General features: G+C 44.3%; 4 protein-coding genes across 5 annotated transcripts; all 4 read left to right on the top strand.

Annotated features, from left to right (window-relative positions):
* Positions 1-20861: 20861 nt before the first annotated feature.
* Positions 20862-23797, top strand: LOC139835848 (uncharacterized). Its single transcript, XM_071825731.1, has 3 exons — positions 20862-21098; positions 21258-22022; positions 22766-23797. The coding sequence occupies exons 1-3, from the start codon at positions 20862-20864 to the stop codon at positions 23795-23797; spliced, it is 2034 nt and encodes a 677-aa protein (XP_071681832.1).
* A 23664-nt stretch (positions 23798-47461) lies between these two features.
* LOC127336092 (uncharacterized) lies at positions 47462-54803 on the top strand. The gene is made up of 11 exons (XM_051362855.2): positions 47462-47712; positions 47884-48050; positions 48340-48540; positions 48622-48781; positions 48894-49255; positions 53032-53182; positions 53274-53440; positions 53605-53805; positions 53915-54074; positions 54182-54398; positions 54480-54803. Exons 1-11 carry the CDS (start codon positions 47580-47582, stop codon positions 54625-54627), a joined length of 2067 nt encoding a protein of 688 aa, XP_051218815.2. The 5' UTR covers positions 47462-47579; the 3' UTR covers positions 54628-54803.
* Positions 54804-59502: 4699 nt separating this feature from the next.
* LOC127336094 (anthocyanidin reductase ((2S)-flavan-3-ol-forming)) lies at positions 59503-61814 on the top strand. The gene is made up of 6 exons (XM_051362857.2): positions 59503-59743; positions 60061-60227; positions 60426-60626; positions 60713-60872; positions 61085-61301; positions 61512-61814. Exons 1-6 carry the CDS (start codon positions 59620-59622, stop codon positions 61657-61659), a joined length of 1017 nt encoding a protein of 338 aa, XP_051218817.1. The 5' UTR covers positions 59503-59619; the 3' UTR covers positions 61660-61814.
* A 2576-nt stretch (positions 61815-64390) lies between these two features.
* Positions 64391-66503, top strand: LOC127336091 (anthocyanidin reductase ((2S)-flavan-3-ol-forming)). 2 transcript variants are annotated; one of them, XM_051362854.2, is made up of 6 exons: positions 64398-64663; positions 64815-64981; positions 65083-65283; positions 65371-65530; positions 65643-65859; positions 65944-66503. In XM_051362854.2, the coding sequence occupies exons 1-6, from the start codon at positions 64534-64536 to the stop codon at positions 66092-66094; spliced, it is 1026 nt and encodes a 341-aa protein (XP_051218814.1). In that variant the 5' UTR covers positions 64398-64533; the 3' UTR covers positions 66095-66503. The 2 variants fall into 2 exon arrangements, with proteins under 2 accessions (XP_051218813.1, XP_051218814.1); XM_051362853.2 differs by having other exon boundaries at positions 64391-64663; positions 65643-66503.
* The last annotated feature ends 4706 nt before the right edge of the window (positions 66504-71209 follow it).

Genomic DNA, 71209 nt, shown 5'->3' with positions numbered 1-71209 from the left:
AGATTGTTACATACGGGAGTTTAAAAAAGCCTTGAAACTACTCCTCTAGTCTACCAGCGGAATATGTCGATAGTTGCCCCGCTATCTCCCATGTCAAGCTTAATGCACTAACAACTATTTCAAAAGACCAATCAGACGAAAGAGTTAGACAATTTATTTATACAGTTCAACACCCCCTTCCCCCTCACATGTCAACACGTGTAAACAGAGTCGTACGACTCTAGAGGCCAGTAAATAGATAAGAGGGGGATAACAACAACTTATAGTCCCTGACTCTGATGCCATGTTAAGCTTCATGCACTAACGAACTATTCTAAAAGACCAATCTAATGAGGCAATTTACTTATATAGTTCAACATCACATAGCTCTTCTCTGCTACAGTTGCAACTACGATTTGGTTCAGTGTCAAACTCTTTTTATAGAAAGTCCGAGCGCTTCGGTCTAGCCAGAGGTGTCGCATCCCTGCAATTGCAAGCAGCATCAATGTTTTTTTTGTTGACTTATTGCAATGGAATGCCACCACTGCCTTACAGTTTCGTGTTGACTAGGAACCATATCAGTTGCACCTCGGATACGGCGTAATGAAATTCTCTCAAGAAGGGACATTGGGTGATCAGTTGGTTAATGTTCTTCTATTCTTGATTGCAGCAAGTACGTGCTCAAAGAAATCTAGCCCTTTTTTGCAGCCCATCGGTAGTCCAACAACGATTTCGAATGGCAAACCAGCAGAACACCTTTTTTCCTTAAGTGGTGCTCAAATTTTCCACAAAGCCCTTGCATAAGCCACCTCCGCCTAGCCAAAGAATAAGGCCTTGTCGGCAGATGATGATGAGTATTTTCATCTAAAGTAACTCTCCAAATATACGTGCATTCAGTTAAAATTAGAGGCGGTTGATTCTAAATGATGATCCACAAACCAATGAATTCAGAGATTGCTTGAAGATCTAGGTCCCTCTAATATCATCGATCTAGGAATAATTGTCCAAACCTTCTTGAGGTGTGGCTGGACACTCGTACAAAGATCTTGTGGAATAGGATCCGTCCGCACTCACTACAGGAATGGGGCTATATGCCGAGGGCCGGAAACCCTCGGCGTAGCATGCTTTGACCCTCGGCGTAGGCTATGCCGAGGGCCGCCCTCGGCATAGCTCCTCGGCGTGTAAGTCCCTCGGCAAAGGCACTATCGCCGTCGGCGTAGCCCGGCCCTCGGCGTAGCACGCTACGCCGACGGCAAAACCCTCGGCATAGACTTTTAAAAAATTCAAATTTCCCGTTTCCAAAAAAATTCAAAAAAAAAATTCGAATTTTTTTTTTTTCTATATGCCGACGGCAAAACCCTAGGCATAGACTTTTAAAATTTTTAAAATTTTAATTTCTTTTACACAATTTTTTCCTTTTTTTTTCTTTTTTTTTACTTGTTTATCTTTCACCCAATACACTTTTAACTCTAACTACACTTAATCTTATGTCAAATTACAATCATGGTTAAACTTCCCAGTCGGTCACCCATCCTCACGCTACTCCAGCCTCAGCACGCTTAACTTCTTAGTTCCATTCGGATGAGCTTCCATTATAGAATTGACACCTCTTGCTGATAATAATAACATATCAACCCTATTAACCCTTGAACCGTGATGCACACTTCTTTATTTTTGAATCCCAAACAATTACTTAAGTAGACAACAATGAATATATATAAGTAATAATAATATTGAATTCAAATAAAAATAAAATGATTTTATTTTTTGGTCTTTTTTCTATTTAATATTGAATAATTAATATCTTTAAATCGGAAAATCAAAATTCCACAAATAATATGTCTAAATCGATCAGAAAAATGAGAGGAATCTAAATATAACATACATATCATCATTTGAACCTAAAAATTAGAGGAATCCAAATTTGACGCCCAATTTGCCATGTGGCCAAAACAGCCCCCTCGCGAGATGCGAAATGGCCGTATCGGGCGGGCTGGTGCACTGTTCGCCAACACGCTAAACAGACAAAAATTAGCACATAAAGTGATGTGTTATAGACATAAAAACATTTTTTGCGGAATTTATTGAGCGACGGAAAGTGTACCCCTAGTTCAAATCCGTCGCTTCAGCGGATTCGGCGGGACACCGCAGGAAGCCGCATGGATTCCCAGATAGCTAGCGCGCACATATGGCATGTGATATGTGGTGCGAAGGCGGTGTCCTACCACTACGCGGAGGTCTCGCGCAATACTAAAATGCGCCCCATGTAGCTACTTCACAAAATAAACCCGTTTTGGCACCCCGAAAATGAAAAAACCATCGCCCATCGGTCGGATTGGAAATCCGCTCCCGGGGCCTTGCTTCCCATCCCAGGGACCACGCACATGCCAAATATGGCCTCGTTCCGACAAACTATGCGGTGTCACGGGCCGTTTCCTACTCATTTGCCCTAAAAGCCATAGAACTCCGGACGTGATAGCCCTGTTTGTGAAGGGTTTTCCAAAATAATTGCCGTATCCTAATTCCGACTTTTGGAGTGGTTACTAGAACACATAAAATGACGCCATGCGGCTCCGCGGGATTTTCTGACTTTGTTTAAATTGTCATTTGGCCAAAACGGGCCCCCACGGAGATGCGGTATGTCCGTACCGGGCGCGCTGCTGCACCCGTTTACCATCGCGCTAAACGGACAAAAATTGGCACATAAATTGATATGTCATAGACCTAAAAACATTTTTTGCGGAATTTATTGAGCGACGGAAAGTGTAGCCCTAGTTCAAATCCGGTCACTTTCCAGCGGATTCGGCGGGACACCGCAGGAAGCCGCATGGATTCCCAGATAGCTAGCGCACACATATTGAAGGAGATATGCCCTAGAGGCAATAATAAAATGGTTATTATTTATATCTTTATGTTTATGATAAATGTTTATATATCATGCTATAATTGTATTAACCGAAACATTAGTACATGTGTGATATGTAGACAACAATGAAGTCCCGAGTATGCCTCTTAAACTAGCTTGTTGATTAATGGATGATTAGTTTCATAATCATAAACATTGGATGTTATTAATAACAAGGTTATATCATTATATGAATGATGTAATGGACACACCCAATTAAGCGTAGCATAAGATCTCGTCATTAAGTTATTTGCTATAAGCTTTCGATACATAGTTACCTAGTCCTTATGACCATGAGATCATGTAAATCACTTATACCGGAAAGGTACTTTGATTACACCAAACACCACTGCGTAAATGGGTGGCTATAAAGGTGGGATTAAGTATCCGGAAAGTATGAGTTGAGGCATATGGATCAACAGTGGGATTTGTCCATCCCGATGACGGATAGATATACTCTGGGCCCTCTCGGTGGAATGTCGTCTAATGTCTTGAAAGCATATGAATGAGTTCATAAGAGACCACATACCACGGTACGAGTAAAGAGTACTTGTCAGGAAACAAGGTTGAACAAGGTATAGAGTGATACCGAAGATCAAACCTCGGACAAGTAAAATATCGCGAGACAAAGGGAATTGGTATTATATGTGAATGGTTCATTCGATCACTAAAGTCATCGTTGAATATGTGGGAGCCATTATGGATCTCCAGATCCCGCTATTGGTTATTGGTCGGAGTGAGTACTCAACCATGTCCGCATAGTTCACGAACCGTAGGGTGACACACTTAAAGTTGGATGTTGAAATGGTAGAACTTGAATATGGAATGGAGTTCGAATATTTGTTCGGAGTTCCGGATGAGATCCCGGACATCACGAGGAGTTCCGGAATGGTCCGGAGAATAAGATTCATATATAGGATGTCATTTTATGTGAATTAAAATGTCGCGGAAGGTTCTATGGAAGGTTCTAGAAGGTTCTAGAAAAGTCCGGAAGAAACCACCAAGGAAGGTGGAGTCCACATGGGACTCCACATCCATGGCCGGCCAACCCTAGTGGGGGAGGAGTCCCAAGTGGACTCCCCCTTAGGGGGCCGGCCACCCCCCCATATGGGAGGTGGAAACCCCACCTCTAGTGGGAGTCCTAACTTGGGTAGGTTTCCCCACCATATGGAAGGTTTTTGGTTCGGGTCTTATTCGAAGACTTGGAGACCAACACTTGGGTTCCACCTATATATAGAGGGGCCAAGGGGAGGGGGCCGGCCACCCCAAGACTACAAGCTGGCCGCCCCATTGAAGTGGCCGGCCACCCCCTCCCAAACCCTAGCCGCCCCCCTCTCCTCCATATCTCCCGCGTAGCTTTAGCGAAGCTCCGCCGGAGTTCTCCACCACCACCGACACCACGCCGTCGTGCTGTCGGATTCAAGAGAAGCTACTACTTCCGCTGCCCGCTGGAACGGGGAGGTGGACGTCGTCTTCATCAACAACCGAACGTGTGACCGAGTACGGAGGTGCTGCCCGTTCGTGGCGCCGGAACCGATCGTGATCAAGATCTTCTACGCGCTTTTGCAAGCGGCAAGTGAACGTCTACCGCAGCAACAAGAGCCTCCTCTTGTAGGCTTTGGAATCTCTTCAAGGGTGAGACTCGATAATCCCCTCGTTGCTACCGTCTTCTAGATTGCATCTTGGCTTGGATTTCGTGTTCGCGGTAGGAAATTTTTTGTTTTCTATGCAACGTTATCCTACAGTGGTATCAGAGCCGTGTCTATGCATAGATGGTTGCACGAGTAGAACACAATGGTTTTGTGGGCGTTGATGCTCTTGTTATCTTTAGTTGAGTACTTTGCATCTTTGTGGCATAGTGGGATGAAGCGGCTCGGGCTAACTTTACATGACCGCGTTCATGAGATTTGCTCCACGCTCGACATGCAACTTGTATTGCATAAGTGGCTTTGCGGGTGTCTGTCTCTCCTACTATAGTAAAGATTCAATTTACTCTTCTATTGACAACACTAGTATCACCGTTGTGGTTCATGTTCGTAGGTAGATTGGATCTTACTCGAAAACCCTAAACCACGTAAAATATGCAAACCAAATTAGAGACGTCTAACTTGTTTTTGCAGGGTTTGGTGATGTGATATGGCCATAATATGATGATGAATATGTATGAGATGATCATTATTGTATTGTGGCAACCGGCAGGAGCCTTATGGTTGTCTTTAAATTTCATGTTGAGTAGTATTTCAAAGTAGTTGTAATAGTTGCTACATGGAGGACAATCATGAATACGACGCCATTGACCATGGTGCTTCGCCGACGATGATGGAGATCATGCCCGTTGATGATGGAGATCATGTCCGTGCTTTGGAGATGAAGATCAAAGGCGCAAAGACAAAAGGGCCATATCATATCACATATGAACTGCATGTGATGTTAATCCTTTTATGCATCTTATTTTGCTTAGATCGCGACGGTAGCATTATAAGATGATCCCTCTCACTAGAATCTCAAGATAATAAAGTGTTCATCCTTAGTAGCACCGTTGCCAAGACTTGTCGTTTCGAAGCATCTCGTGATGATCGGGTGTGATAGAATCAACAAGTGCATACAACGGGTGCAAGACAGTTTTGCACATGCGGATACTAAGGTGGCCTTGACGAGCCTAGCATGTATAGACATGGTCTCGGAACACGTGATACCGAAAGGTAGAGCATGAATCATATGATTGATATGATGAACACTTTGGATGTTCGCCATTGAAATCACACCTTGTTTCGTGATGATCGGACTTAGGTGCGGTGGATTTGGTTCATGTAATCACTAAGACAATGCGAGGGATATTGTTTTGAGTGGGAGTTCACCTAGTTTTTAATTATATTGAATTAAAATTTGAACTCTATTTGTCATAAACATTAATCTAAACTATTGCAAATATGTTGTAGATATGGCGTCCTCAATCAATTTTAACCAGTTCCTAGAGAAAGAAAAGCTTAAGAGCAACGGTAGCAACTTCACCGACTGGTTCCGTCATGTGAGGATTTTCCTCAATGGCGGAAATCTGCAATATGTGCTTGATGCACCGCTAGGTGACCCTCCTGCAGAAACTGAAACCGATGAAGTAAAAGCTGTTTACGCAACTCGGAAAACTCGGTACTCTCAAGTTCAGTGTGCCATCTTATGCAGTCTGGAAGCCGATCTTCAAAAACGTTTTGAGCACCACGATCCACATGAGTTAATCAATGAGTTGAAGACTATATTTGAGACTCATGCGGCCGTGGAATGCTATGAAGCATCGAAACACTTCTTCAGCTGCATGATGGAAGAAGGCAGCTCCGTTAGTGAGCACATGCTCGCCATGACCGGGCATGCGAAGAAACTCAGTGACTTGGGAATAGTGATTCCTAACAGACTGGGGATTAATCGTGTCCTTCAATCACTGCCACCTAGTTACAGGAACTTTGTGATGAATTACAATATGCAGAACATGAACAAAGAGTTACCTGAACTCTTCTCCATGCTGAAATCTGCTGAGATTGAAATTAAGAAAGAGCACCAAGTGTTGATGGTCAACAAGACCACCAGCTTCAAGAAACAGGGCAAGTCTAAAGGCAAGAACAAGAAGAGTGGCAAGAAAGCTGCCACGCCTCCTGTGAAACCTAAGACTGGCCTTAAGCCTGATGCTGAGTGCTATTACTGCAAGGAGAAGGGACACTGGAAGCGTAATTGCTCCAAGTATTTGGCGGATCTGAAGAGCGGCCTTGTCAAGAAGAAGAAAGAAGGTATATCTGATATACATGTTATAGATGTTTATCTTACCGGTTCTCGTACTAGTACACGGGTATTTGATACTTGGTTCGGTTGCTCATATTTGTAACTCGAAATAGGAACTAAAGAATAAACGAAGACTACTAAAGGATGAAGTGACCATGCGCGTTGGAAATGGATCCAAAGTCGATGTGATCGCTGTCGGCACACTTCCTCTACATCTACCTCCGGGATTAGTTTTAAGCCTCAATAATTGTTATTTTGTACCCGCGTTGAGCATGAACATTATATCTGGATCTTGTTTAATGCAAGACGGTTATTCATTCAAGTCTGAGAATAATGGTTGTTCTATTTTTATGAATAATATCTTTTATGGTCGAGCACCACAAAAGAATGGCTTATTTCTGTTAGATCTCGATAGTAGTGATACACATATACATAACATTGATGCTAAGCGAATTAAATTGAATGATAATTCTACTTATATGTGGCACTGTCGTCTTGGTCATATTGGAGTAAAACGCATGAAGAAACTCCATACCGATGGATTACTTGAATCACTTGACTTTGAGTCACTTGATAGATGCGAAGCATGTCTAATGGGAAAAATGACTAAGACTCCATTCTCTGGTATTATGGAGCGAGCTACTGACTTATTGGAAATCATACATACCGATGTGTGCGGACCAATGAGTGTAGCATCGCGCGGTGGTTATCGTTATGTTCTAACCTTCACAGATGATCTGAGTAGATATGGGTATATCTATTTCATGAAACATAAATCCGAGACTTTTGAGAAGTTTAAGGAATTCCAAAGTGAAGTAGAAAATCAACGTAACAAGAAGATTAAATTTCTACGATCTGATCGCGGAGGTGAATATCTGAGTTATGAGTTTGGCATGCATTTAAAGAAATGCGGAATACTTTCACAATTGACACCGCCGGGAACACCACAACGAAACGGTGTGTCCGAACGTCGTAATCGAACTCTCTTAGATATGGTTCGTTCTATGATGTCTCTTACTGATTTGCCGTTATCATTTTGGAGTTATGCATTAGAGACAGCCGCATTCACTTTAAATAGAGCACCATCAAAATCCGTTGAAACGACGTCGTATGAATTATGGTTTAATAAGAAACCTAAGCTGTCGTTCCTAAAAGTTTGGGGTTGCGAAGCCTATGTAAAAAAGTTACAACCGGACAAGCTAGAACCCAAAGCGGAGAAATGCGTCTTCATAGGATACCCTAAGGAAACTATAGGGTACACTTTCTATCACAGATCCGAAGGCAAGATCTTTGTTGCTAAGAACGGAACCTTTCTTGAGAAAGAATTTCTCACTAAAGAAGTGACTGGAAGAAAAGTAGAACTCGATGAGATTGAAGAATCTCTGCTCGTTGATCAGAGTAGCGCAGTACCGGAAGATGTTCCTGTGCCGCCTACACCAGCAACAGAGGAAGCTAATGATAATGATCATGAAACTTCAAACGAGATAGCTACTGAACCTCGCAGATCGACAAGGGAACGTGCCACCTGCATCGGTATGATCCTTGTCTAAATGTCATGATTGTGGATAACAATGATGAGGACCCGCGACGTATGAAGAAGCGATGATGAGCCCAGATTCCAACAAATGGCAAGAAGCCATGAAATCCGAAATGGGATCCATGTATGATAACAAAGTATGGACTTTGGTAGACTTACCTGATAGCCGCAAGGCTGTCGAGAATAAATGGATCTTCAAAAGAAAAACAGATGCTGATGGTAATATTACTGTCTATAAAGCTCGACTTGTCGCAAAGGGTTTCCGACAAATTCAAGGAGTTGACTACGATGAGACTTTCTCACCTGTAGCGAAGCTAAAATCTGTGAGGATTTTGTTAGCAATAGCTGCATTTTTCGATTATGAGATTTGTCAGATGGATGTCAAAACGGCGTTCCTTAATGGAGACATTGAGGAAGAGTTGTATATGGTACAACCCAAAGGTTTTGTCGATCCTAAAAATGCTGACAAAGTATGCAAACTTCAGCGTTCAATCTATGGACTGAAGCAAGCATCGAGAAGTTGGAACCGACGCTTTGATAAGGTGATCAAAGACTTCGGGTTTATACAAAGGTCATGGAGAGGCCTGTATTTACAATAAAGTGAGTGGGAGCTCAGTAGCATTCCTGATATTATATGTAGATGACATATTATTGATTGGGAATGATATAGAACTATTAAGCAGTGTAAAGGGTTATTTGAATAATAGTTTTTCAATGAAAGACCTTGGTGAAGCATCATATATATTAGGCATCAAGATTTATAGAGATAGATCAAGACGTCTAATAGGGCTATCACAGAGTACATACCTGGACAAGATTCTAAAGAAGTTTAGAATGGATGAAAGTAAGAAAGGATTCTTACCTATGTTACCAGGCAAGGTCTTGAGTAAGACTCAAGGTCCGGCTACGGCAGAAGAAAGAGAAAGGATGAGTCAGATCCCCTATGCCTCGGCAGTAGGCTCTATCATGTATGCCATGCTATGTACAAGACCGGATATAGCACATGCTGTTAGTTTAACTAGCAGATATCAAAGTGATCCAGGAATGGAACACTGGACAGCGGTCAAGAATATCCTGAAGTACTTGAAAAGAACTAAGGAAATGTTTCTTTGTTATGGAGGTGACCAAGAGCTCGTTGTAACAAGTTACACCGATGCAAGTTGGAACACTGATCCTGATAACTCTAAGTCACAATCTGGGTACGTGTTTATATTGAATGGTGCTGCAGTAAGCTGGGCAAGCTCGAAGCAGTGCACGGTGGCGAAATCCTCAACAGAATCAGAGTACATAGCGGCTTCAGAGGCTTCATCAGAAGCGGTATGGATGAAGAGGTTCATTGTAGAGCTCGGTGTGGTTCCTAGTGCATTGGACCCACTAGTCATCTATTGTGACAACATGGGTGCCATCGCCAATACACAAGAACCAAGGTCACACAAGAGGCTGAAGCATATCAAGCTGCGTTACCACTCGATTCGCGAGTACATCGAAGATGGAGAAGTAAAGATTTGCAAAGTACACACTGATCTGAATGTAGCAGATCCGTTGACTAAAGCTCTCCCTAGGGCAAAGCATGACCAACACCAGAATGCCATGGGTGTTAGGTATATTACAATGTAATCTAGATTATTGACTCTAGTGCAAGTGGGAGACTGAAGGAGATATGCCCTAGAGGCAATAATAAAATGGTTATTATTTATATCTTTATGTTTATGATAAATGTTTATATATCATGCTATAATTGTATTAACCGAAACATTAGTACATGTGTGATATGTAGACAACAATGAAGTCCCTAGTATGCCTCTTAAACTAGCTTGTTGATTAATGGATGATTAGTTTCATAATCATAAACATTGGATGTTATTAATAACAAGGTTATATCATTATATGAATGATGTAATGGACCCACCCAATTAAGCGTAGCATAAGATCTCGTCATTAAGTTATTTGCTATAAGCTTTCGATACATAGTTACCTAGTCCTTATGACCATGAGATCATGTAAATCACTTATACCGGAAAGGTACTTTGATTACACCAAACACCACTGCGTAAATGGGTGGCTATAAAGGTGGGATTAAGTATCCGGAAAGTATGAGTTGAGGCATATGGATCAACAGTGGGATTTGTCCATCCCGATGACGGATAGATATACTCTGGGCCCTCTCGGTGGAATGTCGTCTAATGTCTTGCAAGCATATGAATGAGTTCATAAGAGACCACATACCACGGTACGAGTAAAGAGTACTTGTCAGGAAACAAGGTTGAACAAGGTATAGAGTGATACCGAAGATCAAACCTCGGACAAGTAAAATATCGTGAGACAAAGGGAATTGGTATTATATGTGAATGGTTCATTCGATCACTAAAGTCATCGTTGAATATGTGGGAGCCATTATGGATCTCCAGATCCCGCTATTGGTTATTGGTCGGAGTGAGTACTCAACCATGTCCGCATAGTTCACGAACCGTAGGGTGACACACTTAAAGTTGGATGTTGAAATGGTAGAACTTGAATATGGAATGGAGTTCGAATATTTGTTCGGAGTTCCGGATGAGATCCCGGACATCACGAGGAGTTCCGGAATGGTCTGGAGAATAAGATTCATATATAGGATGTCATTTTATGTGAATTAAAATGTCGCGGAAGGTTCTATGGAAGGTTCTAGAAGGTTCTAGAAAAGTCCGGAAGAAACCACCAAGGAAGGTGGAGTCCACATGGGACTCCACCTCCATGGCCGGCCAACCCTAGTGGGGGAGGAGTCCCAAGTGGACTCCCCCTTAGGGGGCCGGCCACCCCCCCATATGGGAGGTGGAAACCCCACCTCTAGTGGGAGTCCTAACTTGGGTAGGTTTCCCCACCATATGGAAGGTTTTTGGTTCGGGTCTTATTCGAAGACTTGGAGACCAACACTTGGGTTCCACCTATATATAGAGGGGCCAAGGGGAGGGGGCCGGCCACCCCAAGACTACAAGCTGGCCGCCCCATTGAAGTGGCCGGCCACCCCCTCCCAAACCCTAGCCGCCCCCCTCTCCTCCATATCTCCCGCGTAGCTTTAGCGAAGCTCCGCCGGAGTTCTCCACCACCACCGACACCACGCCGTCGTGCTGTCGGATTCAAGAGAAGCTACTACTTCCGCTGCCCGCTGGAACGGGGAGGTGGACGTCGTCTTCATCAACAACCGAACGTGTGACCGAGTACGGAGGTGCTGCCCGTTCGTGGCGCCGGAACCGATCGTGATCAAGATCTTCTACGCGCTTTTGCAAGCGGCAAGTGAACGTCTACCGCAGCAACAAGAGCCTCCTCTTGTAGGCTTTGGAATCTCTTCAAGGGTGAGACTCGATAATCCCCTCGTTGCTACCGTCTTCTAGATTGCATCTTGGCTTGGATTTCGTGTTCGCGGTAGGAAATTTTTTGTTTTCTATGCAACGTTATCCTACACATATGGCATGTGATATGTGGTGCGAAGGCGGTGTCCTGCCACTACGCAGAGGTCTCGCGCAATACTAAAATGCGCCTTATGTAGTTCCTTCACAAAAAAACCCGTTTTGGCACCCCGAAAATGAAAAAACCATCGCCCATGGGTCGGATTGGAAATCCGCTCCCGGGGCCTTGCTTCCCATCCCAGGGACCACGCATGTGCCAAATATGGCCTCGTTCCGACAAACTATGCGGTGTCACGGGTCGTTTCCTACTCATTTGCCCTAAAAGCCATAGAACTCCAGACGTGATAGCCCTGTTTGTGAAGGGTTTTCCAAAATAATTGCCGTATCCTAATTCCGACTTTTGGAGTGGTTACTAGGACACATAAAATGACGCCATGCGGCTCCGCGGGATTTTCTGACTTTGTTTAAATTTTCATTTGGCCAAAAGGGCCCCCACGGAGATGCGGTATGGCCGTACCGGGCGCGCTGGTGCACCCGTTTACCATCGCGCTAAACGGACAAAAATTAGCACATAAACTGATATGTCATAGACCTAAAAACAATTTTTGCGGAATTTATTGAGCGACGGAAAGTGTAGCCCTAGTTCAAATCCGGTCACTTTCCAGCGGATTCGGCGGGACACCGCAGGAAGCCGCATGGATTCCCAGATAGCTAGCGCGCACATATGGCATGTGATATGGGGTGCGAAGGCGGTGTCCTACCACTACGCAGAGGTCTCGCGCAATACTAAAATGCGCCCCATGTAGTTCCTTCACAAAAAAAACCTGTTTTGGCACCCCGAAAATGAAAAAACCATCGCCCATGGGTCGGATTGGAAATGCGCTCCCGGGGTATTGCTTCCCATCCCAGGGACCACGCACGTGCCAAATATGGTCTCGTTCCGACAAACTATGCGGTGTCACGGGCCGTTTCCTACTCATTGCCCTAAAAGCCATAGAAATCCGGACTTGATAGCCCTGTTCGTGAAGGGTTTTCCAAAATAATTGTCATATCCCAATTCCATCTTTTGGAGTGGTTACTAGGACACATAAAATGATGCCATGCGGCTCCGCGAGATTTTCTGACTTCGTTTAAATTGCCATCTGGCTAAAACGGGAACCTGAGAACATATAAGAAAGTGATTGAATTGTTTCTATTTTAACATGTTATTCTACATGATTCAAATATGCATGATTTTGACATAAACGGATAGAGGATGTTTTTCTGAATATTTTGATACCTCATACGCATTTTTCTAACATCATATGAATTAGTTATAATTTTTACAAAATTAGACAATTTTGAAAAATAGCCTACGCCGAGGGTGGCCGTCGGTGTAGCCCTGTCTACGCCTAGGGCCAAAGATATGCCGAGGGCTGCCCTCGGCGTAGAGGTCGCTACGCCGACGGCCACGTTTCGCCGAGTGTTGAAAGGGCATGCTGGCCTGGCCGGGCCATACGCCGATGGCCCCGACTTTTGGCCGTCGGCGTATAGCCTGGCCCTCGGCATAGCCTCCCATTCCTGTAGTGACTGGTTATTCATCGATCTAACTTGGGTGTTACATGTATTTTTTTTCTCTTGATTATTTATATTCACCTATGAGATGTGCAACTACCTCATCGAGGGAAGTGCAACAATGGTCCTATGTACTCAAATCAAGACAACCTGGGCTCCAGCAAGCAAATATTAATTCACACGGGGGACCTATCACACAAAGTTTAGCTCGCCTAGTCCAGCTCTCCGCACGAGTCTCTCGCGGGATGGAACAAGGTCAAGTTGACCATGGCGTCTTTGTAGAGGTGCTGGGATCAAGCGGTAATGGGATGGCACTGCCCGATACGCTTCATCATTGATACTAGTTTTCAGGGTTCAGTTAGGGTTGAAGGACGGTGGGTCCACCAAATATAGGCGAAAGTTCCCTGGAGGCGATCACGGAGGCGATCGCGGTTAGGCTAGGGTTTTCTCCTTGAGGGTGGTGATCTCGACGGCGGCTACGATCTTGACGGCAAGATCCGATCCGTGCGACGGTGTGTATCCTCTCCCGTGATTCGACTGCTGCGGGGAGGAGGAGTTTGAGCCATGGCGGCACGGTCCCGATCGGGTCCGCTGGGTGGCAGTTCGTCCAGAACACCGTCGCGTTCGCCTGCCAAGACGGGAGGCGATGATCTAGCGGCTGGTTTGTCAGCGAGGCTGGGTGATCTTTTGCTAACCGAGAAGGAGGCCACTGGGCTGGTGATCGGTGGGGTGAGTTCGTCGGAGACACCGGTTCCGAGGTGGGCGGCGGTGGGAAAGGTATGTTCCTCGAGGAAGCTGGTGATCGGGGCTCTGGAGCGGGCGATGGATCGAGCGTGGGGTCTCCATAGGCCTGCACAATTCAGAGATATTGGCAACAACAGGTTTGTGGTGAGATTTTCTTCGGAGGGGGACTGGAAGCATGCGATGAACAATGGTCCGTGGCAGTTTGATTTCGCTGCAGTTCTCCTGAAGAATTATGCTGGCTTGGTGAGACCGTCAGACATGATCTTTGATACAATGGATGTCTGGATTAGGCAAGCTCATTGGAAATTGGGTTGGGAAGTATATATCTATCGATGTTGATCAGGATGGTTTTGCATGGGGCAAGGACCTAAGGATTAGAGTGGAAATAAGGGTGGATCAGCCGCTCCCAAGGGGAGTGAGTATGAAGGAGAGGGAAGACGATGACGAAGGGACCTGGTTTGACATCAAGTATGAGAGGATCCCTCACTTCTGTTTTGAATGCGGGTGCATTGTTCACCCGGAGGAGGGCTGTGCTGTGGAGAAGTCGGATGTAAAGCAGTGGGGAGAGTGGCTTAGGGCCTCGCCACGCAAACCCCAGAAGCAGCCGGCCCCTGCTCGCCCCTCGAACTCATCTGGGAGCTTCTGCGACTATTCTACGGGGTCGGAGTCAAGAGGTTGGGGTGGTGTCAGTATCAGAGATATTCCCCCGAGGAGGAACCTGATGAGAGATGATACCTACTCGAGTTCATCCCGCACTGGTGGGTATGAGGCGAGCTATGACAATGCGGTAGCTACTAGACATTCAGGATGCCAATATGCCAGATAGGAATCTTCGTGGCAAGGAAGTAGGGGTAGAAGAAGGGAGGCCGAGGGTAGGCACCTTTACGAGGCGATCTAGGAGTGCGCAGGCTGCACAGGCACCTGCAGTCAGTCGAGCACAAGAGCTTGCTCCAAACCGCGCACCACAGGGTGTGGGGGGCAGGAAGAGAGGCTCCAAGCAAATCTGGGTGCCCATTCCGGTCCAAGTCGTAGGGGATGACGGGTTCTCGAAGGATGGCAAGAGCCAACGGAAAAATTCTGTTTTCGATAGGATGGAAGTGGAGAATATCGGGGATGAAGTTTTGGCTCCTGCGGGGTCAGTCTTCAATAGGCTTGAGGATCCAGTAAGGGAAGGAGGAGAAGGACAAAGCAACTCAGTGTTCCAGAGGCTAGATACCCAATCGGCGGACCCTGCGACGCGGGGCCGCCAGGACCAATGAATCTCCTCTGCCTCAACTGCCGTGGCTTGGGGTTGGACGCGGAGGTAGGCGAATTGAGAGACCTGGTGTGGTCTTACAACCCAGTGGTGGTGTTCTTGTCAGAGACAAAAAAGAAAGCTAAGGCAATGAAGAGGCTCAGATGGAGCCTGGGATTTAAACACGGGGTGGCGGTGGATTGTGTTGGTAGAAGTGGAGGCCCGGCTTTGTGGTGGAAGGAGGAGGTGCACGTGTTAGTTAGGCCCTGGTGCCTATCTTATATTGATGCCAAGATCTCTGTTGGCAGTAAGACTTGGAGGTTTAGTGGAGTTTATGGTGAACCAAGGGTTGATCAGCGACAAAGGATGTGGGATAAGCTCAGATATCTAAGCTCACAGGATGATCTGCCTTGGTTATGTGCTGGAGACTTTAATGAAGTTCTTTCTCAGGACGAGCAGTTGGGCGGCAATCCAAGAAGTGCTGCACAAATTGAGGCGTTTCGAGATTGCTTAATGGACTGTGGACTCTCGGATCTTGGGTATTTGATGTCTACGCACGCTTCTTTTCCTGTAGACAGTGTTGGGCCTCCAAGAGCAGAGGTTTGTAGAACAGCAGCAAGTTTCCCTTAAGTGAATCACCCAAGGTTTATCGAACTCAGGGAGGTAGAGGTCAGAGATATCCCTCTCAAGCAACCCTGCAATTACGATACAAGAAGTCTCTTGTGTCCCCAACACACCTAATACACTTGTCAGATGTATAGGTGCACTAGTTCGGCGAAGAGATAGTGAGATACAAGTGATATGGATGAATATGAGTGGTAATAGCAATCTGAAATAAATATGGCAGCAAGTAAACATGTAGCAGAACTTATTGGAAACGGTGCCAGAAAATAGCTTGCTGGCGTGGGAGGCAATTCTCTGTGGTGTAACTTTTCTATTCGGAAACAAGGCCTAGGGATCATACTTTCACTAGTGGACACTCTCAACATTGATCACATAATAAATAACTTCTCCTCACTTTTGCTACATATACTCTTGTTTGATAACAAACACCATTCATTGTGTAGGGCTACAAGAGCTCCCTCAAGCCGGAGTTAACAAGCGCCACAACATTCGGTGTTCATATTTAAGTAACCTCTAGAGCATAATAGATCATTGCAATTTAGACCGAGTACTAACATAGCATACACACCGTCACCAATAGCTATGAGAGGGGGAATAGATCACATCAATACTATCATAGTAATAGTTAACTCCATAATCTACAAGAGATTACAATCATAACCTACGCCAAGAACTACATGATGCACACACCGTCACCTTTACATCATGAAGGAGGAATAGACTACTTTAATAACATCACTAGAGTAGCACATAGATTAATAGTGATACAAAGCTCATCATATGGATCTCAATTGTGCAAGGCAATTCATGAGATCATTGTATTGGGGTACATGAGAGAGAGATTAACCACATAGCTACCGGTAGAGCCCTCAGCCCCGGGGGAGAACTACTCCCTCCTCATCATAGGAGACAGCAACGTTGATGAAGATGGCGATGGAGTCGATGGAGATGCCTTCCGGGGGCAATTCCCCGTCCCGGTGGCGTGCCGGAACAGAGACTTCTGTCCCCCGAACTTGGCTTCGCGATGGTGGCGGCTGCGTAACTTTTCTCGTCCCGTGCCTTATTGGTATCGAAGATTTAGGTCACGACGACTTATATAGGCGAAGAAACGGAGTCGGAAGGGGTCTGGGGGTCCCAAACACCAGGGGGCGCGCCCCCACTCTGGCTGCGCCGCCATACTGTGTGGGGGCCCTGGGCCTCCCCTCTGGTCCCTCTCCGGTGTTCTGGAAGCTTCGTGGAAATATAAGATCGTGGGCCTTGATTTCGTCCAATTCCGAGAATATTTCCTGTGTAAGATTTCTGAAACCAAAAACAGCAGAAAACAGGAATTGACACTTCGGCATCTCGTTAATAGGTTAGTTCCGGAAAATGCATCAAAATGATATAAAGTGTGAACAAAACATGTAGGTATTGTCATAAAACTAGCATGGAACATAAGAAATTATAGATACGTTGGAGCCGTATCAAGCATCCCCAAGCTTAGTTCCTACTCGCCCTCGAGTAGGTAAATGATAACAAGGATAATTTCTTAAGTGACATGCTACCAACATAATCTTGATCAATACTATTGTAAAGCATATGAAGTGAATGAAGTGATTCGAAGCAATAGTAAAGACAATGAGTAAACAACTGAATCATATAGCAAAGACTTTTCATGAATAATACTTTCAAGACAAGCATCAATAAGACTTGCATAAGAGTTACTCATAAAGCAATAAATTCTTAGTAGAAAGCTTTGAAACAACACAAAGGAAGATATAAGTTTCAGCAGTTGCTTTCAACTTCAACATATATATCTCATGGATAATTGTCAACACAAAGTAATATAACAAGTGCAATAGGTAAACATGTAAGAATCAATGCACACAGTTTACACAAGTGTTTGCTTCTGAGATAGAAAGAATAGGTAAACTGACTCAACATAAAGTAAAAGAATGGCCCTTCGCAGAGGGAAGCATGGATTACTATTTTTGTGCTAGAGCTTTTCATTTTGAAAACATAGAAACAATTTTGTCAACGGTAGTAATAAATCATATGTGTTATGTATAAGACATCCTATAAGTTGCAAGCCTCATGCATAGAATACCAATAGTGCTCGCACCTTGTCCTAATTAGCTTGGATTAACACGGATTATCATTGCATAACATATGTTTCAACCAAGTGTCACAAAGGGATACCTCTATGCCGCCTGTACAAAGGTCTAAGGAGAAAGTTCGCATTGGATTTCTCACTGTTGATTATTCTCAACTTAGACATCCATACCGGGACAACATAGACAACAGATAATGGACTCTTCTTTAATGCATAAGCATTCAACAACAGATAATATACTCATAAGAGATTTGAGGATTAGTGTCCAAACTGAAACTTCCACCATGATTCATGGTTTTAGTTAGCGGCCCAATGTTCTTCTCTAACAATATGCATACTCAAACCATTTGATCATGAAAATCGCCCTTACTTCAGACAAGACGAACATGCATAGCAACTCACCTGATATTCAACAAAGGTGTAAAAGTTGATGGCGTCCGCAGAAACATGGTTATCGCTCAACAAGCAACTTATAAGAAATAAGATACATAAGCTACATATTCTTTACCACAATAGTTTTTAAGGCTATTTTCCCATGAGCTATATATTGCAAAGACAAAGAATGAAATTTTAAAGGTAGCACTCAAGTAATGTACTTTGGAATGGCAGAGAAATACCATGTAGTAGGTAGGTATGGTGGACACAAATGGCAAAGGTTTTGGCTCAAGGTTTTGGATGCACGAGAAGCATTCCCTCTCAGTACAAGGCTTAGGCTAGCAAGGTTGTTTGAAGCAAACTCAAGTATAAACGGGTACAGCAAAACTTACATAAAAATATATTGCAAGCATTATAAGACTCTACACTGTCTTCCTTGTTGTTCAAACACCTTAACCAGAAAATATCTAGACTTAGAGAGACCAATCATGCAAACCAAATATCAACAAGCTCTATGGTAGTTCTTCATTAATAGGTGCAAAGTACATGATGCAAGAGCTTAAACATGATCTATGAGAGCTCAAAACAATTGCCAAGTATCAAATTATTCAAAACCATATACCATTTACCACATGAAGCATTTTCTGTTTCCAACCAAATAGCAATTAACGAAGCGGTTTTCAACTCCGCCATGAACATTAAAAGTAAAAGCGAAGAACACTAATGTTCATATGAGAAAGCGGAGCGTGTCTCTCTCCCACACAAGCATGAATTTATTCAGAGAATAAAAATAACAAAACAAAAATAAAAGCACACAGACGCTCCAAGTAAAATACATAAGATGTGATGGAATAAAAATATAGTTTCACTAGAGATGACCTGATAAGTTGTCGATGAAGAAGGGGATGCCTTGGGCATCCCCAAGCTTAGATGCTTGAGTCTTCTTGAAATATGCAGGGATGAACCACGGGGGCATCCCCAAGCTTAGACTTTTCACTCTTCTTGATCATATTGTATCCTCCTCCTCTCTCGACCCTTGAAAACTTCGTCCACACCAAACTCAAAACAAACTCATTAGAGGGTTAGTACATAGTTTAAAATTCATATATTCAGAGGTGACATAATCATTCTTAACACTTCTGGACATTGCCCAAAGCTACTGGAAGTTAATGGAACAAAGAAATCCATTCAACATAGCAAAAGAGGCAATGCGAAATAAAAGGCAGAATCTGTCAAAACAGAACAGTCCGTAAAGACGAATTTTTCAGGGGCACTTAACTTGCTCAGATGAAAATGCTCAAATTGAATGAAAGTTGCGTACATATCTGAGGATCACGCACGTAAATTGGCGGATTTTCTGAGTTACCTACAGAGAATGCTACTCAAATTCGTGACAGCAAGAAATCTGTTTCTGCGCAGTAATCCAAATCTAGTATCAACCCTACTATCAAAGACTTTACTTGGCACAACAATGCAATAAAATAAAGATAAGGAGAGGTTGCTACAGTAGTAACAACTTCCAAGACACAACAAAACAATAGCAAAATAAACACATGGGTTATCTTCGTAACTTTTCTCGTCCCGTGGCTTATTGGTATCGAAGATTTAGGTCACGACGACTTATATAGGCGAAGAAACGGAGTCGGAAGGGGTCTGGGGGTCCCACACACTAGGGGGGCGCGCCCCCCCTCTGGCCGCGCCGCCATACTGTGTGGGGGCCCTGGGCCTCCCCTTTGGTCCCTCTCCGGTGTTCTGGAAGCTTCGTGGAAAATAAGATCGTGGGCCTTGATTTCGTCCAATTCCGAGAATATTTCCTGTGTAAGATTTCTGAAACCAAAAACAGCAGAAAACAGAACTGGCACTTCGGCATCTCGTTAATAGGTTAGTTCCGGAAAATACATCAAAATGATATAAAGTGTGAACAAAACATGTAGGTATTGTCATAAAACTAGCATGGAACATAAGAAATTATAGATACGTTGGAGACGTATCAATATTCAGGATATAAATATACCTGGAGTAACATGAGGAAAGGAGGGGATAATATACAGGTCAGATTGGACAGGGGGACGGCGACAGCGTCGTTCCTACATTTGTTTCCGTCCTCTCACGTAGAGCACATTGCGACAGAAGAATCGGATCACTTGGCCCTGGTCATCAGGGTTTTGGAGTCATTGCCAACTGGGCCAAGATATCAGAAAAGAGGGTTTATGTATGAAGAAATGTGGACCAAGCATGAGGATTATGAGCGCATGATCAAAGGGGCGTGGGATAAGAGGCAGCGGCATGGCCTGGGTATTCAGGGGTTTTGGAGTCAGCTCCAAGATATGACCAAAGAGATGCAAAAGTAGAGTTTTCACACCTTCGGCTCTGTCAAGGCGGAATTAAAGTCCCTCCGGAGTAAATTAGACGTGGCCAAGACAGAAGCCTTAGTCTCGAATTCCTCACTGGAGGTTCGCGAGATCGAGGAGAAGCTGCATAGCATATATGAGAGAGAGGAGATCATGTACCGACAACGCTCAAGACAGGAGTGGCTCAAGGCTGGCGACAGAAATACTAAATTCTTTCATAACCGAGCATCACATAGAAGGAGGAAGAATACGGTCAAGGGGCTGCGACGGAGCGATGGATCTCTCTGCAACACGGATGAAGGCATGAGGGATATGGCGCTACAGTTTTATCAGGAGTTGTATTCGTCTGAAGGGTCTGCACAGGCGGACCAGGTCCTCCAGCTGATCGATCCTGTCATCTCGGCAGATATGAACTCAAAGCTTACTGGAGCTTTCGCCGACAAGGAGATAGAGGAAGCTCTGTTTCAGATGGGACCCACAAAGGCCCCCGGGCCTGATGGCTTGCCGGCGCTTTTCTACCAACGACACTGGTCGTTGTTAAAGGATGCAGTATGTGCAGCGGTTAGAGACTTTTTATTGGGAAGGGGCTGTCCGGAGGGTTTCAATGACACCATCCTAGCCTTGATACCTAAAGTAAATCATCTAGAGCTGTTGTCACAATTTCGACCTATTAGCTTATGTAACGTCCTGTACAAAATCGCTTCTAAGGTCGTTGCGAATAGGCTGAAGAGATTCCTCCCGATACTGATCTCCGAGGAACAGAGTGCGTTTGTGCCAGGACGGCTGATCACAGATAACGTGTTGATAGCGTATGAGTGTGTTCATGCCATTCAGAAGAGAAAGATAAAGAAACCTTTATGTGCAGTCAAGTTGGATATGATGAAGACGTACGATCGCGTGGAGTGGAGGTTTCTCGAAGAAATGATGACTAAGATGGGTTTCTGCGAGAACTGGATACATATGATCATGAGATGCGTTGGTACTGCCAGGTTCTCAGTGAAGTTGAATGGAGGTCTGTCCGAGCACTTCTCGCCATCCAGAGGGTTCAGGCAGGGGGACCTCTTGTCTCCTTACCTTTTCCTCTACTGTGTCGAAGGCTTCTCGGCACTATTGAGGAAGGCGCAGGTGGAACGGAGGATTGAGGGGGTGGGTTTTGGTCGGGACAGCCCTACCATTGCGCACCTTCTCTTTGCAGATGATAGTATAGTCTTCCTGGAGGCAAGCACGAGCAATCTCGCGGCCCTTAGAAGCATACTGCAAATATATGTAGCAAGCTCAGGGCAGCGTGTCAACCTTCAAAAATCATCTATCTTCTTTGGTAAGGGGTGCCCGGAGCAGGTGAAGGGTGAGCTGAAAGAAATCATCAATATTCTGGGGGAGGCTTTGTCAGAGAAATATTTGGGCCTGCCTACAGTGGTAGGACGCAGCAAGGATGGGGTTTTTAAATATGTGTCAGATAGGTCTTGGAGTAAGGTAAAGGGTTGGAAGGGACAAGGCCTATCTATGGAGGGCAAAGAAACTCTGATAAAGTCTGTACTTCAGGCCGTTCCAACCTTTCCGATGGGAGTCTTTCGGTTATCAAAGAAGACGTGTGGTTCCCTACGATCAATTTCCTCAAGATTCTGGTGGGGCGCATCTGATGGCAAAAGGAAAGCACACTGGATAAGTTGGAGCAAGATGGGGAAGTCGAAGAGGACAGGAGGGCTGGGGTTTCGGCATTTTGAAGATTTCAACCAGGCGCTCCTTGCCAAGCAAGCCTGGAGGCTATTGACGAATCCAACCTCGCTGTGTGCTAGGGTCCTTAGGGGCCGGCATTGTAAGAAGGATGGACTGATGACGGCTGCATGTCCCAAAGGAGCCTCGTTTACATGGAGAAGTATATTGCATGGGAGAGATTTAGTCAAACAGGGCTTGGTCTGGCGTATAGGGGATGGAAAATCTGTTAAAGTGTGGGAGGATAATTGGATCCCGCGATCAGGTCTGATGAGGCCACTGGGCCAAAAATCGGACCAAAATGTATCAAGGGTTGAAGAGTTGCTGCTCCCGGATGGGGCGGGGTGGGATGAAGAAAAATGAAGGATCTGTTCTTCGATGGGGATGTCGCTGATATACTGCAAATTCCAGTGGGTCGTGCTGGCACAGGAGATTATATTGCATGGAACTACACCAAAAACGGAATTTTCACAGTTAAATCGGCATACCATCTTAATAGGCAGATACAGGAGTTGAGGCAAGGGAGGCCAGGGTCATCGGGGTCGTGTGAAGAGCATCGAGGTTGGCTTACTCTCTGGGGAGCAGAGGTACCTGGCAAGGCAAAGATACACACCTGGAGGCTGATCAAGAACGGGCTGGCGGTGGGAGAGGAGCTGAGTAGGAGGCACATAAAATATGGGGTGAACTGTGTGGTGTGTGGCCGAGAGGAGTCCCTGATCCACCGGTTTTGGGGCAGCCCTCACTCAGCTGAAGTTTGGGCTCAATGCCGGCGATTGACAGGGTTCCCCTTGACCAACCCCCACAAGCGAGTCAGAACCTCAAGCGAGCTCCAGAGTTGGATGCTGGATTGGCTGAGTGGTCTAAAGGAACAAGAACTAGCTGTCGGCATCATGGTGATCTATCAGAACTGGTTGGCAAGAAATGAGGCCAGGGAGGACGTCAAGATCGAGGATCCGCAGTCTATTGCCCGACGATCGATTCACTTAGTGGATGAGTGGGCTAATAGCAGAACTAAATCATTGTCTGAGGCACACAGGGTGACAGAGGCTTGGTTGCCACCTGCTGCGGGTTGGCTCAAGGCGAATGCGGACAGGGCGTTCTTGAAGGAATCAGAAACAGGCGGGTGTGGCTTGGTGATCCGCGACCACCACGGTGAGTTCCTACTGGGTGCTAGCCGTTTTTTACGGTCCGTGTCTGATCCGGAGAGAGCCGAACTATTGGCGTGTAAACTGGCGTTGGAGCTTGCGAGGAACAGGAGGATTGAGAAGATATGCCTGGAGTCAGATTGTCTTGCTGCGATTACGAAGCTTCGAAGCAACGATATGGACCGTTCGATACACGGGCCTCTCGTGGAAGAGATCAAGGATCTGCTGAAGAGTTTCGTGGAGTTTTCAGTATGCCACTCCCGTAGGTCGTCTAATGGCGTCGCGCATTGTCTAGCGCGAGTAGGCTGCATAAATAAAGTGTGTAACACCTGGATGGATCATCCACCAGAGTTCATTGTGAACCTCTTAGCACAGGAAGGTGCTGGTTAGTAATACAAATGCAGCAAGTTTTTCTCAAAAAAAAAAAGTTTTCAGGGTTCAGTTTGTAACCGAGAATAAATAGAAGAAGAGAAACAGAAAAATGGTCAGTTGAACACCAGGCAAAACACTTTGTCTATATCCAATTCTTGCGATCTGCATGTTGATCGTGCTTGTTGGCAACAACAGAACCTAGATTATAGGGAGAGAATGACGAGAGAAAACTGGTAGAAAAGGATGCCGCGTATGATGGCTTTTAAGTGCAGGAGATCAATTGTAGTAATTTTCAGTAAGGAATGTTGTCGAACTCACGAGGAGTTGAAGCTATTGGTTAATAAGTTTGACAAGTAAAAAATAAAAGGGTGCAGTGGTTTTGGTGTTTTGGGTATTTGGTTTGCAATAAAATAAGGTACTGAAAGTAAATATCAACAAGGAAATGCTCTCAATGAGAGAAAGCCCAATCCTCTATTCAACAAAAGAACAAAGTCAAGTGTGTGTGTCAACTTATATGTGACAAGTGTTCCCAAGGCCGGCATAGATTTACTTAGCATTTAGATTTGTACACAACATGGTGAATACTTTTTCAAGTTTCATTCTCTTAGGGCGGAGCCTAAATTAGGTGCTGATATAGATATAAAAAATACACCTCTTATGATGGGTCCTAGAGCCATTTTTATGAGCAAGCATAGGAAATCATTAAGACGTAAATGTCGCACCATAGCAGTTAGTTCATTGGTCCTAGGCATAAATCCCTCTAATGCAAATAAAAATATTAGAAGACGGATTTTGTCATTCCGTCCCTTCCAACCCTCATCATTATATCAAAGTGCAGCTCGGTGATCCCATATAGGTGAACTAATATGATGTCGATGTTCGCATAAAATCATCATAGAACCACATAAAAGATAAAAACTTGACCAAATACTCATTGCATATTATATGGAAATCATAGTCGGTTCATCCTATGCCCTCAGAAAAAATGGGGATCTACTCACAAGTGACAAACATGGTATGGATCAGAGGCATATCGATTATAACACAATAAAAAAATATCTCCACCAAATAAGGACAAGTTATCAATCACAAACATGCAAATATCACTTTAAAAATATCCAAGGTTCAATCAATCACAAACTATGAGGGGGGTGAAGTGGATCTTGGAGATGGAGATGGTGATGATGATGGTGCTGATGGAGATGTTGATGGAGAGGCCCCCCCTACACCAAGGAATGCTAAAAAATAATAATAAACAGAAAAAACTGTAAAAACTGTGCAACCCAAAAATGCTCCCGCGGCCCACAGCCCACGTGAGCGACTTTTGTCTGTGCGCCGCTCGGGGCATCAGACTTTGGCTCCTGAACGCGGCCCGTGGCCCGCCACCGTCCTATCAACGCGGCCCGAACGTGGCCCGTGCCCGCCACCGTCCTGTCAACGCGGCCCGAACGCGGCCTGTACGCGGCCTGCTGGCGCGACCTTTATGCGGCCTGCCAACAGCCCACGCGGAGCAGCCCTCGCTCTCTGCACGTTCTGGCCGTCGGATTGAATCCGACGGTGCCGCTGTGATTTCGGTCGGTATAAGATACGGCCCGAACGGCCACCCCAAAAAAACCTAACCCTAGACCATTTCCCCCCGGATCCCCTCTCTGTCTCTCTGTGGCGGCGTCGCCGCCGGCAGGTCCTCACGCGCGCGCACCCACGCAGCTTGCCGGCGACGAGCGGGCGCGCAACGCCTCCCCTTTCCCTCTTCTTTCTCCAGCACAACCACGACGGCACGAAAACGTCGCGCGCGCTCTCTGCGGCGGACGGTAGCAACCAGCGGCCAGAGGAAGAATGGCGGCGCCCCCTGGCCCTCTTGCCGACGCGTGCGTGCACCCGAGCGTGGGCGCACCGCCGGCAAGCAGCTCAGGTGGCTGCGCCCTTTTCCGGCGACCAAAAGCAGCAGTAGCTGTGCTGCGCCTCAGCCTCTGTTCTTTCGGCGCGTGGCGGCGCTGTGCCCCACTACCCGCTGTTCCTTACTGGCCAGGGCCTTGGGCTCTCTAGCGAGCAAGGCTTTATTTTCCATCTTTATCACTGTTAGGTTTGGGTTCGGTGCACAAGGATGCGATCTAGGGTTTTTTTCTTTGTTTTTCTTTTTTTCCTACCGATTATTACAAGATCTACTAACTAGTACCAGCTCTGATACCATTGATAGATTGCTAGGATCATCTAGGCTAGGTCTTAATCGGTAGGAACCATATCTGTGAAGAAATCATGTCGGTGCTGTGAGATTTACCTTCTCCCTGGAGGACGACGAACCCGTCGACATCGACATGTTGACGACAACGGATGGGTGAGGGAGTGGTGGCGGCGGATCTTCCCATCGGCACTGCACTAACACTAATCGGTGGTTCGTCCAATGGGGCACGTGGCAACTCAGGGCAACCTCGTACCGAGTGCCACCAGCTCCCACCACTCTATATAGTGCAGGCGTCAGGGGCCCACCAACCAGCGAACGGTTGGGTGCCCCCGATCAGGGCGCGGTCAAAGGGCACGTCGAGCCGTTGGGCTCGTACGTGGTGGAGATCAATTTAACATTCTCCCCTTTGATCTCAACTTTACTTTTAACTTTATACTTTTATTTTTATTTGTTTCATTTTGGATCAGTCCATAGGGCATGTTTCATCGTCACAACTCTATTGCCGATAGAATCAGACAGCCACAATTCACTTCTCTGTTTTGAAACAAATTCTTTTACTTTTGGGCCTCTTATGATCCAGGATTGGTAAGACTTTCCCTTAAACCCATGCCCGCTACGTGTTCCTTGAACACGCTGGGTGGTAAGCCTTTCTTTAGCGGATCCGCAAGCATATCTTTTTGTCCTTATATGCTCGAGACTTATAGTTTGATCCTGGACCTTGTGTTTCACAACATAATACCTAACCTCAATCGGTTTCGTAGCATTACTCGACTTGTTGTTGTGAGCATAAAATATTGCAGACTCATTGTCGCAGTACATTGACTTGTTGTTGTGAGCATAAAATATTGCAGACTCATTGTCGCAGTACATCTTTAGTGGTTTGTCAATACAATCTACCACTTTCAAGTCGGGTATTGATACGTCTCCAACGTATCGATAATTTCTTATGTTCTATGCCACATTATTGATGTTATCTACATGTTTTATGCACACTTTATGTCATATTCGTGCATTTTCTGGAACTAACCTATTAACAAGATGCCGAAGTGCTAGTTGCTGTTTTCTGCTGTTTTTGGTTTCAGAAATCCTAGTAACGAAATATTCTCGGAATTGGACGAAATCAACGCCCAGGGTCCTATTTTGCCACGAAGCTTCCAGAAGTCCGAGGGAGAGTCGAAGTGGGGCCCCGAGGTGGCGACACACCAGGGCGGCGCGGCCCAGGCCCTGGCCACGCCGGCCTGTGGTGTGGGCCCCTCGTGCCCCTTCTTGACCTGCCCTTCCGCCTACTTAAAGCCTCCGTCGCGAAACCCCCAGTACCGAGAGCCACGATACGGAAAACCTTACTGAGACGCCGCCGCCGCCAATCCCATCTCGGGGGATTCTGGAGATCTCCTCCGGCACCCTGCCGGAGAGGGGATTCATCTCCCGGAGGACTCTACACCGCCATGGTCGCCTCCGGAGTGATGAGTGAGTAGTTCACCCCTGGACTATGGGTCCATAGCAGTAGCTAGATGGTTGTCTTCTCCTCATTGTGCTTCATTGTTGGATCTTGTGAGCTGCCTAACATGATCAAGATCATCTATCTGTAATTATATATGTTGCATTTGTTGGGATCCGATGAATAGAGAATACTTGTTATGTTGATTATCAATCTATTATCTATGTGTTGTTTATGATCTTGCATGCTCTCCGTTATTAGTAGAGGCTCTAGCCAAGTTGATGCTAGTAACTCCAAGAGGGAGTATTTATGCTCGATAGTGGGTTCATGCCTCCATTGATATCTGGGACAGTGACAGAAAGTTCTAAGGTTGTGGATGTGCTGTTGCCACTAGGGATAAAACATTGATGCTATGTCTAAGGATGTAGTTATTGATTACATTACGCGCAATACTTAATGCAATTGTCTGTTGTTAGCAACTTAATACTGGAGGGGGTTCGGATGATAACCTGAAGGTGGACTTTTTAGGCATAGATGCATGCTGGATAGCGGTCTATGTACTTTGTCGTAATGCCCAATTAAATCTCACAATACTCATCATAATATGTATGTGCATGGTCATGCCCTCTCTATTTGTCAATTGCCCAACTGCAATTTGTTCACCCAACATGCTTTTATCTTATGGGAGAGACACCTCTAGTGAACTGTGGACCCCGGTCCAATTCTCTTTACTGAAATACAATCTACTGCAATACTGTTCTACTGTTTTCTGCAAACAATCATCATCCACACTATACATCTAATCCTTTGTTACAGCAAGCCGGTGAGATTGACAACCTCACTGTTTCGTTGGGGCAAAGTACTTTGGTTGTGTTGTGCAGGTTCCACGTTGGCGCCGGAATCTCTGGTGTTGCGCCGCACTACGTCCCGCCGCCATCAACCTTCAACGTGCTTCTTGGCTCCTACTGGTTCGATAAACCTTGGTTTCATACTGAGGGAAAACTTGCCACTGTACGCATCACACCTTCCTCTTGGGGTTCCCAACGGACGCGTGTTGTACGCGTATCAAGCTCTTTTTCTGGCGCCGTTGCCGGGGAGATCAAGACACGTTGCAAGGGGAGTCTCCACTTCCCAATCTCTTTACTTTGTTTTTGTCTTGCTTTATTTTATTTACTACTTTGTTTGCTGCACTAAATCAAAATACAAAAAAATTAGTTGCTAGTTTTACTTTATTTGTTATCTTGTTTGCTATATCAAAAACACAAAAAAAATTAGTTACTTGCATTTACTTTATCTAGTTTGCTTTATTTACTGTTGCTAAAATGGCTACCGCTGAAAATACTAAGTTGTGTGACTTCATGATACGTCTCCGACGTATCGATAATTTCTTATGTTCCATGCCACATTATTGATGTTATCTACATGTTTTATGCACACTTTATGTCATATTTGTGCATTTTCTGGAACTAACCTATTAACAAGATGCCGAAGTGCCGATTCTTTGTTTTCTGCTGTTTTTGGTTTCAGAAATCCTAGTAACGAAATATTCTCGGAATTGGACGAAATCAACGCCCAGGGTCCTATTTTGCCACGAAGCTTCCAGAAGTCCGAAGAGGAGACGAAGTGGGGCCACACCCTAGGGCGGCGCGGCCTGGCCCTTGGCCGCGCCGACCTGTGGTGTGGGGCCCTCGTGTGGCCCCCTGACCTGCCCTTCCGCCTACTTAAAGCCTTCGTCGCGAAACCCCCAGTACCGAGAGCCACGATACGGAAAACCTTACTGAGACGCCGCCGTCGCCAATCCCATCTCGGGGGATTCTGGAGATCTCCTCCGGCACCCTGCCAGAGAGGGGATTCATCTCCCGGAGGACTCTTCACCGCCATGGTCGCCTCCGGAGTGATGTGTGAGTAGTCTACCCCTGGACTATGGGTCCATAGCAGTAGCTAGATGGTTGTCTTCTCCCCATTGTGCTATCATTGTCGGATCTTGTGAGCTGCCTAACATGATCAAGATCATCTATCTGTAATTCTATATGTTGCGTTTGTTGGGATCCGATGAATAGAGAATACTTGTTATGTTGATTATCAAAGTTATGTCTATGTGTTGTTTATGATCTTGCATGCTCTCCGTTACTAGTAGATGCTCTGGCCAAGTAGATGCTTGTAACTCCAAGAGGGAGTATTTATGCTCGATAATGGGTTCATGCCTCCATTGATATCTCGGGGACAAGATGATGAAAGTTCTAAGGTTGTGGATGTGCTGTTGCCACTAGGGATAAAACATTAGTGCTATGTTCAAGGATGTAGTTACTAGTTACATTACGCGCAATACTTAATGCAATTGTCTGTTGTTAGCAACTTAATACTGGAGGGGGTTCGGATGATAACCTGAAGGTGGACTTTTTAGGCATAGATGCAGTTGGATGACGGTCTATGTACTTTGTCGTAATGCCCAATTAAATCTCACTATACTCATCATAATATGTATGTGCATGGTCATGCCCTCTTTATTTGTCAATTGCCCAACTGTAATTTGTTCACCCAACATGCTGTTTATCTTATGGGAGAGACACCTCTAGTGAACTGTGGACCCCGGTCCAATTCTCTATACTGAAATACAATCTACTGCAATACTGTTCTACTGTTTTCTGCAAACAATCATCTTCCACACAATACGGTTAATCCTTTGTTACAGCAAGCCGGTGAGATTGACAACCTGACTGTTTCGTTGGGGCAAAGTACTTTGGTTGTGTTGTGCAGGTTCCACGTTGGCGCCGGAATCTCTGGTGTTGCGCCGCACTACATCCCGCCGCCATCAACCTTCAACGTGCTTCTTGACTCCTACTGGTTCGATTAAACCTTGGTTTCTTACTGAGGGAAACTTGCCGCTGTGCGCATCACACCTTCCTCTTGGGGTTCCCAACGGACGTGTCAACCACACGCATCAAGCAAATTTCTGGCGCCGTTGCCGGGGAGATCAAGACACGCTGCAAGGGGAGTCTCCACTTCTCAATCTCTTTACTTTGTTTTTGTCTTGCTTAGTTTTATTTACTACTTTGTTTGCTGCACTAAATCAAAATACAAAAAAATTAGTTGCTAGTTTTACTTTATTTACTATCTTGTTTGCTATATCAAAAACACAAAAAAATTAGTTATTTGCATTTACTTTATCTAGTTTGCTTTATTTACTGTTGCTAAAATGGCCAACCCTGAAAATACTAAGTTGTGTGACTTCACAACCACAAATAATAATGATTTCTTATGCACACCTATTGCTCCACCTGCTACAGCAGAATTCTTTGAAATTAAACCTGCTTTACTAAATCTTGTTATGCGAGAGCAATTTTCTGGTGTTAGTTCTGATGATGCTGCTACCCATCTTAATAATTTTGTTGAACTATGTGAAATGCAAAAATATAAAGATGTAGATGGTGACAATATAAAATTAAAATTGTTCCCTTTCTCATTAAGAGGAAGAGCTAAAGATTGGTTGCTATCTCTGCCTAAGAATAGTATTGATTCATGGACTAAATGCAAGGATGCTTTTATTGGTAGATATTATCCCCCTGTTAAAATTATATCTTTGAGGAGTAGCATAATGAATTTTAAACAATTGGATACTGAACATGTTGCACAAGCATGGGAAAGAATGAAATCTCTGGTTAAAAATTGCCCAACCCATGGACTGACTACTTGGATGATCATCCAAACCTTCTATGCAGGACTAAATTTTTCTTCGCGGAATTTATTGGATTCAGCTGCTGGAGGTACCTTTATGTCCATCACTCTTGGTGAAGCAACAAAGCTTCTTGATAATATGATGATCAACTACTCTGAATGGCACACGGAAAGAGCTCCACAAGGTAAGAAGGTAAATTCCCGTCAAGAAACCTCTTCCTTGAGTGATAAGATTGATGCTATTATGTCTATGCTTGTGAATGATAGGACTAATATTGATCCTAATAATGTTCCGTTAGCTTCATTGGTTGCACAAGAAGAACATGTTGATGTAAACTTCATTAAAAATAATAATTTTAACAACAATGCTTACCGGAACAATTCTAGTAATAACTATAGGCCATATCCTTATAATAATGGCAACGGCTATGGTAATTCTTATGAGAATTCTTACAACAATAATAGGAGTTCACCCCCTGGACTTGAAGCCATGCTTAAAGAATTTATTAGTACACAAATGCTTTTAACAAATCTGTTGAAGAAAAGCTTGGGAAAATTGATATACTTGCTTCTAAAGTCGATAGTCTTGCTGCTGATGTTGATCTTTTGAAATCGAAAGTTATGCCTAATGAAAATCATCATAATAAAATTGTTACTACAGCAAATGCCATCCAAGTTAGAATTAATGAGAATATAAGATTAATGGCTGAATTGCGTGCTAGGTGGGATAGAGAAGAAAATGAAAAACTAGCTAAAGAGAAGAATGTAGCTAAAGTTTGGACTGTTACCACTACTAGTAATGCTAATGCTACACATGTTGCTGCACCTCCTACTATTAATAATAAAAGAATTGGTGTTAGCAATGTTTCCACTTCTAATGCAAAGCGAGAAACTGCCTAAAGCTAAAATCATTAAACTGCCTGTGATAAAGCTGCTGAAATTTTTTCCAACATTGGGGATGATGATCCCATTGCTTTAGATTATAATGGTTTGAATTTTGATGATTGCCACATCTCTGAAATTATAAAGTTCTTGCAAAAACTTGCTAAAAGTCCTAATGCTAGTGCTATAAATTTGGCTTTCACACAACATATTACAAATGCTCTCATAAAAGCTAGAGAAGAGAAACTAGAGCGCGAAGCCTCTATTCCTAGAAAGCTAGAGGATGGTTGGGAGCCCATCATTAAGATGAAGGTTAAAGATTTTGATTGTAATGCTTTATGTGATCTTGGTGCAAGTATTTCTGTTATGCCTGAGAAAATTTATAATATGCTTGACTTGCCACCGCTGAAAAATTGTTATTTGGATGTTAATCTTGCTGATCATTCTACAAAGAAACCTTTGGGGAAAGTTGATAATGTTCGCATTACCGTTAACAATAACCTTGTCCCCATTGATTTTTTTGTCTTGGATATTGAATGCAATGCATCTTGTCCCATTATATTGGGAAGACCTTTTCTTCGAACTGTTGGTGCTATCATTGATATGAAGGAAGGTAATATAAAATATTAATTTCCTCTCAAGGAAGGTATGGAACACTTCCCTAGAAAGAGAATGAAGTTACCTTTTGATTCTATTATGAGAACAAATTATGATGTTGACACTTCGTCTCTTGATAATACTTGATACACACTTTCTGCGCCTAGCTGAAAGGCGTTAAAGAAAAGCGCTTATGGGAGACAACCCATGTTTTTTTACCTACAGTAATTTGTTTTTATTTTGTGTCTTGGAAGTTGTTTACTACTGTAGCAACCTCTCCTTATCTTAGTTTAGTGTTTTATTGTGCCAAGTAAAGTCGTTGATAGAAAAGTTCATACTAGATTTGGATTACTGCGCAGAAACAGATTTCTTTGCTGTCACGAATCTGGGCTGTTTTCCCTGTAGGTAACTCAGAAAATTATGCCAATTTACGTGAGTGATCCTCAGATATGTACGCAACTTTCATTCAATTTGAGCATTTTCATTTGAGCAAGTCTGGTGCCTCGATAAAATTCGTCAATACGAACTGTTCTGTTTTGACAGATTCTGCCTTTTATTTCGCATTGCCTCTTTTGCTATGTTGGATGAATTTCTTTGATCCACTAATGTCCAGTAGCTTTATGCAATGTCCAGAAGTGTTAAGAATGATTGTGTCACCTCTGAACATGTTAATTTTTATTGTCGCTAACCCTCTAATGAGTTGTTCTAAGTTTGGTGTGGAGGAAGTTTTCAAGGATCAAGAGAGGAGTATGATGCAACATGATCAAGGAGAGTGAAAGCTCTAAGCTTGGGGATGCCCCGGTGGTTCACCCCTGCATATATCAAGAAGACTCAAGCATCTAAGCTTGGGGATGCCCAAGGCATCCCCTTCTTCATCGACAACATTATCAGGTTCCTCCCCTGAAACTATATTTTTATTCCATCACATCTTATGTGCTTTTCTTGGAGCGTCGGTTTGTTTTTGTTTTTTGTTTTGATTGAATAAAATGGATCCTAGCATTCACTTTATGGGAGAGAGACACGCTCCGCTGTAGCATATGGACAAGTATGTCCTTAGTTTCTACTCATAGTATTCATGGCGAAGTTTCTCCTTCGTTAAATTGTTATATGGTTGGAATTGGAAAATGATACATGTAGTAATTGCTATTAATGTCTTGGGTAATGTGATACTTGGCAATTGTTGTGCTCATGTTTAAGCTCTTGCATCATATGCTTTGCACCCATTAATGAAGAAATACATAGAGCATGCTAAAATTTGGTTTGCATATTTGGTTTCTCTAAGGTCTAGATAATTTCTAGTATTGAGTTTGAACAACAAGGAAGACGGTGTAGAGTCTTATAATGTTTTCAATATGTCTTTTATGTGAGTTTTTCTGCACCGGTTCATCCTTGTGTTTGTTTCAAATAAGCCTTGCTAGCCTAAACCTTGTATCGAGAGGGAATACTTCTCATGCATCCAAAATACTTGAGCCAACCACTATGCCATTTGTGTCCACCATACCTACCTACTACATGGTATTTTCCGCCATTCCAAAGTAAATTGCTTGAGTGCTACCTTTAAAATTCCATCATTCACCTTTGCAATATATAGCTCATGGGACAAATAGCTTAAAAACTATTGTGGTATTGAATATGTAATTATGCACTTTATCTCTTATTAAGTTGCTTGTTGTGCGATAACCATGTTCACTGGGGACGCCATCAACTACTCTTTGTTGAATTTCATGTGAGTTGCTATGCATGTTCGTCTTGTCTGAAATAAGAGAGATCTACCACCTTATGGTTAAGCATGCATATTGTTAGAGAAGAACATTGGGCCGCTAACTAAAGCCATGATCCATGGTGGAAGTTTCAGTTTTGGACATATATCCTCAATCTCATATGAGAAAATTATTAATTGTTGTTACATGCTTATGCATAAAAGAGGAGTCCATTATCTGTTGTCTATGTTGTCCCGGTATGGATGTCTAAGTTGAGAATAATCAATAGCGAGAAATCCAATGCGAGCTTTCTCCTTAGACCTTTGTACAGGCGGCATAGAGGTACCCCTTTGTGACACTTGGTTAAAACATGTGCATTGCGATGATCCGGTAGTCCAAGCTAATTAGGACAAGGTGCGGGCACTATTAGTACACTATGCATGAGGCTTGCAACTTGTAAGATATAATTTACATGATACATATGCTTTATTACTACCGTTGACAAAATTGTTTCATGTTTTCAAAATCAAAGCTCTAACACAAATATAGCAATCGATGCTTTTCCTCTATGGAGGACCATTCTTTTACTTTCAATGTTGAGTCGGTTCACCTATTTCTCTCCACCTCAAGAAGCAAACACTTGTGTGAACTGTGCATTGATTCCTACATACTTGCTTATTGCACTTATTATATTACTCTATGTTGACAATATCCATGAGATGTACATGTTACAAGTTGAAAGCAACCGCTAAAACTTAATCTTCCTTTGTGTTGCTTCAATGCCTTTACTTTGAATTATTGCTTTATGAGTTAACTCTTATGCAAGACTTATTGATGCTTGTCTTGAAGTGCTATTCATGAAAAGTCTTTGCTATATGATTCACTTGTTTACACATGTCATATACATTGTTTTGATCGCTGCATTCACTACATATGCTTTACAAATAGTATGATCAAGGTTATGATGGCATGTCACTCCAGAAATTATCTGTGTTATCGTTTTACCTGCTCGGGACGAGCAGAACTAAGCTTGGGGATGCTGATACGTCTCCGACGTATCGATAATTTTTTATGTTCCATGCCACATTATTGATGTTATCTACATGTTTTATGCACACTTTATGTCATATTTGTGCATTTTCTGGAACTAACCTATTAACAAGATGCCAAAGTGCCAGTTGCTGTTTTCTGCTGTTTTTGGTTTCAGAAATCCTAGTAACGAAATATTCTCGGAATTGGACGAAATCAACGCCCAGGGTCCTATTTTGCCACGAAGCTTCCAGAAGTCCGAAGAGGAGACGAAGTGGGGCCACGAGGGGGCCACACCCTAGGGCGGCGCGGCCTGGCCCTTGGCCGCGCCGACCTGTGGTGTGGGGCCCTCGTGTGGCCCCCTGACCTGCCCTTTCGCCTACTTAAAGCCTCCGTCGCGAAACCCCCAGTACCGAGAGCCACGATACGGAAAACCTTACTGAGACGCCGCCGCCGCCAATCCCATCTCGGGGGATTCTGGAGATCTCCTCCGGCACCCTGCCGGAGAGGGGATTCATCTCCCGGAGGACTCTTCACCGCCATGGTCGCCTCCAGAGTGATGTGTGAGTAGTCTACCCCTGGACTATGGGTCCATAGCAGTAGCTAGATGGTTGTCTTCTCCCCATTGTGCTATCATTGTCGGATCTTGTGAGCTGCCTAACATGATCAAGATCATCTATCTGTAATTCTATATGTTGCGTTTGTTGGGATCCGATGAATAGAGAATACTTGTTATGTTGATTATCAAAGTTATGTCTATGTGTTGTTTATGATCTTGCATGCTCTCCGTTACTAGTAGATGCTCTGGCCAAGTAGATGCTTGTAACTTCAAGAGGGAGTATTTATGCTCGATAGTGGGTTCATGCCTCCATTGATATCTCTGGGACAAGGATGTAAAGTTCTAAGGTTGTGGATGTGCTGTTGCCACTAGGGATAAAACATTAGTGCTATGTTCAAGGATGTAGTTACTAGTTACATTACGCGCAATACTTAATGCAATTGTCTGTTGTTAGCAACTTAATACTGGAGGGGGTTCGGATGATAACCTGAAGGTGGACTTTTTAGGCATAGATGCAGTTGGATGACGGTCTATGTACTTTGTCGTAATGCCCAATTAAATCTCACTATACTCATCATAATATGTATGTGCATGGTCATGCCCTCTTTATTTGTCAATTGCCCAACTGTAATTTGTTCACCCAACATGCTGTTTATCTTATGGGAGAGACACCTCTAGTGAACTGTGGACCCCGGTCCAATTCTCTATACTGAAATACAATCTACTGCAATCGTTTCTATCGTTTTCTCGCAAACAATCATCTTCCACACAATACGGTTAATCCTTTGTTACAGCAAGCCGGTGAGATTGACAACCTCACTGTTTCGTTGGGGCAAAGTACTTTGGTTGTGTTGTGCAGGTTCCACGTTGGCGCCGGAATCTCTGGTGTTGCGCCGCACTACATCCCGCCGCCATCAACCTTCAACGTGCTTCTTGACTCCTACTGGTTCGATTAAACCTTGGTTTCTTACTGAGGGAAACTTGCCGCTGTGCGCATCACACCTTCCTCTTGGGGTTCCCAACGGACGTGTCAACCACACGCATCACTTCACAACCACAAATAATAATGATTTCTTATGCACACCTATTGCTCCACCTGCTACTACAGCAGAATTCTTTGAAATTAAACCTGCTTTACTGAATCTTGTTATGCGAGAGCAATTTTCTGGTGTTAGTTCTGATGATGCTGCTGCCCATCTCAATAATTTTGTTGAACTATGTGAAATGCAAAAGTATAAGGATGTGGATGGTGACATTATAAAATTAAAATTGTTCCTTTTCTCATTAAGAGGAAGAGCTAAAGATTGGTTGCTATCTCTGCCTAAGAATAGTATTGATTCATGGACTAAATGCAAGGATGCTTTTATTGGTAGATATTATCCCCCTGCTAAAATTATATCTTTGAGGAGTAGCATAATGAATTTTAAACAATTAAATACTGAACATGTTGCTCAAGCTTGGGAAAGAATGAAATCTCTGGTTAAAAATTGCCCAACACATGGACTGACTACTTGGATAATCATCCAAACCTTCTATGCATGACTAAATTTTTCTTCGCGGAATTTATTGGATTCAGCTGCTGGAGGTACCTTTATGTCCATCACTCTTGGTGAAGCAACAAAGCTTCTTGATAATATGATGATCAACTACTCTGAATGGCACACGAAAAGAGCTCCACAAGGTAAGAAGGTAAATTCTGTCGAAGAAACCTCTTCCTTGAGTGATAAGATTGATGCTATTATGTCTATGCTTGTGAATGATAGGACTAATATTGATCCTAATAATGTTCCGTTAGCTTCATTGGTTGCACAAGAAGAACATGTTGATGTAAACTTCATTAAAAATAATAACTTCAACAACAATGCTTACCGGAACAATTCTAGTAACAACTATAGGCCATATCCTTATAATAATGGCAACGGCTATGGTAATTCTTATGGGAATTCTTACAATAATAATAGGAACACACCCCCTGGACTTGAAGCCATGCTTAAAGAATTTATTAGTACACAAACTGCTTTTAACAAATCTGTTGAAGAAAAGCTTGGGAAAATTGATATACTTGCTTCTAAAGTCGATAGTCTTGTCATGATGTTGATCTTTTGAAATCGAAAGTTATGCCTAATGATAATCATCATAATAAAATTGTTACTACAGCAAATGCCATCCAAGTTAGAATTAATGAGAATATAAGATTAATGGCTGAATTGCGTGCTAGGTGGGATAGAGAAGAAAATGAAAAACTAGCTAAAGATAAAAATGTAGCTAAAGTTTGGACTATTACCACCACTAGTAATGCTAATGCTACACATATTGCTGCACCTCCTACTATTACTAATAAAAGAATTGGTGTTAGCAATGTTTCCACTTCTAATGCGAAGCGCGAGAAACTGCCTGAAATTGCTAAAACTGCTGAAATTGCTTGTGATAAAACTGCTGAAATTTTTTCCAACCTTGGGGATGATGATCCCATTGCTGTAGCTCATGATGATTTAGATTTTGATGATTGCCACATCTCTGAAGTTATAAAGTTCTTACAAAAACTTGCTAAGAGTCCCAATGCCAGCGCTGTAAACTTGGCTTTCACAAAACATATTACAAATGCTCTCATAAAAGCTAGAGAAGAGAAACTAGAGCGTGAAACTTCTATTCCTAGAAAGCTAGAGGATGGTTGGGAGCCCATCATTAAGATGAAGGTTAAAGATTTTGATTGTAATGCTTTATGTGATCTTGGTGCAAATATTTCCGTTATGCCTAAGAAAATTTATGATATGCTTGACTTGCCACCATTGAAAAATTGTTATTTGGATGTTAATCTCGCTGATAATGCTAAAAAGAAACCTTTGGGGAGAGTTGATAATGTTCATATTATGGTTAACAATAACCTTGTCCCCGTTGATTTTGTTGTCTTGGATATTGAATGCAATGCATCTTGTCCCATTATATTGGGAAGACCTTTTCTTCGAACTGTTGGTGCTACTATTGATATGAAGGAAGGTAATATAAAATATCAATTTCCTCTCAAGAAAGGTATGGAACACTTCCCTAGAAAGAGAATGAAGTTACCTTTTGATTCTATTATTAGAACAAATTATGATGTTGACACTTCGTCCCTTGATAATACTTGATACACACTTTCTGCGCCTAGCTGAAAGGCGTTAAAGAAAAGCGCTTATGGGAGACAACCCATGTTTTTACCTATAGTACTTTGTTTTTATTTTGTATCTTGGAAGTTGTTTACTACTGTAGCAACCTCTTCTTATCTTAGTTTTGTGTTTTGTTGTGCCAAGTAAAGTCGTTGATAGAAAAGTTCATACTAGATTTGGATTACTGCGCAGTCTCAGATTTTTTTGCTGTCACGAATTTCGACCTGCCTCTCTGTAGGTAGCTCAGAAAATTAAGCCAATTTACGTGCGTGATCCTCAGATATGTACGCAACTTTCATTCAATTTGGGCATTTTCATTTGAGCAAGTCTGGTGCCATTTTAAAATTCGTCTTTATGAACTGTTCTGTTTTGACAGATTCTGCCTTTTATTTCACATTGCCTCTTTTGCTATGTCGGATGAATTTCTTTGATCCATTAATGTCCAGTAGCTTTATGCAATGTCCAGAAGTGTTAAGAATGATTGTGTCACCTCTGAACATGTTAATTTTTGTTGTGCACTAACCCTCTAATGAGTTGTTTCGAGTTTGGTGTGGAGGAAGTTTTCAAGGATCAAGAGAGGAGTATGATGCAACATGATCAAGGAGAGTGAAAGCTCTAAGCTTGGGGATGCCCCGGTGGTTCACCCCTGCATATTCTAAGAAGACTCAAGCGTCTAAGCTTGGGGATGCCCAAGGCATCCCCTTCTTCATCGACAATATTATCAGGTTCCTCCCCTGAAACTATATTTTTATTCCATCACATCTCATGTGCTTTGCTTGGAGCGTCGGTTTGTTTTTGTTTTTGTTTTGTTTGAATAAAATGGATCCTAGCATTCACTTTGTGGGAGAGAGACACGCTCCGCTGTAGCATATGGACAAGTATGTCCTTAGTTTCTACTCATAGTATTCATGACGAAGTTTCTTCTTCGTTAAATTGTTATATGGTTGGAATTGAAAAATGATACATGTAGTAATTGCTATAAATGTCTTAGGTAATGTGATACTTGGCAATTGTTGTGCTCATGTTTAAGCTCTTGCATCATATACTTTGCACCCATTAATGAAGAAATACATAGAGCATGCTAAAATTTGGTTTGCATATTTGGTCTCTCTAAGGTCTAGATAATTTCTAGTATTGAGTTTTGAACAACAAGGAAGACGATGTAGATTCTTATAATGTTTACAATATGTCTTTTATGTGAGTTTTGCTGCACCGGTTCATCCTTGTGTTTGTTTCAAATAAACCTTGCTAGCCTAAACCTTGTATTGAGAGGGAATACTTCTCATGCATTCAAAATACTTGAGCCAACCACTATGCCATTTGTGTCCACCATACCTACCTACTACATGGTATTTCTCCGCCATTCCAAAGTAAATTGCTTGAGTGCTACCTTTAAAATTCCATTCTTCACCTTTGCAATATATAGCTCATGGGACAAATAGCTTAAAAACTATTGTGGTATTGAATATGTACTTATGCACTTTATCTCTTATTAAGTTGCTTGTTGTGCGATAACCATGTTTCTGGGGACGCCATCAACTATTCTTTGTTGAATATCATGTGAGTTGCTATGCATGTCCGTCTTGTTTGAAGTAAGAGCGATCTACCACCTTATGGTTAAGCATGCATATTGTTAGAGAAGAACATTGGGCCGCTAACTAAAGCCATGATCCATGGTGGAAGTTTTAGTTTGGACATATATCCTCAATCTCATATGAGAAAATTACTAATTGTTGCCACATGCTTATGCATAAAAGAGGAGTCCATTATCTGTTGTCTATGTTGTCCCGGTATGGATGTCTAAGTTGAGAATAATCAATAGCGAGAAATCCAATGCGAGCTTTCTCCTTAGACCTTTGTACAGGCGGCATAGAGGTACCCCTTTGTGACACTTGGTTAAAACATGTGCATTGTGATGATCCGGTAGTCCAAGCTAATTAGGACAAGGTGCGGGCACTATTAGTATACTATGCATGAGGCTTGCAACTTGTAAGATATAATTTACATGATACATATGCTTTATTACTACCGTTGACAAAATTGTTTCATGTTTTCAAAATCAAAGCTCTAGCACAAATATAGCAATCGATGCTTTTCCTCTATGGAGGACCATTCTTTTACTTTCATTGTTGAGTCAGTTCACCTATTTCTCTCCACCTCAAGAAGCAAACACTTGTGTGAACTGTGCATTGATTCCTACATATTTGCATATTGCACTTATTATATTACTCTATGTTGACAATATCCATGAGATATACATGTTACAAGTTGAAAGCAACCGCTGAAACTTAATCTTCCTTTGTGTTGCTTCAACACCTTTACTTTGAATTATTGCTTTATGAGTTAACTCTTATGCAAGACTTATTGATGCTTGTCTTGAAAGTACTATTCATGAAAAGTCTTTGCTTTATGATTCACTTGTTTACTCATGTCATTACCATTGTTTTGATCGCTGCATTCACTACATATGCTTTACAAATAGTATGATCAAGGTTATGATGGCATGTCACTCCAGAAATTATCTTTGTTATCGTTTTACCTGCTCGGGACGAGCAGAACTAAGCTTGGGGATGCTGATACGTCTCCAACGTATCGATAATTTCTTATGTTCTATGCCACATTATTGATGTTATCTACATGTTTTATGCACACTTTATGTCATATTCGTGCATTTTCTGGAACTAACCTATTAACAAGATGCCGAAGTGCAAGTTGCTGTTTTCTGCGGTTTTTGGTTTCAGAAATCCTAGTAACGAAATATTCTCGGAATTGGACGAAATCAACGCCCAGGGTCCTATTTTGCCACGAAGCTTCCAGAAGTCCGAGGGAGAGTCGAAGTGGGGCCACGAGGTGGCGACACACCAGGGCGGCGCGGCCCAGGCCCTGGCCGCGCCGGCCTGTGGTGTGGGCCCCTCGTGCCCCTTCTTGACCTGCCCTTCCGCCTACTTAAAGCCTCCGTCGCGAAACCCCCAGTACCGAGAGCCACGATACGTAAAACCTTACTGAGACGCCGCCGCCGCCAATCCCATCTCGGGGGATTCTGGAGATCTCCTCCGGCACCCTGCCGGAGAGGGGATTCATCTCCCGGAGGACTCTACACCGCCATGGTCGCCTCCGGAGTGATGAGTGAGTAGTTCACCCCTGGACTATGGGTCCATAGCAGTAGCTAGATGGTTGTCTTCTCCTCATTGTGCTTCATTGTTGGATCTTGTGAGCTGCCTAACATGATCAAGATCATCTATCTGTAATTCTATATGTTGCGTTTGTTGGGATCCGATGAATAGAGAATACTTGTTATGTTGATTATCAATCTATTATCTATGTGTTGTTTATGATCTTGCATGCTCTCCGTTATTAGTAGAGGCTCTGGCCAAGTTGATGCTAGTAACTCCAAGAGGGAGTATTTATGCTCGATAGTGGGTTCATGCCTCCATTGATATCTGGGACAGTGACAGAAAGTTCTAAGGTTGTGGATGTGCTGTTGCCACTAGGGATAAAACATTGATGCTATGTCTAAGGATGTAGTTATTGATTACATTACGCGCAATACTTAATGCAATTGTCTGTTGTTAGCAACTTAATACTGGAGGGGGTTCGGATGATAACCTGAAGGTGGACTTTTTAGGCATAGATGCATGCTGGATAGCGGTCTATGTACTTTGTCGTAATGCCCAATTAAATCTCACAATACTCATCATAATATGTATGTGCATGGTCATGCCCTCTCTATTTGTCAATTGCCCAACTGTAATTTGTTCACCCAACATGCTTTTATCTTATGGGAGAGACACCTCTAGTGAACTGTGGACCCCGGTCCAATTCTCTTTACTGAAATACACCCATCGCAATATCGTTTCTACTGTTTTCTGCAAACAATCATCATCCACACTATACATCTAATCCTTTGTTACAGCAAGCCGGTGAGATTGACAACCTCACTGTTTCGTTGGGGCAAAGTACTTTGGTTGTGTTGTGCAGGTTCCACGTTGGCGCCGGAATCTCTGGTGTTGCGCCGCACTACGTCCCGCCGCCATCAACCTTCAACGTGCTTCTTGGCTCCTACTGGTTCGATAAACCTTGGTTTCATACTGAGGGAAAACTTGCCGCTGTACGCATCACATCTTCCTCTTGGGGTTCCCAACGGACGCGTGTTGTACGCGTATCAGGTATAAATTTCTTTTACCATAATGTCTGCCCCGTGGCTTTATAACATGCTATAATTTTTGCATACACCGTGAATGATGCAACTATTGTCTGTTTGGAGCTTCTCCACGAAATAGCCCCCCCTGCGAGAGTGAATACATATCCAGATGTGGATTTTCTATCATCTTTATCTCCCGCAAAATCAGCATCTGGATACCCTCTTATTTCTAGGGAATCAGATCTTCTGTATGTTAGCATGTAGTTATTTGTGCCTTTCACATAGCGCAATGCCTTCTTTATCATTTTCCAGATATCTACCGAGTACTCTGATGATAAAGGCTAAGTCAGGGCGAGTGCACACCATCCACCATCAGGAATCTAGTTTTATCCTCCCATCTTTCGGCCTCTCAACTGTCTAGCGGCAGCCGATGATTTGATAACGGAATTTAGATAATGGATACACCACAAAATCAGTTCTAATTTCTGAAGTCTAATTGGTTCTCTAATTCCCCTGTAATCAAGCCATCCGTAAGAAACGAACACTACTACAGATTGGCTTACCGCCGGCACACCGAATTTGCTACCGCCGGTGGATTGGCAAACACCGGTAACTACCATGCCGGTGGTAATATAATACCGCCGGCGGTTCCCAATCCGACGGGGGTAATCCATCCCATCGTTGGCATTTTAACAGAACCGCCGAGGTTATGTCTCGCAAGAAAAAAAAGGTACGTTGGTCCTCCCTGACTAGGGCATGCCACCACTTGCAGGGCATAGATCAAGAATTTTCCACCAAACACCCTAAAAGAAAAAAAAGAAAAAGCCATCGCGTCTCGTCACTGTCCAAACGCCCTCCTTGAGCACCTCCTCGATCTCCACGATGAGGTCGTCGGGGATCTTAGCGCCGAAGCAGATGCAGACGAGGATGCTGCAGATGGTGAGGCGGCAGTTGGCCATGACGCGGATGGCGCCCGTAGAGGCGTGCTCAGCGCGGAGGCGGCGGAGGTGCGCGCCCATGGCCCACTCCGGGATCCACGAGAAGCCCTTGACCTGCGGCGGGGACACGATCTCGGACACGAAGTTGCGACGCAGCGCGCGCCAGAGCGGGCCATAGGGGCGGAGTTGACTGTGCACTTGCCGACACTGAAGAGGAGGTGGATGGGGCTGCAGCAGCTCCGGCGTGCCGTCGACGGAGGGGCGCGGCGAGGAAGACCACAGCGTGGAGGATGGGGAAGTGCCGGAGGGAGGGACCGAGGCGGCGCCTTGAAAAGGGGGGGCACGGGAGGGCGACCGGCGACGGGACCTGCAGGAAGACGACGGTCACCGTCGGTAGGACACACAGAGAGAGGGGGAAAGAGATGAGGGGCGTGGTTCTCTCCGCTGTTCTTTCGTGAGGAAGGGGAAGAAGGAAGTGGTTGAGGGGCGTGGCTGGGACTTGTCTTGTGGTAGGTGGCTGGGTCTAGGCCTCATGCATGGAGTGTGGGGGAAATACCCTCGACAAATTAGACTGGAAGCGCCGGCGGTAATTTTCGGCCCGGTTGGCCCATCCAGCCCATTTCATCTCCGGTGGTTGTAAATCGTATTCGCCGGCGATAGTAAACTTACCTCTGGAGATTTTAGGCCCAAACCGCCGGCGGTAAAGGGAGGCTCATCCGGGTGCCCATCCGGGCGCTTATCCCCGACGTTTCGAGTACCAACTCGCCGGCGGTAAGGCCCCTATCCCCGGCGACCAGAAACAAACCCGCCGGCGATAACTTACCCCGGCGACCACAAATCCTTCCCGCCGGCGGTAACAAGTGCGGCTATAAGCCTTTTTCTAGTAGTGGAAATTTATGTTTGCAAGGCTTTCTGCTAATTTTTGTAGGTAGTCGGTTGGCTTGTGGTGAAAAGCAACGGACAGATTGATGCATGGACATCTTTTTTTTTGAAGCTGAACGGTGAGTTTTCTCACTGCATATTTTTATATTTTATTAAAATAAAGAACTGTACAAACAGTGCTAGAGAAAAGCACTTGAACAAAAAGAAGAAGGAAAGGATCCTACAAAATTATACAAAATTTTCTACCCAAACCTGCAGTCCCGCATAAGATTTCCTCTTAGCCTTGTGAATAAGGAGATGCAGTTCGTCCTTTAATTTGCGCCTGGCTCTGTATAGACTGGGAGTCAGTCCTTTGAAGATAAAATCATTACGTGTCGTCCAAATCGACCAACAAATAAGAATGATGAGTTCCATGAAGAAAGGCTGCCGTATATGTACTTTGATACTCTGTATATAGCTCTGGATATCATTTGGCATAGTCACTTGAGAGAGATTCCAGAGAGGGCACATGTACTTCCAACATTGTATTGCAAACGGGCAGGTGAAGAATAAATGATCTCTAGTCTCAAGAACTACTTGATTACACATGATGCATGTGTAATCATTCATAAAGAAATTCTTCTTTGCAAGAGGACTCTTGTGTTTAAACGATTATGAATTAGTAACCAGAAGAACACTCTATGTTTGATGCATGGACATCTAGGGAACAATGGACTGCAATTGGGCAAAAAATATGGAAATGAAAGTTAAGCACGATGGATTCTTACCATTTTTTGGAAAAAAAATTTGTGTTTTATTTGCGGATGATGTTGCATATACATTAGAAAGTGCAAATACTTTGTCATTTTGTTTGCAAGAACCTAGACATCCTCAATGTCATGTCTAATGTCAATCCAATAATGAATGACATGTAAACGACCAAGAATGTATGGGAGAGAACCACTTCTTCAAAAGATATATTTATTCTCTAAAGAACTTGATATTCCTACTCTTAACATGCCGGATGAAGGGATGACAATTTTTGCCAATTGCTTCTCGGCAATGAATATTTTCAAGAATGTGTTGTGGAATAAAATGGGAGGGTAATTCATTAGTGGTTGTCTCATTTGTTTTGTGGAGAAAGATAAGCTTTCCACTATTTGAAGGGAATATGTGATTCATCATTTTAACAAAGTGAAAAATGGAGAAGGAAAATTGGAGAATGTGAAAGAGTCCAATCACATTTTTCGAAATGGGGGTAGAACCCAGTCTCTGCATCCAATGGATGCACGCAGCCTTTTATTGCATCATTTAATAAAGCGATAACAAACATCCAATATCCGTACAAAAAGATCATGGATCCACTAAAGTTGCAACATGAATCAACCATCGAAACAGGGAATACAAAATCTGCCTATGCATCTTGTATTCTCTTAAAATGCCGCCAACCACCCTAGTTGAAGATAGCCTGAACGACCGCCATCAAACGATAGCACCCAGTATCCATATGTCCCCGTTGATCCTCGGGCAGAAGGTAGGACCACATGTTGATCAACTAAATAGTTCGATGGATAGCCTGCAAAAATTGAGAAGGAGCGGCACCGTTAAAAACAACATCATTTCGACAATTCCATATTGTCCAGACTAAAGAGTCCAATCACATAGTTCTATTATCAATACTTCTCCAGTCTTTAATTATTTGCATGACCTTTCTTAATAAAGAATGTTTTCTATATTGTCCCTGTTCTTCAGGATGGTACAATTGAGGCTTGAACTCGCTATTTACGAGTTGGAATATGAACAAGTGGATTTAGCACGTCATTTAAATGATATGTCTAGTCTTCATTAATGTAACTACTACTACTTGACTGCACACTTTCGCTGCTTATATTTTCTTTAACGCTTTTATACTACTCCCTCCGATTCATATTAATTGACTTCAATATGGATGTATCTAGAACTAAAATGTGTCTAGATACATCCATATTAGAGTCAATTAATATGAACCGGAGGGAGTATGATATGGAGATGGCGCAGTATAGTTCTCCATTATATTAGTTTGATTTGCATAGCTCTAGAGTAGCACCCATCGACATATTTTCCTAGATTCAACGTTGGGTTTCAGTATTTCAATGTTATAGTCCTCAAGGATTCAAGGTCTGCATCGTATTGAACACTATGTTCTGTACCCCTGCTCATGGAAGCACTATTTCTAGACCAGCCTTACATGTGACGCATCTACTGTTTATGGAATGGAAGGTATCATAAACCACTTCAGTCACAAAAAACTGACAAAAGAAAAGGGGAAATCGCTATCAGCAATTGACTACTCAGTGAGTCACGAGGCAATCGGTCCAACAGTTAGGTAAGACTATTTGTTGAGACGTGGAGTAGGTTGAACCCGGTGCCAAAATAGGTTTAATGTCGCATGGAGTACTGCTTTAATGCTGGGTACTAGTATATTAGTGCAAAATATCTTCAGTGTACACAAATAAATGAGAACCATTAGTTATAAGTAGTAGCTAATAAAATACTAGAAAATATGAAACATTAATCGTGGTCAGTTAGCTTTCCGAATAAAATTATCCTAGTGCGTGCAGTGCGAACGACACTTTAGCTCGCCCGGGCAGGAACCCACCGACGGGCGATACGATGGCGGCCGCAGGTGATGGGAGCAGGAGGAAGACGGCGTGCGTCACCGGAGGGAACGGGTATATCGCGTCGGCGCTCGTGAAGATGCTGCTGGAGAAGGGATACGCCGTGAAGACGACCGTCAGAAACCCAGGTTAGATCGATCACTCTCCTGTCCAGTGTGACTCTGGCTGTTCCTTTCGACACAGGGAACAAAATCTGTGCTCGATCTCTTTCAGCTGCTGCCGTGAGAATTTATTGGAATTTTGTTGGCATCTGAAACAGAAATTGATAAAGGCGTTCTGTTCTAAATTTTTGATTTCAGATGACATGGAGAAGAACTCCCACCTCAAGGATCTGCAAGCGCTGGGCCCCTTGGAGGTGTTCCGCGCCGACCTGCAAGAAGAGGGCAGCTTCGACGACGCCGTGGCCGGCTGCGACTACGTCTTCCTCGTCGCCGCTCCGGTGAACCTCAAAACAGAAAACCCCGAGGTAAAGATCAGCCGTCACGCCACAGTCAGACTGTCGTCGGAGTCAATTATTTCTTCCTGGCTGTCACTCACTGTCGGACTCTGGTGGCTGTCGTCGGAGTCAATAAGTTGTAACACCACTGTCAGACTGTCGTCGGTGTGAATTATTTCTTCCTTCGTCTAGTACTTAGCACGCATTCTTCAGGCTGTCACAGTGTCAGCCACTCTCAGGCCGTGGAGACACCAACTACGGAGTACAGACACTTGTACGCACAATCGCGCACTGTTTCTAACTCGTTTGGTAATGGTAGAAAGACATGGTGGAGCCTGCCGTCGGAGGAACTCTGAACGTGATGAGGTCGTGCGTGAGGGCAGGGACGGTGAAGCGCATTGTCCTGACATCGTCGGTGGCGTCCGTCTCCGCCCGTCCTCTGGATGGCGACGGCCATGTCCTGGACGAGGAGTCCTGGTCCGACGTCGACTTCCTCAGAGCCAAAGCGACCGGTCACTGGGTACGCGCACATCTACATGTTCAGTCGATTATCTCTGTGCGGCTAAAACCATGACACGATTTTGAGTATGTAACGTTTCAGGGGTACCCTGTGTCGAAGGTGCTTCTGGAGAAGGCGGCGTGCGCGTTCGCGCAGGAGAGCGGCATCAGCCTGGTCACCGTGTGCCCCGTCGTCGTGGTGGGCGCGGCGCCGGCCGTGAAGGTCCACACCAGCGTCCCCGACGTCCTCTCCCCGCTATCCGGTGAGCCCTGCAACAAATTTAATATGCACAGTGATAAAACAATCTGAACCTTCAGCGTACGCCTCAACGGTCTGGAGCGATGAGCAGCGTGTGTCTGACGAAATGGTTTCAGGCGACGAAGCCAAGATCCGCATCCTGCAGCAGATCGAAACGGTGTCCGGCTCAATCTCGTTGGTCCACGTCGACGACCTCTGCCGCGCCGAGGTGTTCCTCGCCGAGAAGGAGGCGGAGGCGGCGGGGCGGTACATCTGCTGCAGCCTCAGCACCACTGCCGGCGTGCTCGCCCGCTTCCTCTCCGTCAAGTACCCGCAGTACAAAGTCAGGACCGACCGGTTCAGTGGTTCCCCCGAGAAGCCGAGAGTGTGCATGTCGTCGGCGAAGCTCGTCGCGGAAGGGTTCCAGTACAAGCACAAGACCCTGGACGAGATATGCGATGATGTCGTCGAGTATGGCAGGGTCTTGGGAATCCTTCCGTACTGATACGCGAACGCGACGAGCCACCCATCTATCTCTAAATCTCACCATCAAGCGATGCGCTTGCAATAAGTCTAGCCTCCTCCTAAGTACAAGTATGCTGGAATGGGGTTTTGTAGTGCATACTGACAGCATTTCCAATCTTATACGAGTATATGAAACTCGCTCCGTATCAAAGTATAAGACATAAATTTAATGAAAAGTACACATTATCTATAGGATACAATATCCATATCAACAGATCTACCATGAAATATAGTCATATGGTGTACTTATTAAGTATTGTAGATGTCAATATTTTTCTTCGCATCTTTTTCATCAAACTTTGCAAAACTTAACTTTTGGCTAAATTTATACACTAGTAGAAAATGAGTCTTTCGTTCGGAGCTACAAAGAGCACTAGTCCCGTCGCTATTTGATTCGGGACTAGTTCGGAGCAGTAAAGCTAGAACGCGCGGCAAGCTTTAGTCTCGGTTCGACCGGGACCTTTAGTCCCGGTTGGTGATACCATCCGGGACTAAAGGAGATGGTGCGTCGGGTGCGATTACCTTTAGCTCCGGTTGATATCACCAACCGGGACTACAGGTCCATCTCTATATATACCCCAGCCCTGCCCCGGGTTGTGAGCCACACTTAGTTTTTTCCCTTCCAAGCACAAGAGGTGTATGTTGGTTGGCTTTCTTTTCTTATGCACAAGAGGTGTTTGATGAAATTGCTCAAACATGTTTCACTTGAGTTCACACAATACAAATATGATATGAAGTACTCGAGTCACACTTAAGGTTTCTCCTCCTTTTTCCCCTCTCAATCGAGGTTAATAACTTTTTCCTTTCACCTGTCATATATTTTGTAATGAGGTTGTAAGAGATAGTAGTGATAGTATGCATGTTCAAATATTATGTCTGTAGTTTTTCTAGAGTAAACAACCGTCACTTTATTGATCAATAATGTTTACAGAAACAGAAGAATCTTCTCTGTTTATCTTGTATACATAACTTCAGTAATTTGATCCAATCTGTTTTTGAACGTTTACTATAAAACCCTAGTATTCCTTGAAGGTTCTCCAACTGACAAAGCGAACCTAGAAACATTTTTTTCTTCTGTATCTAACTGTAGTCATTGCATGGAAGAAAGACGTATTGTCATCACCCATTTTTTCCACCTTATGGTATGTATATGGATTTCCATATATCCTTCTTGCAAGCTGTAAAGTGCTGATACCTGCCTTTGATAATACTACGAAAAATCCACTCAAAAATATGTAAGGTTCTGACCTCCTCAATGTCATCAATCATCAAAATGATCATGTTGCAATTTGCAACCATAGTATCAAAAATTGAGAGGTCATCATTCCATTTTTAGGGGCTTTCTCAATACTTTCAGCACTAAGGTGATTATCTTAGCACTTTTGCCAAGAACATGCCTATCCTATGTCTATGTGGTATCTATAATGCCTTAAACTTCAAGCGAAAGTTTATCCTAATGCATACTTATATGCAAGAATACAAATATGTGTATCAAAAAGTTAGATATAATGTGAGCATGATGAATTCACAAGTTTCAATACAAAAATAGACAATTTTTTTAAGAAAGTATGGTTTATAAGGAATTTCATAACCTATAGGTCATTATTTGTTAATTATTACATGAACAAGACGAATGTGTTGATTTCCATCAAACATCTTTCAATGAAAATCAACAATCCAAAGGAGAAAGGACGTGAAAATAAACCAAAATAGACATAACACACATATATAAGGACACCTAGACATAGATATAGACATAGACAGAGACATAGACATAGACAGACACATAGAGTCTGAAAGCCAAATAGACATGACTGATTATGAGAGATAGAGACACAAATAAAAAATCCAATATAATTTGATTATCAAATATATATAATTAAAAATAGATATATACAAGGAAACAAAAGGAGAAAAAAATATTTTATTATTATTTTGAATTATGTATTGTATTTTTATTTCAATTTCTCTATGTTGTTATGTTTTACATGTTTCTTATTTTTGATATTTTTATTTTTTTCTAATTATGTTTTGTAGTTATTTTTTTGCTCACTTTTTTGTAGTTTTATGCCCCTTGAATTTATAATAATTTGTTGGCTTTTGAGGAAATGTCAAGTAACACTCTGTTTGTGCTCCTTCACCCCCTTGTTATTTATACTACGCATGTGGCTATGTACTCTAGAGAGGTTGAATTCTATATGTTAATTTGACTTGGGATAGCATTTGATAGTTACTTCGTGGTCTCGATCCTTATCATCTTTGTGTTGGGGACACATTAAGCTTGGTCCTATCATGTTACACCAATGAGCTGTCAAGAAATACACGTAGACAACTTAATTATAGAATGGAACTAAGCATAAAATGAAAAGGTGTCTAAGCAATTAAGGCAACTAGACGTTCAAGAGAAGTACCATATGATTTTTTAATGTACCATGCCTTCTTATACATAAGTGTAGTCATGTTGAATTCACAACCATTTCAAATTATGTACACGGAAATGACATAGAAACAAGCATATAAATTTAAGGATCCAAAGAAGAAAAGACATAAAATTAAACAAAAATAAACATGACTAGCATAGACAAGTACATGACACAATGACATGGACATAGACGTTGACATGACTGAGTAAACAGAGACGGGAAATAAATTAAAATGATCTGTACTCAATTTTAAAAATAAACATAGATATAGATATACAACAACTACAAATAGAAATAGAAATGAAGGCAAAGTAGATGAAGAAATAAAAAATAAGAAAGCATTATACATTTTAATTATTACTTCCCCTTCCTCTTCTTTGTTTTGTTTAAGTATTTGTTAATCTTTTTTATTCCATAGTTGCTACTTCGTTTCTAAAATTTCTACCATTTTTTTCTAGTAATTCTGTTTTGTTTTCACTTTTGCAGCTCCTTTGGTTTGCATTATACAATGTTAAATATATACGAGTATGCACATACCACACCCCCGGGGCATTTTATAATATACCACACTTTTTTCACATCTCTATTATTTACCACATGATCACCACCTGTCATGTGGTAAATAATAGAGAATCAAAGAAAAGTGTGGTATATTATAAAATATCCCACACCCCCTGTATCTCTACATACGAGAGCTAGGTTGAATTCCATATTAGTTTGACTTGGAGAGAATTGTATAGTTACCACCTCGTGTTCCAGGCCTGGACACCTTGTAGTGGGTAGCACGTCAAGGTCGAGCTCATTAGTCATTACGCATTGACCTTGGAGAGAATTATACAGTTACCTCGTGTTCCTACCCTTGGATAGTTTTGGTTGGTAGCACGTCAACTTGAGGCTCATACAGGACTGACTGACAGAGACTTAATTTGGAGATAATTATACAGTTAGCTCGTGTTCGTCGTGTTCTCATCTTCAGCATCTTTTAGTTGCAGGTAAACCCGGACAAGACAACGACTCTGGAGTTTGGACTGGAGATAATTTTATTGTTACAACAGCCACAAATTTCGGAGATAAGTATACAGTACAATGTGTGTAGGGCATCTTCGTGCTCCTCGTGTTCTGGCTAGTGCAATCATTCCTCGTCCAGTCGTGCTCTCAGTTGTGCCCCGCCGCTGGTCCAGGTCAACAGACAGCATGATCAGCCACCGGCTACGACATCTCTACATAATGCACGTGCAGGGTGCGAGCCTAATCCAGAGTCTCCTCACACAAGCACAGAGGAACAGAGCTCTCCTGTGGCTGGCGTTCTCAGGAGAATTGTAGCTAGCAAGAAAGCGGCAGCATGACGTCGGCGGCAGGTGATGGTGTGAGCAGGAAGACGGCGTGTGTCACCGGAGGTAGCGGCTACATCGCCTCGGCGCTCGTGAAAATGCTGCTGGAGAAGGGATATGCCGTGAAGACGACGGTCAGGAACCCCGGTAACAGATCTTCTCATGCTATGGAGGGATTCTGTCATTTCGGTTGGCCTCGGAAATGAATAGGCGCCGTGGTTAATTTTGAATATTTCAGATGACGAGGTGAAGAACGCTCATCTCAAGGACTTGCAAGCGCTCGGTCCCCTGGAGGTGTACCGCGCTGACCTGGAGGAAGAGGGCAGCTTCGACGACGCCGTTGCCGGCTGCGACTATGCCTTCCTCGTCGCCGCTCCAGTGGCCCTCATGCCAGAGAACCCCGAGGTAAGCCCTCCAGCTTAAAATCACTGTCAATCTGGCATGTGTGCCATCTGTTTGTTCTTCGTCTGGTTTAGTGGCTTGAATTCTTCAGGCTGCCACTCACTCTGTAAACTCTGAAAAATTCTGGACTCGATCTGTTTTGAAGTCGTTTGGTCACGTCTTGTCAGGAAGAGGTGATCCAGCCGGCCATCCGAGGAACCCTGAACGTGATGAGGTCGTGCGTCAAGGCAGGGACGGTGAAGCGCGTGATCCTGACGTCGTCGACGGCCGCGGTCTCGAGCCGGCCGCTGGAAGGCGACGGCCATGTCCTGGATGAGGAGTCCTGGTCCGATGTCGAATACCTCAGAGAGAAGAAGATCGGCACGTGGGTGAGTACACACTATATGCGTTCACGCATGTTCAGTCAGAAGCAGTCTATCTGCAGCTTCAATCTTTCCCCGATCATCAATGGATGGATAAAACTCTGGAATGCTGCAGGCGTACCCTGCCTCGAAAGTGCTGGCAGAGAAGGCGGCTGTGGCGTTCGCGGAGGAGAACGGCATGAGCCTGGTCACCTTGTGCCCCGTCGTGGTGGTGGGCGGTGCCCCGGCGACGAAAGTCAAGACCAGCGTCCCCGAGTTGCTCTCCCTGCTATCCGGTGCGGCCTGAAACTGAATTTTAGTCGATTGTGTTCTTCTCCACGCACGTACGTACGTCGTGGTGGTCAACGTACTCACATCGATCGCTTGTGATGGACGGCCTCAGGCGACGATGACATGGTCGACAAGCTGGAGCTCATCGAGGCGGCCTCTGGCTCGATCCCGCTGGTCCACATCGACGACGTCTGCGGCGCCGAGATCTTCGTCGCCGAGGCGGAGGCACCGGCGGGGCGGTACATCGTGTGCACCCTCAACACCACCGCCATTGAGCTCGCCCGTTTCCTCCACGCCAAGTACCCGCAGTACGAGCTCAACATCGATCAGTACGTACCGAAACTGAACTTACCGCCTCTCCACATGCAAAATGCCTTCTGCCAATGTGTAACCTTCTGTTTCCATTGCAGCATTGGTGCTCTCCCGGAGAAGCCCAGAGTCTCCATCTGGTCGGACAAGCTCCAAAAGGAAGGGTTCCAGTACAAGTACAATAACCTGGACCAGGTATACGACGACATCGTCCCGTACGGCAAGAAATTGGGAATCCTTCCGAAATGATACTTTGGTCCTCTCGATCGTGCGATCTCAGAACCAAACTAGCCGCTTACAACTTGCAAGTATTCTGAAGTGTGGTTGTTCAGTTCAGTGTATGACTGTATGTGAAAATAAGGTACGAGAAGGTCTTTGTCATTTTGAATGTGATTGAGAAATGTTTGCAAATCATGCATCGTTGAGAGCCGTGTTATTTTTCTTTTTGACCTGGACGTGTAATTTAATATATTCTCAAAATTTGCACGTTCATCAACCACCAAAGCTACATCATTATTGTCCACACTGAAAGTGGTATATAATGTGGGTCACTTTCAACATCCCAAAAAAGCCTATCCGTATTGTCATTTACCACTAGCTTGCAATGCTCTTGATCTACTCCTGATTGACGAGTGCTCACCAACGTGCCCCCTTTTTAATTGTTTATCTTTGCTTTCTTCCACACAAATAGGGCAAGACTGTCCGAATATGCGGTGGCGTGGTGGCTGAGATGTGTCTAATGGCTCGGCAGGCTCGTTGTTGGTTGAATTCTGTCGAATTTAGTACACATAGAGGAACTCATGTATTCATTGCCCCTGAACCTCGTCAATATTTTTGTATGTATTTTTGCGATTGCTTGTCCTCGTATGACTGATATTGTACTTTGATTCTTTTACGGTTATCAAAACAACAGAAGTGTAGGAAATATCTTGAGTAACGTGGTCATGGAACAAACTATTGAGTAATGTGGCAAGGAGAAGAAGGTCTTCAAGACCAACCTCCTTGCCGAGGTGGATACTCTGGATCGTGAAGCAGATTCCAATTGGTTAGATGAGGATGGATGGGCCCTCTCATATTACCCGGAGGACCATCTTGTGCACCTTGCTAACATTGTGGAAGAATAGTGGCGCCAAAGGAGTCGAGTCCAGTGGCTCCTGAAGGGGGATGCGTGCATGTATTTTTTTTTCCATGACATTGCCAATGTCAGGAGAAGCAAATGCAACATCCCAAGGTTCATCACTGATCATGGGGATATCTCTGAGCAAAGAGACATCCTAGCACATGTCTATGATTTCTATCGACAGTTGATGAGATCAACTCGCGAGCCTAGGGGTTTCTTTTTTAGGGCCAACTTGTGGCTAGAGGACAAGAAAATCTCGGGGGCTGAGAACTAAGAAATGGAATAGAAATTTTACGGAGGATGAGGTGGAGGAGGTCCTACTTGGGTGAAAGTGGACCCGTCCCTAGGTCCAACCGGGCTTCCGATGTCCTTCTTTAGGAAATTCTGGGGAACTCTTAAGGAGCAGATTCTCTAGATCGATCCTCATTGATATTTTCCCTTGGGAGGGTAGACATCTCTCACCTGAACTTTGCCATTCTTTTGCATGTACCTTGCTGCTTATGGACTATAAATCATAGCCAATCGTCTTTCATTAAAGGTCGGGCCCTCCATGAAGGATTTTGGCTCTCCACGAGATAGCACACAAATTAAGGAGTAAGAAGCTAGGGGGCTTAGGGCCCTTTTGTTGTGGCTTTTTTTTTTTGGCTTTTTGGCTTTGGTAAAAGCCAAAAAAAACACCTAAATAGGTGCTTTTTTGGCTTTTGGATTTTGGAAGCCAAAAACAAAGATCCTATTTTTTTGGCTTCCAAAATCCAAAAACCAAAAAACACCTATTTAGGTGCGTTTTTTGGCTTTTGCCAAAGCCCAAAAGCCAAAAAAAGCCACAACAAAAGGGCCCTTATTATGCTCAAGATCTATATTTATAAAGCTTATGAAAGGGTTAACTTGGACTTCCTACGGGAAGTTCCCATGGACTATATGGTCCACTGGTTGATGTAGTTGGTCTCGGGAGGCCAGACTGCAGTTAACGTGAACATGGAAATTGGACCATTTTTCAGGAATGCTTGGGGAGGTCAGCAAAGGGACCATCATCTTCCCTTATCCTGTTTGATTTCATGGCACAATCTCTTACGGTGATGCTATCCCACACAAAGGCGGCATGCCACATCTAAGGGGTGGTTCCCCATCTCATTCCGGAGGGGAGTGATGCATTTGCAGTTTGCCGATGATACCATGATCCTCATTGAGACTTCCGACGAAGGAATTGTTAACCTCAAGCTCATTCTGTTGAGTTTGGATATGATGTTGGGCCTCAATATCTATTTTGGGAAAAAATAGGTTGTTGTAGTTGGGAATACAGAACCGACAAAAGTAAGGACTGCTATAATCTGCTAAATTGCAAACTTGAGAAGTTTACAATTACGTACATGGGGCTACTAGTCAGTGATAAGACCTTACGTGCTTCAGAATAGGATTTCCTCGGTAGTAAGGTGGGTTCCAGGGTGTAACCCTGGCAAGGATTATTCCTTGCCTCAGCGGGGAGGCTGGAATTGACCAACTATTCTCGAGCCTTTTGATATTTGACATGAGTCTCTTTATGCTCCTTGATTCGACTCACATATTTTTCGATAAAGTCAAGTCCCATTTCTTCTACTCCCTCCGTCCCGTTTTAATTAACTCAATCTTAATTTTGCAAAAAATACCCTGTCGTTTTTAACTCCCTACCCGCACGTCCTCGTCGTCACGAATCGTGACGTGCTTGTCTTTTCCCCTCCTCCACTCATGTCCTCATGCCAGCCCCCGCTGCCCGATGCTTCCCTGCCTCCGGCATCCGCCACCGCTGCTTATGCCGTCGTCGTGGGCCTCTGACCCCATGGCCGCCACCGCCTCCCGCCCTCCGCGGCGGCGGCGCTTATCCTGGTCGCCTTCGCTCTGTTCTTATGGCTGCGGTGGGGCCGGAAGCGTGCCCCGGCGGCCCCGGCGACGCAGCCCGCACCCGCCCTACATAGGCTGTTGTACCAGCAGCTGCGGCGCGCCACAAGCAACTTCGCGGCGGGGAGCAAGCTGGGGCAGGGCGGAATGGATCTCACGGCAGTAGTTCTTAGGGAGTCTGTTTTAAAATTTAAAACTGTATAGAACGGGAATGTAAAAATCAATTTCTGAAGCGTTTTTTCTCCCCCAAGTTAATTAAAACGGGACGGAGGGAGTAGGAAGGTGTGGGCAGAACCGCAAGTACCACATCGTTGATTGAGTAACGGTCCGCAAATCGAAAGAGTTTCATCGCTTGGGATGTCCTAAACACTAATCTCATGACAATTACTTGATGCTCAAGTGGATTTGGAAGTTATATTAGATGAAGAGGTTTTATGGGTAGACCTCCTGAATGCCAAGTACTTGGGCGACAAGGATTCTTTTATCCTCGGAAGTTCCGTGACAGGCCAGGCTTGCAATGCTGGAACACTATCCATAGGATTAAATGGCACTTTAAGCTAGGAGCTAAGCACCTTGTTTGGAACGGGAATCACACCTATTTTTGGTTGGAAGGGGTGACTCCTTTGCTTGAACGGTTTCCCCAGTTATTAGGTGTTTCAGTGCTCCCTTTGCCACGGTTAAGTCTGTGAACAATGAGGATGGTAGGCTCCTCAACTTCTGCATGCCATTTGGGCTGATGAAAAAGGTAGAATGAGACAACTTTAAGAGAGAGGTCAATGACTCACCACCATCCATGGAGGATAGTGTGATCTCATGGCTCCTGGAGGCCCCAGGAGGCTATTCTGCCAGGTCTATGTATCTCCGTCTCCCGCAAGGGATGACAGTCACGCATTTCAAGGAGGTTTGACGCACTAGAGTGCCACCAAGGATTAAAATATTCCTTTGGTAACTCATTAGCTCAAAATTACCGTGTCCAGACCAAATCGCCAAGCGTCATGGCCCCTCGAACGATATGTGTGCACTTTGTGGGGAATTTGAAGATTGCAGTCATATCTTCTTCAGCTCGCCATTAGCTAGATTTATGTGAGCATGAGTTAGGGATCTCCTCCTTGCGATTGGAACCCAGCATGCTTTGAGGGATTGCTCGCTATCTCCTTGGGCCTTTCCGACCAATAGTTTGAGGGCTGGTACCTATTTGATCATGTAGGGACTATGTATTGATGTACTCTTATCTATGACTATGTTGGGTCTGTGCATGTTGTTGTTTGGTAGGTGCTGGGTGACCTGTGTGTTTGTAATCTGCGACTTATGTATGTTTGATTTCTGCCAGTAGAGCTTTATTATCCCAGCCTTTGGCGTTCAGTTCAAAAAAAAGCTATTGAGTATTTTTTTTTTAAACAAGACAAGACTTGCCATTTTCATTAATAGAGAAGAATAGGTGGTTAGTTTATTAACGAAAAACCGATCAAAAACTAGTACAAACACCCATGCCGACCGTGATGGAACACGACCGTCGCATAGGCACACACAACAACCTTGGTAACCCGCCGAAGCTGCACAAACACCATATTGAGTATTGGGGACCATATGGCGAAGATTGTCATACAATCTGTGAGTGTAGTCATGCTAGTTTTTAAAATAGGTTCAAACGCACTGTTGGAGCGCAACCTTTTCCCAAGTTAGGAAAGTTCAGAGGGACTTGTTTGCTTCTTAAATTTCGACGGTACACCTTTGGAGTTGTGTATTCTAGAAAAAGAAGATCTGCTTGATGGAGGCTGGGCTTCGCATGTGCACGACCTCACCGACCGGCCGGCGTAAAGAAAGGCACGCTCAGAGCGGCGCAGCATTGGGTTCACCTGTACTGCCCTTGGCCCATCGTACCCGGATAGCTAGGAACGTTTCGTGGACTGACGGACCACTTCTCTGAACGAACGCAGCTACTGATCAACAACCAGCTACAGTCCCCCTAAAAAAGACACCAGCGAGTACATCATCATTTTCAACGGAAAACTATAGAAATAAGTCATGTCACTTTCAAATTTGAATTACTAAGAAAACAATTTATGTTTATCATCACCCACCTACCTGCAGCTTGTCCCAATTGTCTGCATACTATACAATTCAGGGTTGCCTTTTTCCCCAGCGGATATGTGTTCCTTCCTCACAGTGCGCGCCAACTCGACCATCAACCAGACCAGAGAAAAAATCATCAGTGCTAGCTTGAGGTGAGGTGACTGAGCGCTCAATCGATGTCGGCGGCTAGGGGAAGGAAGACGGCGTGCGTCACTGGTGGCAGCGGGTACATCGCTTCGGCGCTCGTCAAGATGCTGCTGGAGAAGGGGTACGCCGTCAAGACGACAGTCAGAGACCCCGGTTGGATTCTAAGTTCTTCTTTCTAGCTCTATCCTATCAGTCGTGTATGTGTTTTAGCAACATCTGTTAGGAGTTTGAGGTAAAGTCATAAATTTGGATGAACCTCTTTTTTTTGGTTTGTGGCTTGTGTTTTCTTTAGTAAAAATCCAGTCGGCAAATTAAGCATGCCTAGCCAAAATCCCGTGTAAACGAAAATCTGAAGTGATCCAATTGCTGGCAATAGGTTTTGCATATGAGGCGTTATACTTGTGCTGAAAGCCTGAAATTGCTCCCAAAAATTGGACTCTGACTGAAGATTCTGTAATTTGTTACTGCAGATGACATGGAGAAGAACTCGCACCTCAAGGACTTGGAAGCGCTTGGCCCCTTGGAGATCATCGGTGCCGAGCTAGACATTGAAGGCAGCTTCGACGAAGCAGTTTCCGGCTGCGACTACACCTTCCTCGTCGCCGCTCCGATGAACCTCGGGTCACCGGATCCTGAGGTACAAATCGATCTCCACCAACTGCTCTGCTGCCGTCATCGGTTGGTGATCTGGTAGTTGGGACAACGTTGTTAGCTGTCACTCACTCTCGGAAACTTTTCACGTTCTTCTTCACCGCACTATTGGCAGCCCAATTATGTCAGTTTAGATTTAGGGATAACATAATTTGCTCTGTGTTGCCATGGTGATCGACGGCAGAGGGACCTGATCGAAGCCGCCGTCGAAGGAACTCTGAACGTGCTAAGGTCGTGCGCAAAAGCGGGGACGGTGAAGCGGGTGATCCTGACGTCGTCGGACGCCGGGGTGTCCAGGAGGCCATTGCACGGCGGCGGGCACGTGCTGGACGAGAGCTCCTGGTCCGACGTCGAGTACCTCAGAGCAAACAAGCCACCAACTTGGGTATGTACGTGCACTTTTGTGTCTAGCGCACGCAAACATTCACCGATGGATGGGGAAGAGGACAGCATGAATTCCTGCTGTTTCAGGCGTACGCGGTGTCCAAGGTGCTGTTGGAGAAGGCGGCGATCAAGTTCGCGGAGGAGCACGGCATCAGCCTCGTCACGGTTCTGCCCGTCTTCATCTTGGGCGCGGCGCCGGTCTCAAAGGCCAGGACCAGCGTCCCCGTCACCCTCTCCCTCTTGTCCGGTGCGTCTCTCACTGCTAGCATTTCTCTGTTTCACAGCTCGATCAATTACTGCTGAAAGATGCAGCGAACAAGTTCTGAACTTTTGTCCCGTGCTCTTGCATGTCTTACTTAACTGAAACTTGGAGGGCCGATATAGTTTTCATGAGATCGAGTTTTGTAGTCTGACCGATGACGACGTAGTGAATGTTGCCCGTATGCTCATATTTTTCAGGCGACGAGGCGCAGCTGGAGATCCTGATAGGCCTGCAGTCGGTCACCAACTCAGTGTCGATAAGCCACGTCGATGACCTCTGCCGCGCCGAGGTATTCCTCGCCGAGAACGATCCGTCGTCGGGGAGGTACATCTGCTGCAGCCACAACACCACCGTCCTGCAGCTCGCCCGTCTCCTAGCGGAGAAGTACCCACAATACAATGTGAAGCCCGAACGGTATGAATTTGCCGTTGAACTCCTCAACATTCATTTATCTTTAGGGTTGTTCGGTTAATCTCCACACCTAGTGGATTGAAGAGTATTTGAGCATATTTGAGTAAATTTTGACTTGCAAGGGATTTAATATCTGTTAATCCCCTTCAACCAACTCCAAAACCCAGCTAACCGAACAAGGCTTTAGCGAGTTTTGACATGTGTTGTGTGCAGATTTATTGGGTTACAAGAGGAACCAAGGGTGTGCCTGTTTTCTGAGAAGCTGGTACGAGAAGGGTTTGTGTTCAAGTACCATGACTTGGGTGAGATCTTCGACGACGTCGTCGAATATGGCAGGGCCACCGGGATTCTGCCCTACTGATATGGTTATTACATGCCTATCGATATGTGATTAGTAAAAAAACATGGTACTTTCAAATATGGAAAGTGATTTGACTGTTTGGGTGCGTGAATTTGTAACTTCTTTTTAACCTCCTTCGATTGGAGTTCATTGCGTGAAAAGCCGGATGTTTGCTCCACCCCTCCCTTAATTCAGCTTTAATTTAGTACCTCCTTTCCCTCTAATACTTGTTTTGTTCGATGTTTCGCGGGTGCCGCATGAAAGCCTACGTGTCACGCATGAAGATTCGGAGACGATGTGATTCTAATCTGGCCCCTTCCAAATAATACACTCTTCATTCGTTTATTCACCCTAGACATTGGCTTTGGTCAAAGTAAAATTCATTTATTTGTACATTCACTTCGTTTGTTAAATCATATCATGTGACTGGCTGACCAAAGATCAAGAATTCAAGGCGGGCTTGGAGTTCATGACCTGAAGGTCTAGAATTTAGCTCTGCTGGGTAAATGGTTTTTTAAGTTTCTTATTGAGGATGAGATTTGGCAAACTATTCTTAGGAGAAAATATATCGGCTCGAAGACGTTATCCCAAGTGGTTTGGAAACCTGGGGATTCACACTTCTGGGCTGGTCTCATGGCGATAAAAAATGTCTTTTTCGTCATGGTACTTTCTCGATCAAGAATGGAGCACATATACGGTTCTGGGAAGATGTTTGGTTAGACAATGCACCCTTAAGTGAACAGTATCCTGCGTTGTATAGTATTGTTCGTCGCAAAGGTGATACCATTGCCACAGTAATGGCTACCTCGCCACCGAATGTGACGTTCAGACGAGTTTTGCTAGGACAAAGACTATTGACATGGAATGCACTAATTCAACGGCTGGGGGATATTAACCTATCACCTAAACAAGATGAATTTAGATGAAATTTACATGTAGATGGCTCTTTCTCGGTCAAATCTTTATACATCGCCATACTTCATTCTAATATACCAGTTGATAATAATAAGAAAATTTGAAAGATGAAGATACCATTAAATTTTTTTTTGGATGGTATCTTCGTCGAGGAGTTATCCTCACCAAAGACAATCTTGTTAAACGGAATTGGCACGAAAGTACTCGGTGTATTTTTTGTCATTATTATGAAACCATTAAACACCTTTTCTTCCAGTGCCAATTTGCGAGATCTATTTGGTCTATCATCCAAGTAGCGTCTACCCTGTATCCTCCGACTAGTGTGGCCAATGTCTTTGGCAATTGGCTTCACGGTATAGATTTAAGGTTCAAGTTGCTTCTTAGGGTGGGGGCGCTAGCAGTTATCTGGGCGCTTTGGCTGAGTACAAATGACAAAATTTCTAACGATAAAAATTGCTCTTTGTTGCAGGTCATCTACAGATGTACAGGTATTCTCCGTTTGTGGTTACCTCTTCAGCGCATGGAGAACCGAGACCTATTTACGGAGGTCTGTACACGGTTGGAGGCTACGGCGAGGGATACTTTTTCCCTACATGGGTGGAACCCCACCCACCCCTTAGGCGTTATATGATTCATCGTTGCGATATGTATTTCGCCTAGTTTTTTTACATCGTTTGGACTTGAGACTCTTAAACGTCTATGTGCATCCTGATTATGCAGATGCTGGATGTAATTGCTTTTCAAAAGTAATAAAGCATCCTTTATCGAAAAAAATACGATGCACACACATGAGATACAAAATAAATTCAGGGTGAACTAGTGAAAGAATTAGAGTTTTCAATGTGATTTACCCGCAAAAAAAAAGAATGTGATTAGCAAAGCAGCATGAAATGGGGACTGAGATGAAGTTAGAGGAAGAAGTGAGAGTGGTGTTTGGCTGGCAAGATCTAGAGCCGTTGGTATTTTGAAGAAATCAAAAATGGTATTTTCAGTTTTTAATTTGTTTTGCGTGGATACATACACATGTTATCTACATATCTGTAGAATTTGGTAAAAAATAAATTACTCCCTCTGTTCCTTTCTATAGTGCCTATTGTTTTTTGGCACGGAAATTAGCGCGAGCCATTTTTTCCACACAAAACCCCCTAGCGATATCACAAACAAAATAGGAAACTGAAAACAGATCTCAGAAATACATGACCATATCGGTTTCCAGATTATCTGGACTTGACCTGATCGGTGGAAGGGGTTCTTTGCATAAATAACATAGCTTTACTCTTATATTCTGAAACAAATGCGGAAAAAACAATAGGCATTATAGAAAGGAACGGAGGGAGTATATTACAGGCTAAGAAAAAAAAATAAAAAATCATGGTTTGGAACAGACAAGAAAAAACTCAATTTTCCCTACTAACATTTATCTTTTTTGTGGAGAGCACATATGAAAAGATATTTGGCTGAAAATGTGGGCGTGCATACTAAGACATGTAATTTTGGGAAGAAGGCTGCTGCCTAGATCAATTATTTTAGTGGCACGAATTCATTTTCGTGTGTCCGCTACTCCAAGTCTCAACGCGTCAGTACCCCAGCCCAAATACAGCTATCTGAAAGTCCTACTTCTCAACCAAAAAAAAAACATCTGAAAGTCCTCGTTTCTGTCTTGCCCTTCATCTGAAATGCAGTCTTTAAAAAAATAAAATCTGAAATGCAGTCATGCACTCATGGTAGACGGAAATACCCAGTATAACATGGTAGATGTTTTATCATTTCGTGGTGCCGCCGCCGGCCGGCCGCCCAACTTGTCTGCACATAATATTGTACGCGACTGCAGGCCACTGCTGTTGCCTTTCTTGATTGAGGGAATAAACCCACGTACTCTTTGTACAAAGGGAGCCTCACTGCCTGCCTGCCTGCCTGCCTCAAGTCAACGTTCCACTTCGTGAGGAGAGGTTGTGACCAGTGAGTAGCGGCCGGCGATCGATGATGTCTTTAGATGGCGGGAGGAGGAAGACGGCGTGTGTCACCGGAGGGAGCGGCTATATCGCTTCGGTGCTCATCAAGACGCTTCTCGAGAGGGGCTACTCTGTCAAGACGACCGTCAGAGACCCCGGTTCGGTTTTCTTTCCTTGTTTTTGCTTCTGTATGGTACGAAATTACCTACGTAGTAATAGTTGATTAGATAAAGCTTAATTTGACAAAATCCCGTGTATATGATTATCCCAAGATTGGCCTCTGAAGGTTCTGTAATTTTGTTACTGAAGATGACATGGAGAAGAACTCCCACCTCAAGGACTTGCAAGCGGCTGGCCCCTTGGAGATCATCCGAGCCGAGCTGGACGAAGAAGGTAGCTTCGACGATGCCGTATCCGGCTGCGACTACGCCTTCCTCGTCGCTGCTCCGATGAACTTGCGGTCATCGAATCCCGAGGTAGATAGCAGCCTCCACCAGGCCATGTCAGTGTCAGTTCACTTCATCTTTTGGCGATGCATGATTAATCTTATGTAAGCTCTGTGTCGCCACGGTGGCAGAGAGACCTGATCGGGGCCGCTGTGCAAGGAACTCTGAACGTGATGAGGTCGTGCGCGAGATCAGGGACGGTGAAGCGCGTGATCCTGACGTCGTCGCTGGCGGCGGTGTCCCGGAGGCCGCTGGAAGGCGGCGGCCACGTGCTGGACGAGAGCTCCTGGTCCGACGTGGATTATCTCAGAGCCAACAAGCCACCGACTTGGGTGCGTACAGCCTACATCTTTCAGTAGACCAAACATTCACCAGCAAAAGGACTGATGCTCGTACCGCTTGCTTTGTGATGGTCGCAGGCGTACGCGGTGTCGAAGGTGCTCTTGGAGAAGGCGGCGTGCGACTTCGTGGAGGAGAACGGCATCAGCCTCGTCACGGTGTTGCCGGTGGTCACCTTGGGCGCGGCGCCGCTCTCCAAGGTCGGAACCAGCGTCGCCATCGCCCTCTCCCTGTTGTCTGGTTCGTTTCTCTCTTCTTTTTACAGCTCGATCGGCTAAGATTTAGTACTACCGAAAGATTAGTTCTGAACTTCTTATGTCATGTGTTTCTTCTCCATCTTAACTGAAACTAGGGGACGAGGCGCAGCTAGAGATCCTGAAAGGCCTGCAATCGTTCACCGGCTCATTGCCGATAAGCCACGTCGACGACCTCTGCCGCGCCGAGGTGTTCCTAGCCGAGAACGAGACCTCGTCGGGGAGGTACATCTGCTGCAGCCACAACACCAACCTCCGGCAGCTGTCCCGTCTCCTGGCAGAGAAGTACCCGCAATACGACGTGAAACCTGAACGGTATATATATCTACCTAGCGGCTGCTTAAAATCCTCGACGACCTGTATCCATGTTTTCATCCATATACGTGTGTTTTTTTGCAGCTTTGATGATGGATCCTCTGAGACGGCCAGTGTGTGCCAGTCCTCTGGAAAGCTCGTCGGAGAAGGGTTCGTGTTCAAGCATGATGACTTGGGGGAGATACTCAATGATGTCGTCGAGTATGGAAGGACTGCGGGGATTCTGCCTTACTGATATATGTTCATCTCAATTAACCGACAATTGATTTAGCCTTCAAAATAAGCAAAAAAGGCCATGCGCTTGGTATCTCGATCAGTTGTGTTGTAGTTCTTGCCATATATATGTTGATGTGCTTGTGTGTCGATCTAAGACCTGTTTTTTTTTACGTGAACAACATGGGTCTGCTTTTATGCATTAAAGACAGGAGGAAACCCCCCTATTATATCATGTTCTTTTATTTTTTGTCTAAATAGATGTTCGGTTGTTCTCATCAACCCTAAGTGTGCCTTTGTTAGCTCGGGCATGAAGAGGCAGGCTCCACCACAACACACATTTTTGCCTAGTAGAGCTTGATCCGTTCAAAACGATGCAAATTGTCGGTTCATTTGATAGCTCGTGTTCCATGTGGTGGGTTTTGAAAAGATTCTAGGATGTGTGTTTTGTCGTGACTGCGTCATGCATACCATATGAGTGTGAGGTCTAACAGTCTACACTGAAAAATAAGAGGAATCTTCTCCCCTTTTCTTCCGGCACGGGCCAAGACCGGCCTGGAGGCCTCATGTAGTGGTTTAAGGTTTGTACTGGCCGGACCTTTTTGAACCCCATTGTCTGGTACTTACGAAAATGGTATGTATTTCGACTCATACTCTCTACCTATCACCATGCTAATTAAATCTGTGCGGATTGCATGTACAAGGACTTCTTAAAATAGGACAAATGGTGGTCGAGTTGCTCTAGCTGTGTAGAAGACATACATATTATTGCACCAGGCTTGTTCGGCTCACCTTCTTTTACCTCTCCTGGGCATTTAATGACCTATTCTTTTTGCACCAGTAATTTGGTTCGTGATGGTCTCTACAAAAGCTCACATAGATGAGGAAATTATGTTTGTGTGGTCGACGAGTAATGCTACACGTACGGGCATGTTTTACAAAAACAGTCTACGGACTTACTACACACTAAGCCAGGAACAGAAACGTGGTCCGGATTTCAAGGGAGACACCAGAATTTAGCCAACCAACACAAAACACGTATGTCCGTAGGTCTCTCCGTAACCTCACAGTCCGTAGCTCTAGGATTATTGGTGGTCGACTCCAAGTTTCGCGAGAACCAACCTGAGGTTGGATGGTTAGGAGGGTGGTTGTACCCCCAGCCCACCAGAGTTCAAACCCCAGGTTTGACATCTGTGTGTCTCATAAAGGCGGAATATTCTTTCAGTGGGAGGCGACGTCCCCGTCGATAGCGAGGCGCCTGTGGTGACTTCGTCAATTTCAAGATCCAATCCGCCGGCTCGGTCTTCCGGAGGTGCTCATAGGGGTAGGGTGTGCGTGTGTGCGTTCATAGGGGTGAGTGTATGCGTGTGTATGTGAGCGCCTGCGTTTGTACTGTGTTTCTCAAAAAAAAAGACTCCAAGTTTCGCCATTATCCAATTTATGTTCCGTCGGGATTCATCGAGGTCGATTTCCCACAGCTTTTCCGTGAAACCCCTTGAAACATTGTTTGATTTGCAGGATTCTAGAACGCTGGAATAGGAAACCATAGGATTGGAATGGTACGTAGTCATCTCCAATCCTATAAGATTAGGAAACTATAGGATTTTGGATTCACTAGCGTTTGATAGCACATGAAAACCAAAAAAAAATGTAAAAGGAGGTTGAGTGAAGGGAAATTTTCACCAAAACATAGTGCACATAATGAATCATTTGTAGAAATTCTAAAGGATTGCAATCCTAAAAATCAAACAATATTTATAGGAAAAATATCCTATGGATCCAAATCCTACAAAAATTATACACAATTCCTCTGAACCAACCAAGCCTTGAATTTGTAAATGTTGATATGTAAGTAGCCTGGCCCCATAGGTTCTTGCTGCTAGCTTCGCCACGGTGACGTGCATTGTCGACCTTCTATAGATTCCTCTAAGAAGTAAGTTGTCTGTTCACGTTGCAAGTTTTCAATATCAAATACCAGAGTTATCTCGCCACTATAACCTATACGAATGTTTGAAACCTCAATACCGGTCAATGTGATTTTGCAAAATTCATCGCACGCAACCACGTGATCACTGCTCTGGACTAAGTTCTCCTTTCACATTGTCCTAATTTTGTTGTTCTAACTTTAATCATAAATCTCACCAATAATCATATATAGTAGAAACATATCATAAAAGATAAGCTATCGAAAACTTTGTTCGAATACAAATTCAACGGAGTAATTTTTGTAGCATGTAACCAAAGTTTTGTTTACTACATTCACTGTCAAATAACCTGAAAGACACGTGTGTTACTAATTTTATTTGTGAACGGATGTACTACTACTAGTATTTAACGTGTGTCCTATACCAAGATGGGATTTCCTTGTGGCCCTACGGAAAAGAAAAAGATGAAACCATAACAAGCGCTGAGTCCTACTCCCGACAGGCTCGGTCACAACATGGTTTCGACTCGATTTCGGTCTGAACCCGGTACGCGACCTAGGTCCGACTCTGTAGGGCTCAGAACCTGTCGTGCCGATAATGCCTATCTGCAGCTGAGTCCAAGTGCGGGATATCCGATGGTCAGTGGGGAGGGTTCGATCGGGCGGTGCAGCACCAGAAGCATGGCAGCGAACAAGAGGGCGGCGAAGGAACCGGTGGCCGGCCAGGAATGTCCGCGGGAGGCGCGCGTCACCAAAAGGAGGACTGCGGATGCGGCGGCCGGTGGCGGCAAGTGCCCACCGAAGCCGCGCATCACCAAAAAGAAGGCGAAGACCGTGGCGACCGGCCTGGCGGCAGACGCAGAGTCAGTGGTGGTGCCGGCAGCGGCGACAAAGGGAGAGCAGGCTCCGGCGAGAAAGATGACGCGGCTGCCGAAGAAGGAGGTCGAATGGATCCTCGCCCAGGTGGAAAACAAAGATCGTGCCCCTCCTGAGGTCAAGGCCATGAGACGCCTCAATCGCGACCTGTGGCCTGAGGAGGACTTGGACGGCTACGGGCCACGCGACTACATCGCGGCTGAAGAGGAGTTCTCCAAGTTCCAGGCATCGGTCCGCAGCCAGTACGACAAGCAGGGCTACGTCGAGGTCGACGATGACTTCCTCGCATCCAGGGCCAAGTTCCAAGCGTGCAGCGACGAGGCACGGGAGAAGGCGCTCAAAAGCATCGACTTCTCTGGCCACGAAGATCTGAAGCGTTTCTTCAGGCCCTGAATCCATGCTATCTGTCTGCGATCAGTGATCACCAAGCGCTGTTTTAACTTTCAAGTTCTGCAGTGTGTTTCCATGTCAAGTGCACTAGCAAGGCACTGATGAAAGGCTTGTGTGACAATTCTCTGAGTTATATCCCCCATGTGTTTGACAAGATGATGGCGTTCTGTTCTTACATTGCAGAAATCTGTGCTTGCTTGCCTCCTTGTGTTGCCTTTTGTTCCTCAGCGCAGGGAAGAGGACTTCTACTATCTATGTGATCTTCAACTTGGAAGGATCTGGTTTCATGACCGAACAACAAATGCTATATGAAAGTTTCACTGCTGCCGCTGGCTTACTTATCCCATTATTTCAGGATGGTCAGGTCTTTAGATTCTCTATCTGTCCAGGCATTCAATTTCACTTGGCTACATCTGGTTTTATTTTGAATTTAGATATGTCCTTCATTGACATGGATATGCCTAATGGGCATATCACGTATATACCCCTGGTTCATGCTTGTAGGTATCAAAGGAGTTTAAAGCTCACATACCTGAAGGTTTGGAAGCCCATGAAGATGAAGACGTGCGGATTGAGAAGTAGAGTCAATATAGGGAAACTTGTAGCAATATATGAAAGGCCCAATGCGGTCTGATGTTTTTTTTTGAAACACCATATATATTAAGCCAGCAAGCTGCATCATTAAAAACCTTCCAGTTTCCTTAGATAGCCTGGTAAGGAAAGAGTGCGTCTGGAACTCGCTGCTTCAATCAACGTATAGTTACATCGTTTAAAAGTCTACCAAGAATAAAATCAAGGAGTTCATCGACCCAATTAGAAGAGACTTTGCTAGTAAAACAAGCCCTGGCTAAATCATGAGCTGCCTCATATGCTTCCCTTGGACAGTATTGAAACTAAACACCTCCAATAAGCGCGGCGATATCAACACAATCCGTAAAGATAGCCGACGATTGTCCCCACCAAGTAGATTCTACTGTACACGCCTCCACTGTCTCTAAAGAATCAGACTCTATTTGGATGTTATTGCACCCCAATCTATTTGCAAGATCAAGACCCTCCTTCATGGCCAACACCTCAGCCACCACCACCGATGCAATGTTAGGCAAGTAGATTGATGATGCCACAATAAACTTTCCTTCATAATCTCTAAGAATGGAACCTATCGAACATGTATGAGAATCTGAATGAAAAGAACCATCAACATTTACCTTAGTAATCCTCGGTGGCGGTCTTGACCATCGAACCCTCTGAATGGTTGGCTTGCTCTGGGCCTTTGCAGCATTTGCAGCAATAGAGAGGGTAGAGAATTTACACTTGAACATTGGCGGAACTTGTTCATCATGTATATGTTGTCGACGGATCGACCAAAGATATCAACTTCGAACAGCAATAACTTCCTTCATTCCTAGATCAATTCCAGGCATAGAGGTATCTTGTCTCCTGAACAAAACTTCAAGGACTACAGAACCTGAACGATCTTCCTCCAACGCTTCTTCCATGATTTGGGATATACCTAGGGGATACCAAAGAGATTGAGCAGTGGGACATTTAAAGACAAGATGCAATACATCTTCTGCAGCTTGATTACTGTCAACACCTGGATTTTTAAGTCTAGATGCCTATTATGCCATACATCGCAATCCCATGAAGATTGTTGTTGCGAGACATAATAGTCGATATCATAAGTCATCATTCATTACAAACCATACATGTCTTACAAATTCAGATCATATGATCCACTCCTACACAAATAGTTGATCTAATGATCAACGAACACAATACATAGCGGAAGCGTAATAGAAGGGGACTATCTAGTCCACAGGCCAACGCTTGACGTCAGAAGATTCCTAGTTGTCGTAGGCGTCCTACTGGTCGTCACCTTGGTAGTGTTGCTCCTCTTCATAGTCTGGCCATTTGAATAGCCAGGGACACAGCCGTGAGTACTTT

Source organism: Lolium perenne, chromosome 2, assembly GCF_019359855.2.
Source record: "Lolium perenne isolate Kyuss_39 chromosome 2, Kyuss_2.0, whole genome shotgun sequence".
NCBI classification, from domain to species: Eukaryota; Viridiplantae; Streptophyta; class Magnoliopsida; order Poales; family Poaceae; genus Lolium; species Lolium perenne.
Note: the sequence above shows the minus strand (reverse complement) of the source record. Positions and strands in the feature narration are given on the sequence as shown.

What these genes read in the sequence shown, in the direction of transcription:
- LOC139835848 (XM_071825731.1), top strand. Translation starts at nt 20,862, where the DNA reads ATGGCGCTACAGTTTTATCAGGAGTTGTATTCGTCTGAAGGGTCTGCA. An exon ending in GGTCGTTGTTAAAGGATGCA is followed by an intron (nt 21,099 to 21,257) that starts GTATGTGCAGCG and finishes ATCGCTTCTAAG; the next exon opens with GTCGTTGCGAATAGGCTGAA. An exon ending in CAGATAGGTCTTGGAGTAAG is followed by an intron (nt 22,023 to 22,765) that starts GTAAAGGGTTGG and finishes CTTAATAGGCAG; the next exon opens with ATACAGGAGTTGAGGCAAGG.
- LOC127336092 (XM_051362855.2), top strand. Translation starts at nt 47,580, where the DNA reads ATGGCGGCCGCAGGTGATGGGAGCAGGAGGAAGACGGCGTGCGTCACC. An exon ending in TCAAAACAGAAAACCCCGAG is followed by an intron (nt 48,051 to 48,339) that starts GTAAAGATCAGC and finishes TGGTAATGGTAG; the next exon opens with AAAGACATGGTGGAGCCTGC. An exon ending in TACGAGCTCAACATCGATCA is followed by an intron (nt 54,399 to 54,479) that starts GTACGTACCGAA and finishes TTTCCATTGCAG; the next exon opens with CATTGGTGCTCTCCCGGAGA.
- LOC127336094 (XM_051362857.2), top strand. Translation starts at nt 59,620, where the DNA reads ATGTCGGCGGCTAGGGGAAGGAAGACGGCGTGCGTCACTGGTGGCAGC. An exon ending in TCGGGTCACCGGATCCTGAG is followed by an intron (nt 60,228 to 60,425) that starts GTACAAATCGAT and finishes GATCGACGGCAG; the next exon opens with AGGGACCTGATCGAAGCCGC. An exon ending in CAAACAAGCCACCAACTTGG is followed by an intron (nt 60,627 to 60,712) that starts GTATGTACGTGC and finishes CTGCTGTTTCAG; the next exon opens with GCGTACGCGGTGTCCAAGGT.
- LOC127336091 (XM_051362853.2), top strand. Translation starts at nt 64,534, where the DNA reads ATGATGTCTTTAGATGGCGGGAGGAGGAAGACGGCGTGTGTCACCGGA. An exon ending in TGCGGTCATCGAATCCCGAG is followed by an intron (nt 64,982 to 65,082) that starts GTAGATAGCAGC and finishes CCACGGTGGCAG; the next exon opens with AGAGACCTGATCGGGGCCGC. An exon ending in CCAACAAGCCACCGACTTGG is followed by an intron (nt 65,284 to 65,370) that starts GTGCGTACAGCC and finishes TGATGGTCGCAG; the next exon opens with GCGTACGCGGTGTCGAAGGT.